Source organism: Panthera tigris, chromosome A1 (genome assembly GCF_018350195.1).
Source record: "Panthera tigris isolate Pti1 chromosome A1, P.tigris_Pti1_mat1.1, whole genome shotgun sequence".
NCBI lineage: Eukaryota > Metazoa > Chordata > Mammalia > Carnivora > Felidae > Panthera > Panthera tigris.
The window spans coordinates 164,490,651-164,562,739 of NC_056660.1; the positions used below are offsets into that span (position 1 = coordinate 164,490,651).

Sequence of the window (72,089 nt, forward strand, 5' to 3'; positions counted from 1 at the left end):
ATTGATGTTATTGAAATAAAACTTAAATGACTCATTTTGGAAAAATATTTTAAAATCCAATCTCCCAATCCTTAATCTCACTGATTAATGCATATTCCATTTTTGGGGGCTTAGATTAGTCTCATCTTTGCCATGAATTTTATAATCTAAAGGAAGCACGTGATGAACTAACTTTTTATCAGTAATTAATCTATAATGAGTCAAGTAGGTGCATCATTCATAGATAAATTTTTAATTAATTAATTAATTAATGTTTTATAATCTGAGTATGATTGATATACAATGTTACATTAGTTTCAGGTGTACAATATAGTGATTCAACAAATTCATATTTTATGCTATGCTCCCTGTAAGTGCAGCTACCATGTGTACTGGTACAATATCATTTACTATATTCCTTATGCTGTGCCTTTTATTCCTGTGACTTATTCATTCCATAACCAGAAGCCTGCAGATAGATGAGATTTTAATTCCTGAAATGTGTATCCTCTACTGAGTATACAGTATAGACCCATAGTTTATATGGGGGTATATTATTTATGACTTGCTGTTGATCATGTGAGAGTGAAAATAAATCAATTAAAAATATAGAACTTACTTTCTACTCATCAGAGGAGAGTTTTGAGTCTTTGCTCCATATATCAAAGTCAATACACACCTATTTTGAGTAGTTCTGTAACCTGCTTTACAGTGTTATTGACAGTTAATTTTCTTATAAAACAGAATTTTTATCTAAACTAATGCTGCACATTTATGTAACCTAATAATTGTAAGTCATGTGCTTCTTATTTTCATGGTTTTCCATATTTCTATGAAGTACAAAGACAGCTAAGAATAGTAATAGAAATGCTTTATTGATTTCTTACTGTACACCAAGCTTTATTTACATGACATATACAGAAATATACTAAGCCTCAAGTTCGTGAAATAATAATTGAAAGGAATAGCAATGAAGTTTCTAAATGATTGTGAATATATCCTAGGAAATATATGCTATTTAGCCAACATAGCATTTGATAAAACAGTAATTATATATATTTAAAAATCAGGATACTATTAGTTTGTAATATTTTGAACACTAATTGTTCGATCTGCCTGGATTGATATCCATACTTGCAAAAGATTACATGGTCTCTACCTATTTAAAATGTACCCAATATGTTTCCATCACTTGTGCCACCTTCCTGCTCCTCACAGACATTTGTCACTGTTAAACCCGTAAAAGCATCCAGATTTTTGAACACCATATAACCACTCTAGCCATGCTGCCATCATGTTGCCTCATGTGATGTGGCCCAGACAAACTCTTTGGTAAGATATAGAAAGCTCACAAGAAGGAGAATGCTCAGTTTCCTCAGGAGGTCATGTCACTGCTTTGCTATTAGAAGTATTCCTTTTATCCTTCCATTTCATCATACATTTTTCCCCTTTTTTTTATACCCTAAGAAGGTATTTAATTTGTACTTTAAAAAATATTACATTTTTTATTGTTATTTATTTTTGAGAGAGACAGAGAGAGAGAGAGAGAGAGAGGGAGTGGGAGAGGGGCAGAGAGACAGGGAGACACAGAATCTGCAGCGGGCTCCAGGCTCTGAGCTGTCAGCACAGAGGCTGATGCAGTGTTTGAACTCAGGAATCATGAGATCAAGACCTTAGCCAAAGTCAGAGGCTTAACCAGACTGAGCCACCCAGGTGCCCCTAATTTATACTATTTAACTTCAGCATATAAAAAATATTTTTGTTAGTTTTTAGTGAAAGGGATTGAACATGGTGAATTACTGGTTATCCAGGTTAGGTAAGGACTTGAGAAGACTCTGGTCTCTGCCTCCTAGAAAAAGCACAACCAGAACTTGCTCCTGAGGGAGCTGCACTATGGTTAGAAACCTAAAGAACCAGGAACTTGCTGCTGTAACTGCTAGCTTGTGAACCACATGGCCCTGGTTGTTACCTGAGGACCAGAAAGCTACTTCCAAAACTATTACATCCAGGCCCACACTACTTTAGCCATAATCTTTATCAGCAAAAAGAATATCTCATGCCATGGTAGACCTTCCCAACACGAGGATCAGCTGAAGAATAGGAACATTCTCCACCCCATAAATTTCCTCTAAATCTCCTGCTGTATGTCTGCTTAGTAGGAACGGAGCCACAATCCAAATCCAAGCTAAAGAAAGCTGAGGAGTGTATTCTTTGGATTTCCAACTTCTAGCATGCAGTGACTTTTTATTTCTTCAAGTTCCTTCCACTACAGTGGTCTCTAATCATCTGGGAACTAATTGGAAATGCAGAGTCTCAAGTCTTATCTCAAACCTATTGACTCACCATCTGCATTTTAACAAGATTCCCATTAGAATTTGTAAACAGATTGAGATTGAGAAAGTGACTCATCTGCAAATGGGTTGGAAAGGATAGAGTGAGTCAGTCAGCCATATGTATCATGCCTTAAGACCACAGATTCACATATCTGAAGAGTTTGCTGATTTTTTTTATTAATACATTAAGATTATTTTATCTCTCTAATTATGAGTGTAATTATGTGGGTCAGGACTCTGTAAATCTTACATTACAGAAACCCAGTAGAAACTGGCTCCGGCAAAAAGATACTAAGTCAAAATCATCAGAAATCCATTCCTTTTTTACCTTAGTTGCACTTCCCTGTGTTTGTTTTTATTCTCAGGTAGTTTTCTCGAAATTGATAGTCAAATAGTTGCCAGAGCTCCAGCTTGATGATCCCAGTGCAAAAGGAGATTTTTTTCATTCTGAAATTTATAGTAAAATGTATAGAGCCAATTGCTCTTTTCATTTGGTAAACTGAATTTAAGTAATCTGCCCATCCCCGAGGCAGTCTTTATGGCCAGGGTGATATGATACTCATGCCCACTCATAGAAGGACAAGTTAGGGTCAACCTCACATACAGAGAATTACTGATCGAGAAGAAGGGGTGGTTCTATAACCGGAAATCTGGATGCTAGTGTGGAAGATAATAATTAGCTGAGCAGTAGAAAACAATAGATACCCACTGTATTATTTCACAGTAATTAGTTATAGGACTATTTAATAATTATGTTTTCTATTCCTTAGATAAACAAATTCATAGATTTAGGTTATATTTTGTATAGTTATCAGTCAATAGAATTTTGCATGGATATAGATTCATGCTACAATATGGGATTTTTTAAAGTTCATTTTATATTTCTTTACAATTTGCAAGTTCCTTGGATTCCGTAAAAATGACACATGCATGACCAATTTCAGGCAGTCAGATGTCAGTTGAAAGTGGTAAGATAAATCTTTTCAGTGTAGCATTTCTTCTAGTATGTAGGACAAGAATGTTGATAATATGTCTTTGTTTATAATAAAATAACTCAAGACATTTTTGTACTCCTTGAGCTTACATAGTAAATATATTATACTAGTTTTCACTTTAACAAGCAGTTAATTTAAGATGAAAAGTTGTTTTCCCCTCTGTCTCGAATGCTGGTCAGTTTCTTATTCATAAAAAACTATGAAAAACATAAAGGCTTGTAAAACTTTACACTAGGTCTGTAAAAACATCCAACACTACAGAAATTTTTTTGTCCCTTTAAAACATATTCTCTATTGCATCTTCAGTGGATAGCCCTTCTAAAGAACTATTAGACTCTTCTTCAATGGATTCAAGCTCCTTAATGACAGATAGTGAAGAAGATTTCCCTGGAATGTAGCCTAAAATTATTTCTATCATCTACTATATTCTGAGTAAATAATATTTAGGTACCCTTAAGGCATTTTTAGGGCTTATTTTTAAACATATTGCAATACTAGTGTGTAAAGAAATTTAAATCTGAAGTTTCAGTAGACTTGGTATTGGAAAACTCATAGATCTGCCTACAATTTGCCAGTATGATGAAACAAATAAGACTAGTCAAAGAAATCTTCAAAAAGAATTGATATGAACAATCCTTTGTGTTGAGGACTTATTTCAAGAAACAATTTTAACTAAAGATATCTCCCAACTTGAATTGGGGAAACCACCACACCACACGATGACTTTAAGCCTTGACACTTTGGCAGCTGTATTTTTGTGAAGGAAATTTTGTGGTACACAATAGGTTGCCTTAGCCATAAAGAGATAGGTTTTAAGAGTTTGTAAGTTAAATTAAATATATCCACAGGTTCGTGTTTATGGACAACATTTTTCTCTCTTAGGAGATCAAGCAAATACTGGTTTTTGAGATTCATGGTAATTATGTTCCGTCACTAATATTTTAGATTTCTAAATCCAAACTGTGACATATTTTGATGGCTGCTAATAATTGCAGCTGCCTTAAGATGGGGTTGCCCTAGAAATACTTTCTGTATCTGGAGAGCCATTTATTACTTGTTTGAATTGAGATGGCAGGGAAGTAGAACTAGTGCTGTTGAGATGGCAGCAAGGCTACAGTTAGTGACCAGGGGCTCCCTACGGAAAGACAACTTGAAAGTCGTGTTGCTCTGGTTTCAGGTGCCTACCAACCTGTCCATACATGACGTTGGCAGAAGTGTTAGATATTTTTCTCTGGCACTCTTTCCCACAGAATTGTCCTTTGCTTTCATTTGCAAGCTAATGGGATGTGTTTTCTGACATTGAGGCATCACTCACCACCCAGAGTCTCTGCTATCTTTTGAAATCCTTTCCCTAAAAGTTCAGGGAAACTCACTTGTCTTGAATTACATCTTCCCAGAGCTATTATTAATGATCGAAGGTCGTATGTTCCAAGATTTAGAACATAAAACTTCTAAACTACAAACTACCTTAATGCTAAACTTGCTATCATACGCAAAATCTGTAATTTGCCATAACTCCATTTGGCAAGTATCCGCTGAATCATGAACAGCCAAAGATAGAACTTTCTGTTTGCTATAAATGTCAAGTACAGAATCTCTTCCACAAAGTCATGGTTAGAATTAAATAAGAAATTTATAGAATATTTCCATAACTTTATTGCATAACTCAAGAAAATGTCTGTAAGAAGGGAAATTGAGGCATGGCTAAAAAGATCCAAGACATGTAGGGCTACTTGAGATTATATTAAATGAGTGAATGAGTTGATACAATGTAAAAATATGATTCAAACTGTGCCTTGAACATAGAAATTTCCCTGTGAATGATAATTTTCATTGCTGTTATTATTTATTCTCATCATTAAATTGCCATAGCCTAAAATGCCCCCAAACAATTGTTGGACCTGTGTTTTGTCTGCATTTTAATTCCCAAGTAAAAATTAGCCAATTATGAAGTTATTCACTTAACTTTCAGTAGGCTTGAACATTTTAGTCCAATCACAAGTAGAAAAAATAAGATAAAAAGTTTGTTTGCAAAATTAAGCAGATGACACTTTGATTGGAATAATTTTGAAACACCTGAAAAACACTGATTGATTCTCAATGTAAATCATCTGCTGTAATCACCTAAGTAAGCAAACAGTTTGGGTCCCTAACCCTTCATTATATTATTAAATGTCCACAGCTCCACATAATTTTGTTCCATTATTTAATTACTTTTTGAGTATACAAGTCCTTAATTACGTGAAACAAAAATACTTCTGGAAATGTTACTACTGTTTTCTTGCTAAGCTATCTGTGACATTCAGTAGCACAATCAAAATGATGTAGATTGAAGAAAATCACTGCCACCTATTCCATTTGATAAACCTCGTTTCCTTTGACTTAGATTCCAAGAACTCTTTCCCCTCACTTTGTTGGCAAGTGACTTTAAAAAGTTTGCTAATTCCCTTCGCCCTTCCTGTATAACCTCTGTCTACATCAATAGTGGTGATGCAGGGACTGGTATTGAGAGAGTTCTGTAGGATTCCAGAGATTTTCAGGCACTGGTTGCCCACCTTGCATTCTGATAGTCAAACTTGAATCTTCAATTAGCAATGTATGCCAAAATGCAGTTTCAGCTTTAGTGTGGCCAGAGCAATACCAGAATCATATGAATAATTTCAAGATGTTATAAGATGTCCTATTGTCATTTTATTCACGATAATTTGGACAATTATGACAAAATAGAAACAGAAGAGAAAAACATAGATACAATTCCCTCTGCTTCATTACAAAATCAAATCAAAGCACACTCTTAAAAAACTAGGCAGAAAGAACAACAAAGTACATTATTGTTCAGTATTAAATGCCTATGTTTTGCTAGACATGGCAAAACATCACTGCTATTTGGCAATATTTATAAGAGTCAATGACCTGTGAAAAAAAATCATGTCCTTTTGAATTTTTTAAATAAAGGATTTTTGTCAGAACTCAACTTTCCATAATCAGGCAAGGAGGAATTTCTAGAAAATAGGAGACTTTGATTCACATTTAGAACTAGTAAGTTAATTTGATGGAAATTTAATGTGTGGTTGAAGTTTAAAGTAGGTATACTATTCTAGCCTCCTTTTCCTCACTATTACTTGGAGGAATTTAGATGTTGGGCCTATATTTGATTATTTAAGAATGTAAAATCAAAATGAAGGGGAACCATTTAGATTCAAATGCTATTATACTGAAGTCTTTAAACCAATAAATTTGGATAACTCCTTTCTTAGGAAGACAGAAATTTAGAGGAGCCCATAGCAATATAGTATTTTTTTTTATTCCAAGGGCTCCTAGGCTAGAGTCAGCAAAATGCTCTATGAATCTGTTAGGGTAGCCTCAGTTTTTTCTAAGGAACAAGTGTAATAGTTGTTATCTGAAATAATATTTACCTTCTTAATTGTTTCTTCATCTGTGTATGAGAGGATATTGCAAGATAATCTAATTTGGACATCTTCCTAATTGTGAAAAAATTAGAAATAAATAATAGAAATAGCATGAGTACTTGAGAGTAATGATAAGACTGCCAGGAATTTGCATTTAGGATCTTTATTTGGATATTAATGATAACCTACTGATACACTTGCTAATTCACTGAAGGATGATAGATGTTGTCATGTTCAAAGACAAATTCAAAGTGCTCTGAAAGGGAAAGAACGATATCGAAAACGGTCCTGGACAATAAGGTGTGTGATGAGCACCTAGTGCCTTATCCAAGGTTGACAAAAATGTAATTAAATTTTAGGAAATTTGACTATTTCCTTCAGGTCTTTTATCATTCACCTTGTATCCTAGGGAGATGATTTGAACAGAGTGCAGGCTGAGTTAAAGAAAAACAATTTTCAGTTATGCCAGAAGGCAATTATTTAGTTTATGTACCATTATCCAGATCCTTTGATTATCCCCCTTCTTCTTCTGGCTTTCTTCACATGTTTGTTTTAGTTTTAATGAGTATCTCTACAAAATAGAAATAGGAAATACATAATGGAAGGAAAAATATACCAGGTTATTTCTCTCTGATGGTAGATTTGGAAGTAACAGTTCGTAAAAGGATTCATCAAAAGACCTATTCATTCCTTCCAGGGTTTCCTTAGAAAGTATATGTCAGATTTTTTTTTTTCTCTTTTTCAACACAACACACACACACACACACACACACACACACACAGAGAGAGAGACAGAGACAGAGACAGAGACAGAGACAGAGACAGAAAGTGGAAAGAGAAATTTGTTTATTCTTTCTGTTGTCCCTCTGCAGGCTTTTACTCTCTAAAACATGGACTTGTGCTGCCATTCCTGATTCTATTCCATCCTGCATATCCTGCCTTAACCAAGCTTCCTTAAGCATTGCACTTTAACTCTAGTCTTAGAGTGACTTGCAAACATCTACTCAATAAAATCCAAATCCTTTACATGACGTTTAATATCTTTCACATTCTACCAACACCTATCTTCTCCCTTCTCATTTTAAGTAATTCCCTGAAAATCTCTCAGATCGTCAGACCAGGGGCTCTTCACCATCTTAGGATCATAGTGAGTCATTTGCACTTTTCACCACAGTTTGTGTGTTCCATACCACACCAGGCTATGATGCTTTCCCTTCATCTCTCTAATTAGCCAAATGCTTCCTGTCACTCAAGGACAAATGAAGGTCTCTCTCTCTCTTTGTGTTACTGGAAACCCAATTCCGAGATGAAGATCTGTGTGCAAAAGTTTCTTGAGGCTTGCTCTGAAGAAACCCACAATGACGATGATATAAGGGAAGCAGTACTGCACAAATTAAGGAGGTAATAACAATGGTTTTATCTGATCCCATGGGGAGCGTTGAAAAGAGTGGCCTTTTAGACATGTGTGGAATTGAGGCAAGGGTGCAACCTTTGTACTGACATAAATCACCAGATGCAGAATGAAGTGAAGGCAAGCAAGTTTTCAAGGCAGTAGCAGTAGGTGAGGTGTAGTTCCAGGAGAGGAACTCAGCTCTGGGCTGTCAGTGGCAAACATTCTTGGTTGCTGGGATAATGAGCGCCCTATTTCTGAAGGTAGACCTGAGCAGGGTTAACACTTTCCACTCTGGTTTTCCTGAATTTTTTTCTACCTTGACAGCTCTAGAAAATTACAATGAACTTAAACTTATTTTTGTATTTATTTCATATTTGTTAGACTAGTCTCATCCACAGAACCTCAGACTGCTGAGAAAACATCTTTCCTAGCCTCTAGTGCCATCCTGAACTTAGGCACTCTTAATACTAGTATAGATGTTTTATATTTTCCACTCAAACTTCTAGCCTTGATATGTATTAATTTAACGGAATAGAATTATCAAAAGGGAATGTATTTATCAAGATATATAATGTTTCAGACTCATCTATACACTGTATTCTATCTGTATGAAATGTACTTTGTACTGAACAGAAATCTTGAATACAGGTCTTTAGTGGGGCTGGGATATATATAAAAATTTCAATGTAATACATGAAAATAAAGATGTTTGCCTCTGGCATAAAAATTTCCTACATTTTATTTGAAAGGTAAAAAAAAAAAAGTTAAAATTTTAATTTAAAAGAAAGGCAGAATGTGGGAAAATGGTTCCACTTACATAAATGGATTAGAAAAAAGCTTAGGGCGGAAAGCCGCCACCAGGAAGCAAAGCGCCTGAGGTTAGCTAGCCAGATATTTTAATGGGATCACGAGTAACTGGTTATATCACCTACAGGAAATTACTTTCCATCTGGTGCCAACATACCTTGATCACAAACACCACATGCCCCTCAGACCATTTGCTTCCTACACACACAAGTTAATGATTACAGTCTGATTGTTTTCTCCATGTTCATCTGTGTAAGATCTTATTTTCTTCACATTCATCATGTGGGTAATATCTTGTGAGCTCAATAAATACAGAGAAGAAACCCCTGTTCGGAGCTCTTGTCTCCACCTGGACATAGCCTCTCTTGTATTCAATTTTGTGTCTGGTCTCTTGCTGGACAAAAGAGAAGTCCAGACTTCTAGTCTGTGACAGCAGAAAAGTGATGATGTTAAGTGGGAATAATGGCAATGTCTCTGCTATGAATTTCATCTATCATTTTTTCGTAGTAGTGAGTCTTCAAAGAGTACCATTTTGAAAATTGTAATGTTTCTACATTTAGTATTTAGATGGCTGGATTTAAATGACAACAAGATTACTGTTATATAAACATGGGGGCTTTAAAGGGCTTCAGTTAGAAAAAGGGCAGAAAACTTTCAGGGGTGCCTGGGTGGCTCAGTCAAGTTAAGCATCTGACTTCAGCTCAGGTCATAATCTCACGGTTTGGTTCATGGCTAGGAGCTCCATATCGAACTCTGCGCTGACAGCTCAGAGCCTGGAGCCTGCTTCTGATTCTGTGTCTCCCTCTCTCTCTCTCTGCCCCTCCTCCACTTGCACTCTGTCTCTGTCTCAAAATAAATAAATAAATTAATTAATTAATTAATTAAAATTTAAAAAAAAGAAAAAGGGCAGAACAATTTTAAAATTGAAGTAATGTTTGAAAAATATAAAGAAAAAATGCTTTAACTCAAAAAATTGGGCATTTCATTATATTTTTCATGCAAACTAGTCAGATTCGTTGAGGTATTTTGGTTTTTATCTTACTTTACATGAAATAACAAGCAACTAAACTTTACCTTTGCTAGGTATTATTAAAATAAAAGTATTTGATACTCATTCAGAAAAAGGTTGAATCAATATTTTCACCTGTGCATCACTTTTATATATATAATCCACTGACAACTCATAAGTTTGACAGAGGGGAAAAAAACTATCAAAGATACTTTTAATGGTTTAAATCAACAAGGATAATTGAAAAAGAAAATAACTGTGTGTTTATATTATTTCTTTCTTATTAGCACAAGATAAGATACATTTTGTTTTGCATTTGAAAAGGCTATGAATCATCTTAAGGGATTTATATTGTTTAAAAAACATGCTTTATTTCAACCTTTCTAAAGCTGTTCTTTTAAGAATATTTATTTTTAAGTCTTGTTTTTTTTATGTGAAAAACTGATTCACTTTCAAACACCCTCTAAGATTTTGTTAGTCGTTAAAAATATTCAGCTACGAGATAGCCATTCAAGGCAATGTCACAAATGTCTGAGTTATTTTCAATGAAGTCTCAATTATATGTCTTCATTTTTCTTTCCCTTTGATATGAGCAACCAGCAAAGAAGAAAATCATTTCTATGATGGACAAAAGACATTTCATATTGACTTCTGGGTTTCCCAGAGAATGAAGAGCATAATGAAAAATAAAAAGGAGTGAATAAAGAATGTAATGCTTTGTAATCTTGAAATCTATTCTTGAAGAATCTGTAACTGAAATCCACTTCTAAATGACACCATACAACATCATATCTAATTCTTCACCAGAAAGACAGCTTTTCTTTTCACAAAAGTTTTATCAATTATATATTTCAAAACTGCCTGGCAGATGAGAGCTTAGTTGATCTAAACCATCTTAAGTCCTTGCAGGTCAATGGGGCCATTGATTCAGTTCTTTGTACATATCGTGAATGTGTTATGAATTGCTGGGTTTCTGTCACATGAGGAGAAAAGGTCTCAGACAAGACATTTTTGAAGGAGTAACTAGTTTGGTGGATTTATTTTATTTTATTTTTTGTTTTGTTTTGTTTTGTTTTTGTGCATCTAAGAAAGATAGAAAGGTCTGCTTAGTTTAATCCTACTCTCATTTCTTTTTAGTAACAGTCTTAACTTCTTTTAAGTCATATCTTTAATTCAATAATTTAGGTAAACAATAAGTTCAAGAAAAAAAAATTGATCCCTCAAAGTAGGCCTTCATCTGCAGGGACTAAATGACAATTTACAGCATATTTCAATAGTGCATGATTTTTTCACAAATTTCATTAGCACACCATTGATTGCTCATTTTTCAGCTCTCAAAACAATTTAACATAGTCTCTTTCATGCAGAGGATAACATATTCATATTATTTGATTTTTGATGAAACCAAATGACCCTTTAAATTTGCAATAGAGTTCTTTAATTTTGTATGAGTTTCTTTACTGCTGTTCATTTAATTTTCTGTTTCCATTAACCACCTGCAAGCATTTGACTCTATGACAATTATTCAGCTGTGCTACATCATGACTGACATATTTTATAAGTGAAAAAATAAAGAAGAAAAGAAAATGGAGGAGGGTTAGAGATCACAAGAGAAAGGAGGAGAAAGCCATCGAACACAAATGTCATGGTTTGGAATCATGTATTTTCCATTCAGCTGAAACATCTGAGTGGTAATTATTGGTCCAACTGTAAATCTAGCCTAATTGCATTTTGTCTTCATTTCTGATAAGCACTTCACGATGATGATGATTACTCCTGCTAAATGCATTCGTTCCATGAATGTTTTCCCACACTGATGGCCAGGGGGCCTTGCAGATAAAAAGACTGCAGACAAAATAGCTCAATTCTGCTACAACTAAATCAGTATTGATTTCTTTTTCCAAGTGACAGAGGGACCCACTATGTATGTCTTTCATTTCTCTGTCTACCCACCACATACAGGGGTTTGGTCAGTACATATGAGAATGTACTTTAATTAACTGACATAACTGAGAGGCCAATCCTGGGCAATTAGCACTGATTAACTGTGTCACTTGTCTGACAAATAAAGAACATTACATCTTGCCCGTTTCCTTAAAGGCCTCAATTGAAAAGAACCCCACTGTTTGATTTAATTTTTCTTTGTACCATGGAAACCTTTTGCCATGTTGATTTAAATGTAATTTTTGCCTCTTTATACTTATGCTTTTTTTCTTTCCTATTATTGAATACCCAGTGAGCCTTTTCAATGATGGCACAGGGACAGGCTGTTAGCATCTTTTCATAAATCTCTGTATTTCATAGTAGGGCAATTAAGCTAAACATTTGGATTTCTGCTACACATTTAAATGTGCAAGTGGGAGCAAATGGCTATGGAATTGAAGTCCATTATATGGCTTCATCATTGCAGTGCAGCTTTTCAAACTCAACAAGGGTTCTGACAAAGAAATTCTAGAAAAATTGTAGTTCTGGAGTCTTTCTGAGAAAATTTCAATAACTTAGCATCAAGTAAAAGCTACAGACTGAAAATCACACTTGGCTATTCATTTGGCTGATTTAGACATTTCATCTTCTTCTTAAACATTTTGAGCAGCACTTGAACCCATCTTTGACAATGGGACAAGAGAGAAAGACTGTCATCAAGCTTCTGGAACACAGGCTCTGAACGATTCTTATTTTAACTCAGGGCTGAACACCTGCAGATGGGGATAAAAGTCAGAGATGTAAAAAGCTAATGTATAAAAGTATGAAGACTGCAGTTTGTGGAAAAAAAGGCTTAAATTAAATGGATCTGGTTCTTAAAATCTGGTACAATGCTTGGAATATTCAGAAATAAATAAATCCTCCTGGAATAGAACTTTTACAAAGAATATTCTCAGTAGATGGTTACTTGCTTGCCCAATATCCACTCTTTCTTCTTGTGACAGCCCTGGCTCTTATTTGCAGTTCTATCCTTCCCCTAATCCCAGTCTATGTGGCCTGAAACAGGCTTCACTCTAGCAATAAGTAAGGGGCCTATGAACCAAGCCTACACCCATCCTTGGGTAACAATTCCTGGCCACATAATTCAATTAGGGTGAGCACATAATCCAAGCTACTCTGATCAGAGTGACTCTCCAGGCTTTTCAGATCACTTCAGAAAAGATCTCCTTTCCACTGGACTTTAACAAGGAGCTGTCTATTGTATCCACATATCTTGCCAATATGCACGGCCACAGAATGAAGTTAACCCATTGAAGAATGTAGAAAGATAGCACAAGCCAGTGCCATCATTGGGGTTTGTGCTTATGAGTCAGTATATTCCATTGTTGTAAGCCAGTTTGCATTGATTTTTCTGTCACAAAAATAGTTAATTATAAAAGCTAAATCTATTTGAATGAGAGCAGTATTAAAGCAAATAGGGGTAAGAAAATGCTCCAACTTTAGCTGGGAGCAAGCACAACTTATCTTCCACTCCCCCCTTAAATTTTATTCATTCAGTGTAAATTTCCCTGACCCAGATGAAAATTCTAGCAGGATGGTGATTTTACTGCATATTATATCAACCGTCCAAAAATCCCCTTTAATTTCAGTGATTCAGAAATAAGATTGTTTAGTCCCATAGACGAATACAAACTCTAAGTTGCCTCTGTGTTCAGTCATTTTACCAGCCTCAGAATGGAAGCCTATAAAAGGAAGAACAAGATCCTTTTTAATATTCTCCATCTTGTTTTTTCTCCTTGTTTACTGTGGCTTCAGAATTGGGTGATTCAGAGCAATGAAGCTTAGGATGCTCTTTGAGGAAGTCAAGGAGGGGAAACCAATTTATTTGGTGGCTAGTGATAGGATAGATATAGACAAGATGGAGAGTCATTTGAATTGGGAAAGAAAAGTGGCTCCGGAATGAGATAGATGGTTAGCATCTCTGCTTGGCTTCCATTGGCTGTGACCTCAGAGTAAGTTGCTAAGCTTTAGCCTTTGCATTTAAGGTTAAAATCTTTTAGGTGTTCTATAAGAAATGCAAGATACTGCACAGCAGGCTTACCCATTGCAATCATTTAATAAGTTGTTAAAGTTATTTGGGAAGATTTATTAGCAGGGGGTCGGGAATAGTCCATCATACCCTTTTCTAGTCATACAGAGTGACAGCATATGAAGAATGGTTACTTTGCTTGAAGTGTTATGATTTCCCACAATGTAAAAACAGATAAAAATCCATGTTATAGAATTATTCTAATTATCTATCCTTACTGATAAACATTTTGAATCAGGAGTTAACTATTTCTGAGAAGGGAAAACATTAGCATCAACTAAGAGTCTTGAGTCTAAGTTCTCTGTGAGCAGATAGCAATCTAGGCATCCCTGGGAGCACATTGGAGAATGCTTTGTGAATAGTTGGTACATTCATGACTGTTGGCCAAATAACCTTTACAAGCAAATGTGATGAATATTAAAGATAACAATATATTTTGCTTTTTACTAAAAATACTACTTATTTTGTGTGTCATTACAAAACACAGCAAACTAAAACTTACCTCAGCAATTAATTTCTTCCTCAAATAGCTATACTTGTACATGATTACATATTTCTGCAACTCTATGTATTGGATCAATATGCTCTATAAGTTTTGCAGCCACATGCATCATAAGGCATTTATGGTTTCAATTCTGAGTGTTAATTTAAGGTTCCACAATTAAACATACTTTAATCAGTGAAATATGAATAGTTTGGGCCTGCTTGAGAGTAAAAACTAGAACTTAATTCTTTCAAATTATACCTATGTCTAAATGAAGAAAATATAGTCCCTGAGGAATATATGGGGTATTTGTGTGTGAAATATATTCTTGACAAAAAATATATAATTTTTTTTTGGAAAAATGTGATTTGACTTGAATTAAGCAATATGTGATTATAATAAAAATAGATAAAGCTTATGTTGGTTCTCTTGGTAGGAACTAGAGTTTACTCTGAGGTTAAGAGTCACTTTCTATGACTATGTAACAAGTTACCAAAAACTAAACCATGTAAAACAACATACATGTATGGTCTCACAGTTTCCATGTGTCAGGGATCTGGGCATGTCTTCATTGGATTCTCCTCTCAGGGTCTCTCACAAGGAAGAAATCAAAATGGTTTCCATGTTGTGTTCCTTTCTGCTGCTTGAGGCCCTCTTCCAAAGCCTATGGTTTTTAGTAGAGTTCAGTTCCTTGCAGCCATATGATTAAGGTCCCATTTTCCTTCTTTTTTTTTCTTTTTTAATGTTTATTTATTTTTGAGAGAAAGAAAGACAGAGTGCCAGCAGGAGAGGGGCAGAGAGAGATGGAGACACAGAATCCGAAACAGGCTCCAGGCTCTGAGATGTAAGTACAGAGGGAACTTGAACTCACAAGCTGTGAGATGAAGACCTGAACCAAAGTCAGACGCTCAACTGACTGAGCCACCCAAGTCCCCCTTAGGTCCCCTTTTCTTGCTAGCTGTTGGAGACTAACAGTAGGTTCAGTTCTTTGCCCTTTGCTCTGCCTTGACACTTTGACTTTTTGGTTCATGTTTTCAAAGCAGCCAGCAGAACATATCTGACCTCCATGAAGGCTCTAGTCTTTCTTTTACCTGATTAGATCAAGTCCTCTTATGGTAACCTCCCCTTTAATTAAGTCAAACACAACTGATTAAGGGATTTAATTACATCTGAAAATATTTTGTCATGTAAAATACCTAGCTTTATATCACATCATATTCAGGAGTTCTTCCAATAGTCAGAGGGAGAGTTTGTAGAGACATGTATACTTGTGCATTTGAACCTTCAGGGTCATCTAGCATTCTCCTTACCACAGAATCTAATTGAGGAATATATCTTTAAGTGAGACTAACTTTTTCTTTCCAAATATAATCTCCTAGGTAATGATTAAAAAGAATTCTTTGAATCCAACTATCTAAATACATTCATGGACAATCATGGTTCTTTTTGTCTCCCTTTAATATATTCTATACTCTATAATGGGAAATTATACATATATATGTGCATTTTGCTTCAGGACTATCATTACTAAGATTTAGTCATTGTTTATTAATTTGCCTAAAGAACAATCTTTATGCAGGCTTAGTCAATTGTTTTTGGGATTGGCTTTGATTCCATCTAAAATGCTTAGAAAAACATTGGCTGTGACTCTGTGAAGCTATAGTTTTCTTTCCTTTAACTGTAATTATTGTTTTGCTTTAATCAGTGCCATCCATGTATTCTATTTATGAAAATTGAGGTTTGATGTCTTCTGATAGAATAAGCTTATTTTATCCTGACATCTGTGACTGTGATGTGATGTCTGCTTAACATCATTACACCTCCAGTGACATTAGTAGCTTACTTATCCCCAATATCATACAAAGTTAACTGTATAGGATCAAAAACTCAGGAATGAAGCTGAAAGCTCACATTTAAAATGTTCAATTTTCCTGATTTTGAGAGTTTGCAATCACTCCACTTCAAAGTGATAGGACCTGAGGTTACAGATAACCCTTCATCTTTCACCTCTGGGATGTTAGAAAGCATTAAAGGTGGGGGAAAACAAGAAGGTACAACATTGACTTAAAGCCGGAGGGTTTGGGGATGAAACATTTATTTTCCTTGTCTGCTGTCAAAATCCACAAAAGTGTACTATGTAGAAAATTATTTGTTTTCAGTGTTAGTTCGGGTACTGCTTCAAGTGTAGCAGTCTAGGGGTGTGTGTGTGTGTGTGTGTGTGTGTGTGTTGAATGACTTTGCAAAGAACTGGAATTTATACAGTTTTAAGTACTTTTGCTCAATACACATATTTGGGACTACTTGAGTAAGTTGTATTTAACATCTTTCTCTTTGTCAATTTATTGACTGCCAAATAGGAAGTCAATACACATGAAATAATGCTTAAAAGTGTACTGCCCATTCTGGGAAATATTATTTCAGAATATAGGTGTTTATTTTACTCAAATAATTATTTTTTTTTATTTTTGAAATACAGTATATACACTTTTTTAATAGTTGCAAATCATGCATATGGACCAAGTGGTCATCAACTCAGACATCTAGGATGCTGTAGGCTCAGCACAGCCTCCAAGCCACTTGCTCAGATTCCATCAGGGTGATTACATAGCCCTCCATGTGGGACCTTTTATGTTGCAGTTGATGCAGCAGCTGATATGTCCATGAACCCTATGCACACCTGCATGCATGATCCCTGTGTGCCTGCCCAACCTAGCACCTGGTGACTCTTACCAGCCTGATGGGCTGCAGAGACCACTGTCCATGAGAGTGGCTTGGTAGCTGTCAGAATGCTACTCAACTAATTCTTAAGCAAAGTTTTGAAAGCTGATGCAGAGTTGCTTTTCAGAATTGATTTTCAAAATATAAAATATATTCTCCTTTTTATTCTTCATTTGATCTTTAGAATTAAAATTGGTTGTGAAATCAGCTACAGGTAAAAGGATAAACAGGATTTGAGGTTATATATGAAAACTGTTAAAAGTACAACTTGTTTTATCCTTCCTTGTGGAAAAAGCTTGATCATTTCATTCTCTATTGGTAAACATCCTTTATCTATGATAAATCTCAGTTGTGTGTTCCGGGATCCACAGTTCAAAGTCAACTGAGCAAAGCTGCAGGTGCTACACATGAGGCTGAGCCTGACGGTGTGCTATTCAAGTAATCAAAATTGAGGACTGAAAAAACTACTATGTGCTAACTACTAGTTTTAAAAATAAGAATTGTTATGTTGTATTAGAGAGTCTTTCAATATTTTTATTTTTTTTATTTTCTGGTTTTTTTTTTTTAATGTTTATTTATTTTGAGAGAGTGTGAGTAGGGAGGGGCAGAGAGAGGAGAGAGAAAATCCCAAGCAGGCTCCCTCCTCAGTGCAGAGCCTGATGTGGGGCTGGATCTCACAACCATGAGATCATAACCTGAGCTGAAATCAAGAGTTAGACACTTAACCCACTGGACCACCCATGTGCCCCTTAATCTTTTTAGAATGTAATCTCTGTGAGTGGCTTAAAGGGGTGGTAAAAATAGGGTAGTAACTGATGTCCTCCACAGGCTCAGCAAAATCTATAAAGATACTAATAGATCTTAGTAAATATATTATGGTTGAGGTATTTGTAAATTTTCCTTGGCCTTCTAAAGATAAATGGTATGTTGTTTATATCTGGAACAACAGATTACTTTTTGTCCAACTATTAGCTAAAGTATTATTTTTTTCAATTGCAAGCTAAAGGATTTTTTCCTTACACTTATGGTAATTTTATCTTTTTTAGATGTCAAAAATTTCACATTGGTACAATTATTTTGGGTAACATATTTTGTTTACTCTCCCCTTACCCACAAAGATTTTAATTTAATTTTTTTATTTAAAAAAAATTTACATCCAAATTAGTTAGCATATAGTGAAACAATGATTTCAGGAGTAGATTCCTTAATGCCCCTTACCCATTTAGCCCATCCCCCTCCCACAACCCCTCCAGTAACCCTCAGTTTGTTCTCCATATATATGAGTCTTTTCTGTTTTGTCCCCCTCCCTGTTTTTATATTATTTTTGTTTCCCTTCCCTTATATTCATCTGTTTTGTCTCTTAAAGTCCTCATATGAGTGAAGTCATATGATTTTTGTCTTTCTCTGACTGACTAATTTCACTTAGCATAATACCCTCCAGTTCCATCCATGTAGTTGCAAATGGTAAGATTTCATTCTTTTTGACTGCTGATTAATACTCCATTGTATATATATATATATATATATATATATATATATATATATATATACCACATCTTCTTTATCCATTCATCCATCGGTGGACATTTGGGGTATTCCCATACTTTGGCTATTGTTGGTAGTGCTGCTATAAACATGGGGGTGCATGTGTCCCTTCGAAAGAGCACACCTGTATCCCATGGATAAATGCCTAGTAGTGCAATTGCTGGGTCATAGGGTAGTTCTATTTTTAGTTTTTTGAGGAACCTCCATACTGTTTTCCAGAGTGGCTGCACCAGCTTTCATTGTAAAAGAAAATGTAATTACATACAAATTCAGGATAATGTAATGGGGATTAAGTACACATCCTATAGAGGAGTTTTGAGTTTGAATATTGCTCTTGCTCCTTACTTGGTATAATTTTGAACAACTACCCAGATGAATCTATTAACTATAATGAGATTGCACATAAAGCATTTATTATAATGCCTGCTTCAGGGTTAAGTGTCAGTAAATATTAGCTATTTATATCATTTTATTATCATGATGAGCATCTTATAAAGTCAAAATGATAGTGTTTCTGAGAAGAAAGATACACAATCGCTTGGCTTTATATGACTGCTGTATTAAATTTTGTTCGTAAAATTTATAAGGATATTTAGGACCTGAAAAAACTTGTCAAAGTGCTAAATATATAATAAAAGTCAGGTTGTGAAGTTTCATCAGCAATATTGAACACATAGTTTTGAGATTTTGTATTCATTGAAGTCATTTTAACTTCAGATTTCCTAATGAATTTATTTTTTTCCAGATGTGAAACCATTGCTATCCTTTTAAAAATCAAAACCTGTATTACAAACATATTTAAAAAATAAAGATGAAGGGTTCTGAGATTTTAAAACTAGTCTGCATTTGTGTGTTTGTATGTATACATGTTTATGTGTGTGCATATATATGTGAGTGTATGCACATACATATTCCCAATATATGCATATATAAGCTTAACATGTTTACTACCAGTCTTTAATGATTTGCTTTAAAAATTTAATTTTTAATCTGATTCTTTTCTTTTTGATATATTTTATTCTTAATAGAAGGAGTTATGTAATATTTTTACCATTTAAAGTGTTAATTTGAAGAATCATTTTCACTAGAATCTTGTTTTTAGTGTTTTCTAGTAATGTTGATATCATATACCCTAGATATGGATGTGTGAAAATGCCCTCCTCTGTGTTCTTCCCCCAAAAAGCCCATAACCACAACCTTATCAAAAGAAGAATATTAGATAAATTCCAATTAAGGGCTGTTCTATAAATTCTCTGACTAGTATTGAGGGTTGCTAGAGGGGTGTTATATATGGGCCTGGGCTAAATGGGTAATGGGTACTAAGGGGGGCACTTGTTGCGATGAGCACTGGTGTTATAGGTAAGTGATGATCACTAAATTCCATCCCTGAAATTATTATTGTACTATATGTTAACTAACTTGGATTTAAATAAAATTTAAAAATTAAAAAAGGTTTGATACCATATTTCTATTTTCTCAGAGGGTTTCTAGTTCTCTGTTCCTATTTTAATATATTTTCTTTCATGGAATAAATATCTATTCTTACCTCTCTGAAAAAATTTTCAAGATTATTGAAAACAAAGGAGGTCTAATAAACTTTTACAGAAGGAGGAACCTAATGAAGATTACATGAAGATTAATGTAATGTTCCCTGGGTGGGATTCTGGGACAGAAAAAAGAACATTAGGTATAAAGTAAGGAAATCTGGAAATATTATGAACTTTTGTTGATAATGTTTCAACATTTATTAATTGTGACAAACATATCGTAGTAATGTAAGATGTTAATAATAGGAAAATCTGGGCTTGATGGATATGGCACTTGTGGGTACATGTGGGGAATGCTACTATTTTAACTTTTCTGTAAATCTAAAACTATTCTGGAATAAAGCTTTTATTAAAAATAACAATAAGTCTTGTCACCACAGAATCCAGAGCTTAAAAGTACAAGATGCTAGAAACAGAAAGAGATAGTTATAAAGGTAAAGACTTATATTTCACTTCAATAGGAGGGGGGCATATACAGAAATGATACAAGTGTTTTGGACAAAATTAAAGACAGCCTGATACACAGGCACTCTTACAGCTTTAAGGAAATAAGTTGTAACTCTCATCTGCAGAATTGACCTAAAAGGACAGAGAATAGACCACATGTGATAATTTCAGCATTATAAAATAGATTGCTGCCTGATTGACTCATAATTTGCTGCAGATTCATGGTGGGTTATATTATCTAAGTGGTAAACATGCTGAATTATGATTACTCATGAGTTGTAATCAATCACGAAAAAGTTTGCTAAAAAGTAGTTTTAACTTTAGAAGACTAGTTACCCAGTAATCCTGGTGATAACTGTATATGTGAGCAGGGCATCTGAAAACTTTTTGTAGACGTTTTCCAGATTGATAGGCTTAAATATGGGGCTTGTATAAGAAGGCAAATAACTTTGTAAATTAAATAAAAGGCAGCAAGTGAGATGTAAATCCTAAGGTTAGTTGAAAACAGGGTCAGACTTTCTTACACCATACACAAAAATAAACTCAAAAAGGATGAAAGACCTAAACATAAGACAGGAAGCCATCAAAATCCTAGAGGAGAAAACAGGCAACAACCTCTTTGACCTCAGCCACAGCAACTTCTTATTTGATATGTCTCTGGAGACAAGGGAAACAAAAGCAAAAAATGAACTATTCAGACCTCATCAAGATAAACAGCTTCTGCACAGTGAAGGAAACAATCAGCAAAACTAAGAGGCATCCAACAGAATGGAGAAGATATTTGTAAATGACTTATCGGATAAAAGGTTAGTATCAAAAAGCTATAACGAATTTATCAAACTCAACAACCAAAACACAAATAACCCAGTAAAGAAATGGGCAAAAGACATGAATAACCACTTTTCCAAAGAAGACATCCAGATGCCTAGCAGACACATGAAAAAATGCTTAACATCACTCATCATCAGGGAAATCCATACCAAAACCACAATGAGATACCACCTCACATCTGTCAGAATTGCTAAAACTACAACTCAGGAAACAACAGATTTTGGGAAAGATGTGGAGAAAGAGGAACCCTTTTATACCGTCGATGGGAATGCAAAGTGGTACAGCAACTCTGGAAAACAGTATGGAGATTCCTCAGAAAATTAAAAATAGAACTTCCCTACAACCCAGCAATTGCACTAGTAGGTATTTATCTAAAGAATACAGGAGTGCTGATTCAAAGGGGCACATGCACCCCAATGTTTATAGCAGCACTATTGAAAATAGCCAAAGTATGGAAAGAGCCCAAATGTCCATAGACAGATGAATTTATAAAAAAGATGTACACACACACACACACACACACACACACACTGGAATATTACTTGGTGATCAAACAGAATGAAATCTTGCCATTTGCAACAATGTGCATGGAACTAGAGTGTATTATGCTAAGCGAAATAAATCAGAGAAAGACAAATGTCATATGATTTCACTCATAATGGGGAATTTAAGAAACAGAACAGATGAAGGGAAGGGAAGGGAAGGAAAAATAAGATAAAAAACAGAGAGGGAGACAAACCATTAAAGACTCTTAAATATATAGAACAAACTGAGGGTTGCTGGCAGGGTGTTGAGTTGGGGGATGGGCTAAATGGGCGAGGGGCATTGAAGAGGACTCTTGTTGGGATGAGCACTGGGTGTTAAATGTAAGTGATGAATCATTAAATTCTATCCCTGAAGTCATTATTACAGTGTTTGTTAACTAACTTGGATTTAAATTTAAAAATATTTTTAAAAAACGGGAAAAAATTGGGTCATTTTCTTTAGATGTGTTGCTCTTTACCCCCATTCCTCCTGCCATTAAACCCGAAATTAGGAATAAGAACTATCATAACAGCAGAATGATTCTAAGCTTATCACCATAAAGTAAACATTAGTAGGTGTAAAACGTGACTTGATAATCTCCCACCAAATGTAAATATAAGATTTGATATTCATCATGAATTATGAGCAAGAAAACCCTGAACCAAAGAAAGAAAAATCTGAATAATCATACTTTCTGCAAATATTTTAAATCAGACACTTACTTAAAACTTATTTAACCCCAAACAAGGAAAGACATCCAAGTATTGAAATCGAAGTATATTAGTGCATCTATTTGAGTTTCTTATTATGCCTAGGTGATATAAGGATATCACAAAATCAAATTTTGTAATTTGAACATGTTTCAGGCATTTTGATTGAAATGTCAATTTTAAATCACTTTAAATGCATGTCTTTATTCAGATTGAGGCTAGGCCTGAAAATATACATATATGCAAATGAATATGGAAAGATATGGAATGATAAAGACTAAGAGCTCGTTTTTTTCTTGCCATAACAATGGTCACTACAAATCTGCACACTAGAAAAGTATACCAGGTAGTTAATGAATATCATGATCAGCCATGTTTGTATAGGAACTATTGACAGTTAACTATACATTTAGAGTACTGGGGTACTCATTTTTCATTGATTATGTTCAAAATCTAAAATACTGTGGACCACACTGTATGTCACTATAATCAGTAATTCATTTATCTACTTATCTCCTGTTGATATGCACAGCATAATTCAGTTCATCATGAAATACTTCTGGATTTTCCTCATGATGGCTATTATCACTAGAACAACAACATACTATTATCCTTTTTTTGTTGCAAAAATGTACTCATTCAATGTTGAAGGAACCCAGCCTTCTTTCAATTCACATGGATATTTCCTGTCTCTAAATTGCACTTTTCTCCTTTTAATTTTGGTAACTTTCTAAATTGCTTTTTGTTTTTCTCACATAAATGAGATGACAGTGGCATTTGAAGGGAAGTGAAAAAATACAGAAATGATTACCATTGATTATCTTTCTTCTCTTTACCTGCTTGCACTCTTTGACTGAGTGTGCCTGGATGAGCTGAACAGTTTGTTAGCACATGCTGGGCAATTACTGTGCTACAAATTTGCAGCTACAGTGATCCTGCAAAACACCACTTTCTTGATCTCTCTGTCTGCAATTAAGAAATGACATGACTAACAAAAGGTATTCTTATTTTTAGTATGAGAAAGACTGAATTGTGCTTTCAATTTACAAAAAAAGAAAGTGAAAATAAGGATAAATATGAGTGAATTTAATTTAGGGTGATTTGTAACATAGTATGCTGCCACGTTTTTGTCACTGTAAGATTGCATGGGTAGCAATGTTTTTGTTTTTGTTTTCTTTCTTTTTTATCCAATGGGAACTAGATAACGCATGTACCTTACTTAGATGATAGGTTTATGCATTATTTTTTTTAGAAAAAATGCAGTAGACTGAAAAAATTCAACTCAGCCCAAGTAATTCTGCTGACAGACAATAGGATGTAAGAGACAGTCCTCAATAATCACAGTTCTTATTCAGATGAAGTATTTTGAATATAAAGTGACAGTAGAAAATGGCATAGATTTCAATAACTTTAAGAACCAATCTTCCATTGTCTGAGTAAACTCTATGGTTGGTAGTTATTGAATGAGCATGTTTACCGTGATTTTACACAGGAAAGAGTATCATTTCTTAGCAAGCTAAGGATCCATGAATTATAAAAGGAATTATTAATGTTCAAATAGTACATCCTAGGAATAGATCAAACTGGAAGGTTATTTTCTGCATTTGCAATTGAATAACATATTTGATTTTATTACAAATAGCAAAAACTGAGTCATTTTTAGGATAATGTCAAAAAAGAAAGGAAGAAAGAAAAGTGTCACTCAAGAACCTTAGTGTAATCTTAACATATTCAAATAAACATTCATAATAACTGAGTTGCTTTTCTGAAAGGAACATAAAAGTAGTCAAGCTCTACTGTGAGTTGCCATCCAAATTTGCTATTTTCATGCCTATTTCTGACATGAACAGGCTGTCATAAAGTGAAAAGAATTATTATGAAATGAGATTAGTAAGCAGCTTGCTGATGGATCAGAACACATTATCCAGGATTCTTAGCCCAGGATAGATGTGATCTGGAGGCAGGTAGGCATCCCAGCTAGTAAAGAGGAGCCATAAGTTGCACTGATACACATCCACGCAGAGAAAGTTTGTATCAGAAAGGTTGATGGCATCAGACATGGGACTTAGTCAAAAAACTGCCTAGACTGGATAGGAAGCAAATTAGAAATGTGCTTTAGGGCAGTGTAGTACAACTTTGCCTATTGCTGAGAGTCAAAAGAGACATTAGTGAAAAACAGATTTCTAGACTACACCAATACCTACTCAATCAGTAGTTATAAGTGGGGGAGACTCTGCAAGTCTTTATTGTTTAACAAATATCATAGATGATTCTAAAAAGTGGTTAATAAAGGAAATGATCCTAAAAGTACTGAAAAGCCAATTATTCATTGATTATTTAATAAATATTTCTTGAGAAAGTAATATGTATTCTCAAAGTTCTATGGTATACTTGTGGTGATCTTTGTAAACCAAAAAAACCACCTCATTTGGAGCAATTTGATTTTTTAAATTGCTAATTTAATTTGTTGACTTAATATATGGAAAAAAAAACAGATTGAGCATATATGATATCTCATAAACTAGTACAATTTAATTATCACTATTGAAAAGACTTATAATTTTGTCACTTAACATGTTTAAATGATACCGGCATTTATAATTTTAATAATTCATGTTCTTTTTAAGTCCTTAAATTGTCTGAATAACCAAATGAACTCTCTCAAGCACTTAGGTAATTCCTAGAGTCTAATGAGTCAAGTTTAAATGTAGTGAACCATAATTGTTTTTGTGAATTTAAAGTCAAATTATCAGGGCGCCTGGGTGGCTCAGTCCATCAGGCATCCAACTTCAGCTCAGGTCATTTATTATCTTGTGGTTCATGATTTCAAGCCCCCGAGTCAGGCTCTGGGCTGACAGTTCAAATTAGATGCTTTTGATATTCTTCCACTCAGTATCTTCCTCACTCCAATTCTCTGTTTAATGAAGACTTCTCAGATTGGTTTTTTGTTTTTTGTTTTTTTGCCACCTATCCACAATACCCCTCCTTCCCATCAGTCTTTACTTCTTACTTTTAATTTTGACTTTTAAGCAAAAGCTTAACTTTACCTCACATAATTTGTTACTGTATCATATAATAGTATCCGTTTACCTGTTTGTATATTCATTTATTTATTATGTGTCTTCTTCAGGAAAGTATCAGTTTCCATTGGAAGGACTTAACAACTCTCTCACTATTATATCTCTATAATAATAATGCTCTTCAATTCATAACACTAAATAATTATTTGAGAAATTAATACATTTAAAAATCACTAGTGCTTGTATTAAGGTTTGTCATACAGTCATATATCTAATATTCCTTACACTGACCTTGACTAGTGACATGACTGGTCCTAGTATTTCACAAAAGGCTATTCACAAAAGATGAGTATAGTTGATAGGATCAAGAATCAGAAGGAAATTACACAGATGACTTAAAAAAATTGGATTATAAAATTTTATTACCCATATCATAAGCAACACATATTCTATGATTTTAAAACTTCTCATTCTAAAAAGTTAAAATGATATTAACAGTTACAGATACATCTCTTCAGTACCTACTGCTAATTATTTTGTTAGTGTTCTTTCCTTCACCCACCTAAACCTCTAAGATAAGTTTATTGAGAACGGCTAGCTCTTATTAACTCGTGAATTCATGAAATCTAACACAATGTCTGGTACATTTAATTGTTAAATAAATATTATAAGTGAAAAGCGAAGCCCAAAGTACAAACAATTAACCTTATATCTTTTTGACGGATTCAAAATGTGATTTCCATTTATGTACCTTCGAAGGAAGGTAATGTAATGTCTTCATTGCATTAATGACAATCTCAAAAGAAGACTAAGGTTAATAATTCTATTTCTTGGTAAACTAAACCACTGTGAATTTCTTTTTCTTCTTCAAACAAATGAAAAATCTTATTTTTAGCTTAAGAATGCTTTCATTGCTTTCTCCTTCTTATGAAATGTTATCTTTGGAATTTAAATTTTATTTAACAGAGGGCTCCGTCTGCTCTTTTTATAGCTGAGCCTGCATTAATTTGCTTTAGACCATTCCCATACTATTGGTACATAAGCTCCTTCTGCTGGTGAAAGTAACTTGTAGCTAATATTCCTTGTATTTTGTTTTTGGGTTTTTTTTTTTTTTTTACTATTGGTTTCTCAGGGTATTTTGGGCTTAAGAGTACACAAGGCATTGTTTTTACAAATCAGCTTTTAATTGGAAGTCAGCTTCTAAAAAATGCAGATGAACTATCTCATGTTCTGACTGGGGATTAGCACAGGGGCACTGATAATCCACCTGACTTGATGGCTGTTCTTCAAATGTGCTACTGAGATAGATCCTTTCTGGCAAGCTCCACTTGAGGGGGTCTCTTCAAACTAATCCTTTTCCCAATTAATTGGATTTGCCTACTCCAGGGTCACTGTCAAACTATGCAATTGGCTTTCTTTTGGGTTCAGATTTTGTTATATGCATGAGTCCAGTTCCAGACATTTTTCTTTCACTTTAAACTTCTGACCTGCAGTGGTCGAGACTGTTCACATTCTTAGTTGAGGGATAAGCTACCTCTTTGGAATGCATACCTCAGAAATACAAAGACCAGGTTCCGACTTCTGCTCAGCCTTTCCAGTTAGCTTCTAATTCCATCACTCACTCATTTTCTTTTTTTTTTTTTTTTTAATTTTTTTTTTTTCAACGTTGTTTTTTTGTTTTTTTTGGGGGGACAGAGAGAGACAGAGCATGAACGGGGGAGGGGCAGAGAGAGAGGGAGACACAGAATCGGAAACAGGCTCCAGGCTCCGAGCCATCAGCCCAGAGCCTGACGCGGGGCTCGAACTCACGGACCGCGAGATCGTGACCTGGCTGAAGTCGGACGCTTAACCGACTGCGCCACCCAGGCGCCCCTCACTCATTTTCTTAAAGAGAGGGGTGGAGGTACCTTTCAAATCCTCAAATTAAGTCATTATGTCACTTTATAAAGGAAGCATAAAAAAGGGGGGGATACGTTTTCTGTACATTCCATGTAACTCATAAAAGCCACATACAGATTTGTGTTTTTCTGGTGAGGTTAAAAACATGCATTTATCCCAAAAGTAAGTTGTATTATATAACCCATCTTGTTAGGTAACGGAGAAATTTACATTCTCCAAAGATATTATGAAATATTTGGGGGCGCCTGGGTGGCTCAGTCGGTTAAGCCGCTGACTTCGGCTCAGGTCATGATCTCGCGGTCCGTGAGTTCGAGCCCCGCGTCGGGCTCTGTGCTGACAGCTCAGAGCCTGGAGCCTGTTTCAGATTCTGTATCTCCCTCTCTCTGACCCTCCCCCCTTCATGCTTTGTCTCTCTCTGTCTCAAAAAAATAAATAAATGTTAAAAAAAATTTTTTTTAAAAGAAATATTTGGACTTTTATAATCTTTAATATACATATATACTGTTAATAACCCAAATTATTAACACAACAATGAAATGAACCAAGTCATATTTATAACTCATTTTAAATCTATATTTGAACTCTTCATAGCTAAACACAACATTAAGATGTTGTACCAAAGCAACCACTCATAGATTTGTATAGTTGAGGTGTTTTGAGAGGTATAAAGCTTGTAAGAAACAAGAGAATTCAAATGTTTGTAGAGTAGAAATGCACTCTTAATGAAGCAATATTTGGTTACACCAAAGCATTATCCATTGCAATATAACTAGTAATAACTAACAGAATATACCGAGGTTTATTTCCTGATTTCTAGGTAATATTTTATTTTCTTTTTTTATAGTCAGTTTATACTTTATTTACTTGTTTTTATTTTATTATTTTTTTCCTACATGATAATGGTACTCTTTAGTCCCCATCACCTATTTAACTCACCTTCTGACCCACCCCCTCTTCTGGTAACCATCAGTTTGTTCTAGAGCTAATCGTCTGTTTTTTGGGTTTCTCTCTCTCTTTCTCTCTCTCTCTGTCTCTCTTTGCTTGTTTGTTTTGTTTCTAAAATTCTACATATGAATGAGATCATATGGTATTTGTTTTTCTCTAGTTGACTTATTTTGCTTAGCATTATACTCTCTAGCTCCATCCATGTTGTTGCAAATGACAAGAAATCATTTTTTATGGCTGAATAATACCCCATTATGTGTGTGTGTGTGTGTGTGTGCGCGTGTGTGTGTGTCTTCTTTATTCATTTGTCAGTAGACACTTGGGCTGCTTCCATATCTTGGCTATTGTAAATAATGCTGCTATAAACATAGGGGTGTGTGTATCCCTTTGAATTTTGTATTTTTTGGGTAAATATCTAGTAGTGCAATTGTTGGATCATAAGGTGGTTCTGTTTTTAACTATTTGAAGAATGTTTTTCATACTGTTTTCCACAGTGGCTGCACCAGTTTGCATTTCCACCAACAATGCAAGAGAGAGGTTTCTTTTTTACTGTATCTTCACTAAGATGTCTAATGTCTTGTGTTGTGGATTTTAGCCATACTGACAGGTGCAAGGTGCTCTATCATTGTAGTTTTTATTTGTTGAGCATCTTTTCATGTGTCTTTTGGATATCTGTAAGTCTTCTTTGGAGAAATGTCTGTTCATGTCTTCTGCCCATTTTTAAATTGGTTTAGTTTTTTGGGTGTTAGGTTGTATTTGTTCTTTGAAGTATTTATATGAATATTTCTATATGCATTCAGTTTTCTTGACTAAATAGTTCATGGTAGGTGTACAGTTCATTTTTTTAAGGCAGTTGACATTTTTTCTAAGTGGTCTACCACTGTGAATTCCTTCCAGAAATGTAAAAGACTTGCTTCATATCTTTTCCAGCACTTGATATGGTTTAAATGTATCCATTCTAATAGATATATAGTATTCTCTCATTGTTTTAATTTGTACTTCCCAAATGACTGAGGATCTGTAGCATCTTTTCACATGCTTATTTCCTATCTATATATGTTATTTGATAAAATGTTAAAGTATTTTTCCAATTTTAATTTTTTGTTGTTGTTTTCTTATTAAGTTTTGAGTAGACTTGAGATATTTTGGATATACACAATTTACAAATATTTTCTCCCAATCCCTGTTTTGTCTTTCCATTCCCTTGGTGGTTTTGTTGTTGTTGTTGTTGTTTTGTTTTGTTTTGTTTTTGAACAACATACATTTTAATTTTGATGAAAACAAATTTGTCAACTTCTTTTTTTATGGACTGTGCTTTTGGTGTTGCAGAAATTGATGTCAGTTAATAGATTACAAAGGTCTTCTCCTATGTTTTCTTCTAGAAATTTTACAAAACATTTTGTAAAATGTTTGGAATTACAAAACATTTTGAGTTTATTTTTGTATATGCTGTGAAGTGTATATAAAACACTTTTTTTTGTATATAGATATTCAATGATCCCCAAATCATTCATGGAACAAAACAATCCTTCTTCTAATGATTCATCTTGCAAAATGTACACACATGCCTATATATACAACACACACATATATTATGTATTATATGCATTACATGTATATACATATACAAAACACACTGATAAATCATACATATAAATTGTATATTATTTATAGATTGTCCTTTATGGTTACATATAGTTTCATTTAAGAATCAATAAACTTAGAATGTCCAGTTATATAGATCTCTGCCCCATTACATGAAAAGCGAGGCAGAAAATATTTGTGTATATATGCCATATTCATTTAGCACCACTATAAGCAAAGGAGTATTTTTACATAATTATCTTAATAAACGCTGACAGAATTTATGGGAAGTAGACATTCTTATAGATGTTTTAAAGAAAAATACTTGCTAATCAGAGATTACAAAGCAGTTATTTAAAGTCACAGATATTTTAAGTGGTGGAGGCAGAAAGCAAACCCAGATGACTGATACTCTTTCTAACACTGCCTATCCTAAGGGGTTAAATCATAGCATCAGTTGGGGCACCTAGGTGGCCCAGTCAGTTGAGCATCTGACTTTGGCTCAGGTCATAATCACATGGCTAGTGAGTTCATGGTTCAAGAGTTTCACATTTCGTGAGCTTAAGCCCCACATCAGCCTGGAGTCTGTTTTGGATCCTCATCCGTCCTGCTCCCTGCCCCTCCCCCGCTCAAGCTCACACTTGCAAAAATAAACAAACATTTTTAAAAAATCATAGTATTATTTAAAATTGACAACCACAATACTTTGGCCTATAGCAGTTATAAGGTTACCCAGGTGAACCAATATTTCCAATTTTATTACTTTTATTCCTCAAAATAAAATCCATTGTTTAAGCTGTAGCTACATAAGGAAAGTGAAGAAGTGAGAGGAAATATACTGCAAATTATGATAAGATAGTCTGCAATTCTAAATTGTAAAAAGCTAAACAAAATCCACTTTCTCCTCACGATGTAATTTTCTCTTAATGTAGGTTATAAAGTCATTTTTCTTAAATTTTAAGTACATGAGGCCTGATATAATAGAACTAATTTAAGTGAACTTACAAGTTTGAATTTCTCCACAATATGAATGCCTTCCTGAATGATCCCATAGAAGCAACATGACTAACATTATGTATCCTGGAGAGAGCAGCCATTCATTGACCAATGGCAGTGATTTTGGCATACAGTCTCAGTGAGCACTTTGCGTCATTTCCAAAGTAGAGGTCATCTGGCAAAGTTCAGAGTCAAGAGAGGTGATTGGCTCTGGGGAGCATAACTGCTCCATGCCCTGTACTCCATTCAAATCCCAGGTCATTTAGTGTACTCGTGCATGTGAGTACTCCTGCATGTGTCACACAGAGTTTTAACAGTCAAAACAAATGTCTCTCAATATGTATCACTCTAGAATTTCTACACAGAGCAGGGCTCTTACAAGGACATTGTAGTAATAATTTCAATAAACCCTATGAAGATTAACTTTCAGCATCTTGAGTGGAAGACTATTTTAAAACACAGAATCAATAAAATCTAAATTGATCACTAATCTCTATTTTATAATTATGGTAGTGTGATTCCAGGTATGACATCGACGTGCATTTGATCTAATTTTTCTACAATACACTTTAAGAATATTAGATTCAGCTCCATGGGCTTAAAGGTTCTATAATTCCAGATACATTTTTTTTATTCATCCATTTTTTCTGTGTTCAATACTATAGGCCAGAAAATTGTACCAAATGTCAGTGCAGAATTCTTCTTATCCCAGATCTCAGGGTCCTACTCCAACCATATCTGTGTTCTTACTTTAATCTCAGATATTTGCCAGTGCCCTATATGCTTAACCAACTGAGCCACACAGGCACCCCTATAATGTTATTTTTAACTAGTGGAGTATAAATTCTCCACTTCATTCCATCTTCTAAACTCTCTCTCAAAGGGGATTACCAACTCATGAAGTTTTCAAACTCTGGTCATGATCTTTTTGTTTGTTTTCCTTTAGCTAAACAAAATACCTTCATAGGTAGTGTGAGTACCTTATACCAAGCAAATAATCCTGATTTAACCTTCCCACTTGCTCAGTTATCTCACTTACAAGTAACCATACATAAGCATATATATATATATATATATATATATATATATACACACATAAGATATATACAAAAGATTACATAATTGAATACATTGTTGCTATTATTGTTTTGAACAAGCTTATCTGTTAGAGCAATTAAAAATTTAAAAAAAAGTTTTTATTTTACCTTCGGTATTCTTTCTTCAGTAGTCTTCCTCTTAATCTGAGTTTCTGACCTATATTATTTATCTTCTCTATAAAAAATTTCTAACATGTCTCCCAACACTATCTACTGGCAGGAGATTCCCTCAGTTTTTGTTTGAAAAAGTCTATTTCTCCTTCATTTTTGAAGGATAATTATTCAGGGTACAGAATTCCAGCTTGTTGGTTTTTTTATGTCTACTCTTTAAATATTTTCACCCCATTCTCTTCTGGCCTGTACAGGGTTTAAGAAGTCATATGCAGTTCTTGCTTTTCCAGTCGGGGGGTCCATACAGTTGTTTTGCATTTTCATCATAACTTAAAGGGAAATTTTCACAGTGTCTGAAGCCCTTGATGTCCAGCAAATGAAGGAGGAGGATGTCCTCAAATTTCTTGTAGCAGGAACCCACTTGACCTCTAAATAAAACAGTACATCTACAGAAGGAAAAGTGATGGTATCTCTATCAGAAATCTGAAGAGAAGCTGGGAGAAGCTTCAGTTGGTAGCTCGTGCCATTGTTGCCATTGAAAACTCAGCTGACAGAGAAAGACAGATACCATATGGTTTCACTCTTATGTGGATCCTGAGAAACTTAACAGAAACCCATGGGGGAGGGGAAGAAAAAAAAAAAAAAGAGGTTAGAGTGGGAGAGAGCCAAAGCATAAGAGACTGTTAAAAACTGAGAACAAACTGAGGGTTGATGGGGGGTGGGAGGGAGGGGAGGGTGGGTGATGGGTATTGAGGAGGGCACCTTTTGGGATGAGCACTGGGTGTTGTATGGAAACCAATTTGACAATAAATTTCATATATTAAAAAAAAAAGAAAATACTGTTTCAGGATGATCTTGAACAAGAAGGAACAAAATGGTTGTAAATAAAATCCTTATAAGAAAAAAAAAAAAAAAGAAAACTCAGCTGATGTCAATGTCTTATCATCCAGGAATACTGGCCAGCGAGCCGTGCCCAAGTTTGCTCCTGCTACTGGAACCACCACTATTGCTGACCACTTCACTCCTGGCATCTTCACTAACCAGATCCAGGTATCCTTTTGGGAGCCAAGGCTTCTGGTGGTTACTGATCTCAGGGCTGACCACCAGCCTGATGTCTTATATAAACCTGCCTACCATTGCTCTGTGTAATACAGACTCTCCTCTGCACTGTGTGGACATTGCCATCCTTTCAACAACACAGTTGCTCACGCAGTGGGTCTAATGTGGTGGATGCTGGCCTGGGAAGTTCTGCGCATATGTGGCACCATTTCCTGTGAACACCCAGGGGAAGTCATGCCTAATCTCTCTACAGAGATCCTGAAGGGATTGAAAAGGAAGAGCAGACTGCTGCTGAAAAGGCCGTGACCAAGGAGGAATTTCAGGGTGAATGGACTGCTCCAGCTCCTGAGCTAATCGCTACTCAACCTGAAGTCGCAGACTGGTCTGAAGGTGTGCAGGTGCCCTCTGTGCCTTTCAGCAGTTCCCTACTGAATATTGGAGCACTCAGCCTGCCATTGAAGACTCGTCTGCAGCTCGCTCTACTTAGGCCACTGATTGGGTAGGAACAACCACTAAGTGGTCTTAAGCTGCTCTTCTACAGAGGCAAACAGATGGAAAATAAACAGTTTCTGGAAAAAAAAAAAGGTCAGATGCAATTCTTATTTCTGCTTCTCTACAGGTAAGATGTTTTCTGCTCTCTGGCTTCCTCAGGAATTTTTGTTTATTTTTTTATTTCTGTATTTGATAATGATATGCCAACATAGTGGGGTTTTTGTTTTGTTTTGTTTTGTTTGCATATATTCCATTTGGTATTCTCTGAGCTTCTTGGATCTATGATTTGGTCTCTGACATTAATTTGGATAAATTCTCAGTCAATATTTTTTAAAATATTTCTTCTGTTCCCTTCTCTTTTCCTTTTAGTTTTCTTATTATGTGTATGTTACAGCTTTTGTAGTTGTCCCACAGTCCTTGGATATTCTGTTCTGTTCTGCCTTTTTTTTTTTTTCTTTCAGTCTTGTTCTTTTTGCTTTTCCATAGTGGAGGTTTCTATTGATTGACATGTCCCCTAGCTCAGAGATTACTTCCCCAGCCAAATCTAGTCAACTAATAACTTTGTCATAGGCATTCTTCATTTCTGTTACAGTTTTTGATCTCTGGCATTTCTTTTTGGTTATTTCAAAAGATTTCCTTATTTCTGCTTACATTGGCCAACTTTTTTTTTTTTACTTTATCTAATTTACTGCAATTTAGTTAACATACGGTGTAGTATTGGTTTCTGGAGTAGAGCCCAGTGATTCATCACTTACATATAACACTGAGTGCTCCTCCCATCAAGTGCCCTCCTTAATGCCAACACCCATTTAACCTATCTCCCCACCTAAATCCCCTCCAGCAACACTCAATTTGTTCTCTGTATTTAAGAGTCTCTTATAGTTTGCCTCCCTCTCTGTTTTTATATTATTTTTCCTTCCCTTCCCCTATGTTCATCTGTTGTGTTTCTTAAATTCCACATATGAATGAAATCATATACTTATCTTTCTCTGACTTATTTTGCTTAGCATAATACATTCTAGTTCCATCCACATTGTTGCAATATATGTAGTATTATATATGTTATATATATAATATAATATATATACACCACATCTTCTTTATCTATTCATCAGTAGAGGAATTTGGCCTCTTTCCATATTTTGGCTATTGTTGATAGCACTGCTGTAAACAATGGGGGACATGTGCCCCTTTGAATTAGCATTTTTGTATCCTTTGGATAAATACCAAGTAGTGTAATTGCTGGATCATAGGATAATTTTATTTTTAATTTTTTTGAATAACCTCCATACTGTTTTCCAGAGTGGCTCAACCAGTTTGCATTACCACCAGCTGTGAAAAGTGTTCCCCTTTCTCCACATCCTTGCCAACATCTGTTGTTTCCTGAATTCTTAATTTTACCATTTTGACAAGTGTGAGGTGATATCTCATTGTGACTTTAATTTGTATTTCCCTATAATGAGTGATGAGTCATGTGCCCGTTATGCATGTGGATGTCTTCTTTGGTAAAGTGTCTATTCATGTCTTTTGCCTATTTCTTCACTGGATTTTTTATTTTTTGAGTGTTGAGTTTGATAAGTTCTTTATACATTTTGGAGTCTAACACTTTATCCGATATATAATTTGCAAATAACTTTTCCCATTCTTTTAGTTTTGTTGTTTTACTCTTTGCATGATATAATACTCTATGTGGAAAATCTGAAAGATTCCAACAAAAAAATTTCTAGACCTGATACATTAATTCATCAAAGTCACAGGATATAAAATCAACATACAGAAATTGGTTGCATTTCTATAGACCGTTAATGAAGCAGCAGAGATACAAAGGAATCAATCCCATCCAAAATTGCATCAAACACCATACGATGTGTGGGGATAGACTTAACCAAAGAGGTAAGAGATCTAAGCTTATGAAAGAAATTGAAGAAGACAGAAAGAACTGGAAAAACATTCTATGATCATGTATTGGAAGAACAAATGTTAAAATGTCTATACTACCCAAAGCAATCTACACATTCAATGCAATCCCTATAAAAATAACACCAGCATTCTTCACAGAGCTAGAACAAACAATCCTAAAATTGTATGGAACCAGAAAAGACCCCAAATAGCCAAAGTAACACTGAAAAAGAGAACCAGTGCTGGAGGCATCACAATTCTGGACGTCAAGCTGTATTACAAAGCTGTAATCATCAAGACAGTATGGTACTGGGACAAAAACAGACACCTGGATCATGGTAACAGAATAGAGAACCGAGAAATGGACCCACAAATATGTGGCCAACTAATCTTTGACTAAGTAGGAAAGAGTATCCAATGGAGAAGAGAGAGTCTCTTCAGCAAGTGGTGCTGGGAGAACTGGACAGCGACATGCACAAGAATGAACCTGGACCACTTTCTTGAACCATATACCAAAATAAATTCAAAATGGGTGAAATGTGAGACAGGAAACCATCAAAACCCTACAGGAGAAAACAGGCAGCAACCTCTTTGACCTCAGCCACAGCAACTTCTTACTTAGCATGTCTCCAGAGGCAAGGAAAACAAAAGCAAAAATGAACTTTTGGGACCTCATCAAGATAAAAAGCTTCTGCACAGCAAAGGAAATATGGCCCATCTTTTCTTAAATGCCATCTACTTTATCCGTTGGAGCCCTTAGCATGTTCATCAGATTGTTTTCAACTGCCAGTCAGGTAATTCCAACATCCTTATCATGTCTGCTTCTTATGCTTGCCCCGTCTCCTCTAATTGTGTTTGCTGCCTTTCGGTATTTCTTGTAAGTTTTCCTGGATATCCAGATAAGATGTCCTACGTAAAAACATGTGTTGTAAATAGGCCTTTAGTGATCTGGGGTAAATTGGTTGGGGGAATGGGAAGAATTCCATAGGCCTATAGTTAGGACTCAGTGTTTTAGTGAGCCTGTACCTTTGGACTGTGAACTTCACACATGCCTCCCAGTTCTCTCATCTCCCCCTTTGAATTGGAGGAATTTAACAGAATGGTTAAAGTGAGCTGCAGTTGTGGGCATTTCCCTTTTCCCAAGTGAAAGGCTAAGTGTGGCTGGAGTTGGATATTTTGTTTCCCAAAGGCCAATATGGGTTTGATTAAACCACAACAGTTTAGGCTCTAGTTAAATAGTTTCTCCTGAGGGCAGGCCTTGTTAAGAAGAACCAGGTGCTCTGGAGTATTTAAAATGGTTCCTCTTCTTCTACCCCTGTCAGAGCATAAAGAGGTTTTTTCTCTGGTGTTTACTCTGAAAACCTAGTCCACCTCCTGGAGGTAAAACTCAAAGAAGTGTGAATAGTGTGGTGGCCCCTCTCTACCTGGATCCCTGTGGAGTTTTTAACTCCCAGATATGTCCACAGTGAGCCTCCAGTAAATCATCAACTACAGTTCAAGTTTTGCTACCCTGGCACTAATTTCTGCAAAGGAATGTTCATTCTGGTAAGTGGTGACTCCCTCTATTCACCTGACTATCCAAATTTGGAGACAGCGGTTTGTCCTGTGTATTCCCTCCTCTTATGGATCCAAGAAGAGCTGTTGGTTTTTTGTTTTTTTGTTTTGTTTTGTTTTGTTTTCCTTGTTGTAGAGATTGAGTGGTGGCTTCCAAACCCCTGTTTCTAACCCTGAAACAAGGCCCAGCTTATTTATTTAAAGTGTTGTTTACTATGGCATGCCTGTGTGTTTTGGGCTTTAAAGCATACTCATGTGGTGATTTGGGTAGTTTCATGTTTGTACTGCCCACTTCTCTGGATATCAACCATTTCAGTTACATTAGTTTCTTACTTTTCAGGTTTTCATGCTCCTTTAATAAGATAAGTGGTTATTGCATGCAGATGTTGTGTGCAGCCTCAGGTTGAGATTGCATTTGGATGATTGTTTAATCATAGCTTTACCTGAGCAGGGAGGAAACTCTTGTTTTTAAGCAATGGGAAGATAGTTTCTAGCCCGAAGTCTGATAGAGAGGAGAGATTCTTGTGTTTTTAAGTTGGTCAAGCCAGGCAATGAATCTCTAGCTCTCACCCACGTGTAGAGAGAAACTATTGAAGATTTCAAGAAACAGATCCAAAAGTTAACACATTTTCTCTCCTCTATAAAAGAGACACATTTTATATGCAAATAACCACATACCTAAGGTTGGCAGTTAGTGTTATAAATAAAATATAAAAAACCATACAAAGGTGGAAGTAGGGATACATGAAAAGAAAAACACTGTGCGAGCATGGACCAAAAGGAGATGTGGATCACTGTCAGGTGTCCTCTCCATTATTCCTAGTATTCACCTCCCCTCCAAAACCCACTCCCTTCTAGTGAGAAGTAATTATTAATTTTCTTCAAAATGCAGGTTGAAAAAGAAAAAAAAAACCTGCTTTACCAAGCTGAACAATTTATCATTTATCAGATGTGAACATTTCCTATTTAAATATGCTGCTAGAGAACACAGCAGGAGCAAAAGAGAGATGGGGCATGCTTTTGGAAATTGAAGTTGAGACCAGATTATAAGGGGATCTGATCCTCAGGTGTAAGGGTTTAATTCTGTAGGCAATGGGGCATTATTGATTGTGTTCTGAGCTAGGGATTAATGTGATCTAATTGTACTTCTGGAAGAAGGCTTACGAAAAACTGTAGAATTGATTAGAGAAAAATGACTGAAAGCCAAAAAGCCTGTTAGAGGTGTTTGGTATATTCTTAAGTATAAAGTACACAGCTGTAATGATAAGCTGTTAAATATGAAACTAAAGGCCAGTTAAGTTTATATCAAAAAAATACTTGAACTGGATGATATAAGACATGTGATATATCCAACAACACATGAGCATTTGTTTTAATCCAGCTGTCTATAGTTAATACTATGCTCCTTAAGACCTCCATCCATGGGCCTAATTATTGCGTCTGTGAAAGATCTTGCAGTAATAAGTCATTCAAACATTTTAAACTTGAGGTATGTATGATAATCTGTTATGATAATTATAGTGTCCTTAAAGCATTTCTTTTAAAAGTAGGATCCTATTTCCTTTAACTTATCAGACTGTTACAGTGTTGATAGAAAAATGTTTCCTCTTTTCATCTGAAATTCTCCACAATCATCTCTGAAAACAACCATATAATGGAAAGGTTGCTAACTGGAATGAGTTTAGGGACAACTTTTGACTCAGTAAACAAAAAATTTAAGTGATCAAAGTATTCACACATATGAAAAATCTTTTTTCCATTGTAAGATTTTTATAGTTAGGCATCTCTACATGAAGAGAAAAAAATAATTACAACTTCATTTGATAAAAATTCCGTTACCAAATAGTTAAATACAGTGCTACAAATTACTTGTATGTAGAACTTTTAGCCTAAATCAACCAATTCATATTTTAATCAGAAATCTTTCCATAAAAGTGATTTTTACCTTCTCAGAAAATGTCTGCAGCCTTTCATGACATGGCATTTCTTTTATTTATCTTTTCTCTTTGCTTTCTGCACAACATTCATGTTACCCTCCTTGGTCAGTTATGTTCTTACTGAATGTAAGAACAGCCTCCATTTCCTATTTCTACCAATTCTTTTGCTTAATTTTGCACTGATTGTAGTTACTTTGAGGTTACTTCATTTAGAATAGAAGGAGCCATTTGAATTTTCCAAGTAAATGACAACAATCATATGTAATTTGTTTTCTGTCAACATACCTTGCTATTAGAACTGTGAATATTTTAGTACTATCTTCTATGTGTTAAACAGTGTGGTCTTTTATCATGGAATCTTTGTCTTCAAAGATACAAACATTTGGTATTAGCATAATTTGAGGAAAGACTAATTTGATACACATATTACCAAAAAATCCTGGAGCAGAAAATTTATTCAGTAAACATGTCAGTGTTCATGATGGACAGAAGAGGCCTGAAGAGGAACATAATGTGATTTCTGAAAAAAAAAATATGAACTGGGGATACCGTCATTCTTTCCTACAATACATTAGAACTATCAGAGAAGGTAAATTACAAGGAAAAACTAAGTTTAGATAATGGTTTTCTATTTCCGATTCTTTGGCCTAGTTAAGAACAATACACATGTTTCTGTTGGTGAGTGGAATGGGTAATTTAAACATCCAGTACCTGGAGTATATTCTAATGATGGAATACTATGTTGAAACATTAAACATAGGGAGGAAGTAGAAAGTGGGGGCCGAATTCTTGAAAGCAAGGAAATAGAAAGTGGGGACAGAAAAGTTTATGTGGAAAATATGTGTTTACATTTTTCTTGTGTGTATTTTAAACGCTTTGTCTAGGTCCTGACATACCATAAGTGCTTACTAATTTGTTAATTGATGGATGAGGTTCTAAGACCTAAATGTTCTCTTGAACTCCTAGTGATAATGGCTCAAAAGCTGTAGTCAGACTACATATAGTAGAACCATGGCAGTTGAAAATATTTTGAGAATTTAGGTTTGTTCACTGTTATAATATTGTACACCTGGATCATTTTCTTAACAGTGATTGTAGCTCAAGCTTTAAATGTTTGTAACACCTATCAGTAGCAATATTTCTTCTTTAATGTTATATTTCCCATCTATAATGCTTATTATATTCATTCAACGTATCTTTCTTTTTTAAATATATAGTGCTCTCATGTATCCCATGTTAGTTTTTTGATAAACATAAAATTAGAAATGTAATATATATGAATTATGCCAAAATTAATACTGGTATTTTTCTATACAATTGATGGGTAAGTTATTGAGATAAATATTATAGTACCTTACCCTTTTTGTTAGTAAAAATGGGTTATTTTCCAGAAATTTTTGATGAAAAATTTTTCTGTCAGCATAGTTTATTAATACATAGTAAAATACCATTAGTTAATACAGACTTTAATGTATAGGCATTATATCTTATTTCTTAAATGTGATGCCAGAGATTACCCATTTTTATTTCAAATGCTTTTTTTTTGTCACAGAAACACCATTCACTAGTATTACACTTCCTAAACATCACAACTTGTGAGAGCCCCACACAAACAGCATATATGTATATATTTTTGCTTACTTAATGCCTTCACAAAGCTTTGTAGCAGGTGAATAATTACTTGTATAAACTGACCTTAGTGACTACCATAAAACATTCTAATTATTGCATTATTAAAGTGACTGTAATTAATGTAATCTCCAAAGCCGTAAAATACCAATATTTCAGGTAGCAGATTATCTGTAACATTTGTTGCACAAGATGGTAGTTTAATGTTCAATCGGTACTATAATTCACTGTTAATCTTTCAATACAGAACCTTAAAAGTGCCAGTTCTTAATAAATTGCTGCTGTAGTATCATAGGCTTGAACGCAACTCCCAATGAAAATGAGCAATTAAATGTGCAGCAAAACTGAAACATGAGAAAAAAATGCTACTATTAAAAATGTATGTTACTATCAGAGCGCCTGGGTGGCTTAGTTGGTTAAGCATCCAGCTCTTGATTTAGGCTCAGGTCATGATCTCATAGTGAGTTCAAGCTCCACATCGGGCTCTGTGCTGACCGCATGGAGCCTGCTTGGATTCTCTCTCCCTTTCTTTGCCCCTTCCCTACTCATACTCTCTTCTCTCTCCCTCTCTCTCAAAATAAATAAATAAACTTTAAAAAATTAATGTTACTATCTATAATATTTCATAAGCAAGATACTTGAGTACAGGATAAGTATCAAGCAAAATTTGAGAGCTTGAATTTTCACTGCAAAAGCTTTGCCAGTATGATATTAACAAAAATTATGTATGAATTTGGGCACAGTTAAGGAAAATACAATCTATGAAATTTGTTTAAGAATAGTATTTCCAAAATAAATAATTTTTCAGCAGGTACAAAAATTGCCAATTTCAATTGTTGTATATATTGAATAGCTTGGGCTTTTAACCTTGTGGCAACAAAAAAATGTGCAGGTGTGGAGTGGGTCAATAACTAAATAAAAAGATCTATGAAGTGTTATTTTTGTATCAAAAGTTATCTTAGCCACCAGTGCACCTTGTTCTTGAGACACCGTTAAGCATGCTTAAAGGATTTGAAACTCCAAAAACTTTTATTAAACTGTAGACTACAGTAAATATGTTATTAAAAAGTTAAGAACAGGCTTCTTTCAATAAAACTGTCCTTGGCATTGGGAGACCCTTTAGGAACAAACTACAGTTGATCCTCTGAGACTATTTTTTCTTACTATACTGAGTTTTTGCTTTATTACACTTCAAAAAAAATAGTTTTATGCTATTTAATTATGAGCACTAAACTTGATTGTCTCTCAAATTTGGGCCCTCTTCAATCAAATAGGCACAATGATCATTCTTTTACTGATTTCTATTAAAAATCTGTAAGCAAATTTGAATGTTTATCAATTAAATCTGCTTATAATGTGTGTAAATCTCCACTGAAGCATATAGGTAAAAAGTTCTTGTAAAGGAAAATGAAGGAGTGAAATAGAAATGATAGTATGTGCTTCTTCCCAAGCCCCACTCACCCCCCACCCCCAGATTCTCTATATTTATAAATCAGGAATATTTATACCTATATCTGACAGAAGTGAAAAAAGAACACTACATTATATTCAGAGGACAGGCTATAGAACAGAAATGTAATGACTTCTAATTAGAAAATTGAAATACTGTTTATAGCCAAAGAAACGCTGATTTTTCCAAACTATTTTTTTGTCAGACTTTGTAAATGGGTATAGACATAATATGAGCTGAAATTGAAGAGTGGTTGGTAAATCTTAGACTTTGAGAGGAAGAAGAAAGAGGACTTGAAATGAAGAAAATATTTTCTTTACACAGTTTTGCTGTGAATATGGTTTGACAACATGAATCAAAATATATTTCAATTATGTTTAACTCATTTAATGAGCGATGGCTTGAAATTTTCTAAATACAACATACATTTCTCTTTAAAATCATTCTTAGGCATTAAATCAGTCATTATAACCTATATAATAACTGTATATAACTACTTTATATAAGAAATAGAAATATTTAATTAACTTTACTGTAGATTTAGATGCATTTATGTCTTACATATGAAGGCATGAATCAATTTATTTTGTAATCCAATTTAAACATTCTCCTTCCAGAGTTTGTTTTTTAAGGATCATTTCATACAGAAACATGTTTGTGCCTTAAAATGCCTTTCTATGTTGATTCGTTTTTTATAGTTTTCAATAAAAAGGATGCCTATTAGTACAAACTTCCATAATAACACTGATAAACCATGAACTATGAATAACTGTGAATATAAAAAGGGTGCATTTAATCTCAGATTTTAGAATGAGTTTCCTTGTAAAATTTTCATGAAGTCATGTAGCATTAAGTGTAATATTTAAAAGCTTTGAGAAGGTAAGCCTGATGCTCTCTATATTCACAAGCCTAAGTCTTCTTTTTTATGAATTAGTTCTTTTAAACTCCAGCATCTTTAATTTTCATAATTCTTTACCTCTAAAAGATCTTAAAATATTGTATTGAGTTTTACTGGATCTCTAGATATATGTAAATCAATTCAAGAGAACATGTTTAATAGTAAAATAAAAGCTTTATCTCTTTATTTCAAAATGAAATTCATATATATTTCCAGGATAGCATCACAGGTGTTGCTCAGGGATTCTAAAGAGGCATTTGGGGGGAAAATATGAAAGCATTTAATTCAAATCTATTTAATTCATTGTTCATTTCCTTGACATCCTACTAGTCATACCAATTGCTATTATAAGGAGATGACAATACACATCGTGATGAGCTGACATAAAGAATATAAGCAGATCCTAAATCTTGGTCATTCTTCCACTGTTATCTGTGAGGTCTTCGATATGTCCAATAAGCTCCCTTGGATGCAATTTCTTCCAATTTCTTCATGGTTAAATGAAAGTGTTGGACTAGTTGAATACTGTATTTCACATATATTCAGCAGTAGGGATGAATAAAATTTGAAGACTCTGAAGGTCCAGTATGTTTCTCTAAATAGAAGACTATTGCATTTTTAAATTTTAAATAATTATCATGTGTCTAAATGTGTCATCAAACCAAATACTAATTTTCAGTATTATACATTACTTAATGTATTTTTACTTCATGTATGATGTTAATATATAAAGTGTTTTGTATAAAAATAAGAATATGTTATAAAATAACATGTAGGTTTATGGGAGCCTGGGTGGCTCAGTCGGCTGAATGTCCAACTTCAGCTCAGGTCATGATCTTGTGTCCGTGGGTTCAAGCCCCGTGTCTGGCTCAATGCTGACAGCTCAGAGCCTGGAGCCTGCTTCAGATTCTGTGTCTCTCTGCCCCTCTCCCGCTCACGTTAGCGCGCTCTCTCTCTCTCTCTCTTTCTTTCTCTCTCTCTGTCTCAAAATATAAACATTAAAAAAAGTTAAGAAACACTTCTATGTAGATGGTATTTTGTTTCATAGTGAAGGATGAATAATACTTGAAAACTTTATGTTTAATTGAAGTATAATTCACTTACAATATTTTATTAGTTTCAGGTATACAACAGAATAATTTGGCAATGATACATATTGTGAAATGTTCACCATGATACGCGTAGTTATTATCTGTAAACATACAAAGTTACTACAGTATTTTTGGCTGTACACTTAACGCTTGAACAACACGGAGGTTAGGAACACCAACTTCTCATGCAGTAGAAAATCCACATAGAAATTTGACTCATCCACAACTTAACTACTGATAGCCTACTAGTGGTCAGAGCATTACTGATAACAAAACCAGTTGATTAAAATATATTTTGTATGTTATATATACTATATAGTATATTTTTACAGTAAAGCTAGACAAAGAAAATATTAATAAAATTATAAAGAAAGCACATTTACAGTACTATATTCATAATGTAAGTATCTATCCTCTCTTGATATGATGAATTATCTGTCACTAAGTCAATATGTCTCACAGGATAAAAACGCTAAAGAACTTATCAAGATTATTAACACTATATATAAAAAAATGAAAGGTAATATGAAAAAGAAATGTGTAGGTATAATGAGTCATGCACTGATAATGAAGAAATTCCACTATGATTATTCTATGGTAGCCTAAGGCAATCAATTAGATTATTTGACAGTAGCCTTGCCTATACACTAAAGAATAAATATAAATTATAAATATACACTAATGAATAAATATAAAATTATAAAATTTTTATGACAGAGTGTTATTGTCATACTCACAATACAGTGTTGGAAACATTGTTAATTAAAAACACCATTGACATATGAAAGACTGGTATGTAGTTTCTTTAGAGAGGTGTACTATACGGTAATGTCATTCTTCTCAAAGCAAAGTTAAAAACAGTAAGAAAACTAACATTAATTGTATATTAACTATCTCACTTAATGCCTAAGATAGGCTACCCACTTCCATACAAGTCTTGCACATGATGTCATACACAATGGAAACTGAAGTGGTGATGACCCAAAAAAGTCTCTTCCAGTTCTTGTACAGTAACTAGATTTGACATGAAGACAATCACACAAGTTTATTAACTGTAAAGCATAATTATTAAGTGGAAGGGGATCATCCTAAAGGTCTTCAACCACGTTGTCACCTTGAGTAGCTGAGGAGGATGAGGGATGGTTGGCCTATCAAAGTGATGGTGGAGGCAGTGGAAAGGGGAGGCAGAGCAGCAGGCACACTAGATAACTTGACAGAAATACATTGTAATTTCTGTCTGTTTCATTTTTTATTTCTCTAAAAAGGTTTCTACATTATACTCATCATTCCACCTCTTGCTTTGTTCTCAGTGTGTTTCCATGTCATCAAAGAAGTCAAAAGCTTGTGAATAATCGCAGCCATTTGGCTACATCGTCTAGTATCTATTTTGTCATGGCCAAGCCTCTTTACAAAATTATCAAACCATCCTTTGCTGGCATTAAGTTCTGCATCTTTAGATGCTTCACCTTCCTTTTGCTTTACGTTGTCATGTAATGACTTGGCTTTTTCTCCAAAACCAGTTAGAGTCTGTATATACCTTTCTTATAGCAATCCTGTACCCACATAAAAGCTACATTTTTAACAGGAGATAAAAAGTATTTTTGCAAATTTTGCAAAAAGAGCAACGTTTTTATGCCTGCTAGGGTAGCTGTAGGGAGAGCCTAACAAATTTCCTTTTTTTTTTTTTTTTTTTTTTTTTTTTTTCACAATGGTCCCTATGCTGGATTCGTTTATCCTGAAATGGTGGGCAACCACAGCTGCAGACCTCAATATATCGTTCACATCCAGCATTTCAACCTTTTGTTGTAATGTCATGACCTCTTTCTGCTTTGGGGAGCATTTCCAACATCACTAGTTACATTTCATGTGGGTCCCATGGTGTTAGTAAACTTTTATGCATTGTACTAAACTCAGTGAAAAATATATAAGAACTGTGAGATGTCTCTTTTTACTGTGATACACAGTTATTGGAGAGACAAATTGTACTGTGGAGATGATTAGCATCACCTGGTGTTTTAAATGGATACTAGCAACACATGAGCTCATCACAATAACAACAGGCAGTGGCTACAAAACTATTACAGTGGTACAGTTTATATTACAGTTAGTTAATGGGTTTATGATTTAATGCTGCATCTTGACATTCATGAGCCTTTAAGAGAAGGGTTTCAGTTTCCTGTAGCCCTGTGTCTCCCCTGGAGTTAAGCTCTGCAGATTTTTAAAGCCAGATGTTATGGGGGGTGTCTTCCTGGGCAGATTCTTAGGGCTAAGTTGCCCACTTCAAGACCTGATCTCGTTGCTCCTCAAAGAATATCTCTATGCCTGTGATGTCACTCGCTTCTGTGGGTCATTCCATCAGGGGTTTGGTTACTAACTGCATGCCTGCCCCTCCTGTCCTGTATGGCTTTTTGTTTATTTCCATAGCAGTGTGAAAGGTGTTCTGCTAGTCTTGAGATCATTTTTGAATGTACTTTGGGCATTGTACATATAATGTATAACATATTTATGCATATATATATATATATACATAATATGATAGTATATATTGCAAATAAATGCATTTGCAGCCTTGGTGTGTTTATGAGAGGAAGTGAGAGCTCAGAATCCTCCTGCTTTACATCTTTCTCTGCAATTTGGATTTAATGGTTTATATTAATATAAATATAAACTTAAAGGATAAATTTGGATTTTGCCTTTTATGCTTAATATATGGATATTTGTGCAAGAGAAAACATTTTTTAGGAAATACAACTTAAGCAATTCCATAAAAGCAAAGATTGTAAATTATGTTATTTAAAGTATCTGTTCGGCATATTTCCACCAAAAATTTGAAAAACCTATAAATCTGAAAAAAACATTTCAGTACACAAAAACAGTAAGTATGGTTTAATGCTATTACCATATTAGTGCATTGTGCTACTTAATGCAAATAAGGTTTTAAAACTCAATAGGAAATTTAGAAAAGCATAGAAAATTGGCAAAAGATAAGAAACATAAGCAATAAACATGTAGGCATGTGCTCATTCCTTTAGCATAAAAAATCTTAAAATTAGGGGTGCATTCCCATCTTTCAAGTTGATAAATATTGGTGACAAATGGTATTGGAGATGTAAGGAAAAAAAGCACTGGAGGGAGATTCGTCATTTTCTGTCAAAATTAAAAATTGGATATCTTCGCATTTAGGAAGTCCACTTGGAGATATTTGTCTTAAAGAAACAACCATGTACGTGTCCAATGATGGATCCAAAGCCTTCACAGCATCAGTGCTGCTTTTTTTATTCCTGAGCTATCCCAACATCTTGACCACACCTACCTGCCTACCACTGTGGTTTCTGCCAAAGTTTGACAAAGGTGGGGCATATCTAAATAGAGTTTAAGGTCTTAATTAAATGTAATTACAAAGTTAATCTAAGATTTAATGATACGCATTGTTATTATGATGCCGTGTAAGTAAAATTGGTCAAGTATTCATTTAAATAACTAGAATTAGTATTATGCTTAGAGACAAAATCAAATCCCAGATGAACCCAATAATTATTACTGATTCATGCTATTTGCAAATAACTGTGCTAGAGGTATTATATTTTGGGAAAACACTTGAATCAGTTTTATGGATTTCTGTTGTCCTTTACTGCACACATTTGTATGTTTATCTCAACCATTTCAAGAAAAGTAAAATTTACTTACTGCTACAATTGTTTATACATGGGCTGGAATGAAATTCTTACGTAGGATTTAAGAATATATAATTAGAAAAATGAATATTTTTATCCTAATCAAATTAATTTTTTGTGACCCCACTATGTCTCTTTTTCCCTCTATTCACCAAATTTGGTACTGCTTTCTAAGACAAATGTTTTTTTTTTTTCTTTCCTGTAACTGTCATTTTCAAAAGTAAGCATTCTGAAAAGACTTCAATATAGATAAACTATTCATATTGTTATAAGTGAAAACATCTTGCCAAATTTCCTTTAATAAAATAAATACTAATTAGTAAAAATATAAATTGAAAATGGACAGATTAAAAAAAAATTAATGTTTATTATTTCTGAGAGAGAGAGAGAGAGAGAGAGAGAGAGAGAGAGAGAGAGAGAGATAGCATGAGTGGGGAAGAGACAGAGAAAGACAGACACACAGAATCCCAAGCAGGCTCCAGGCTCTGAGCTGTCAGCACAGAGTCCGAGATGGGGCTTCAGCTCACTAGCTGAGTGGTGAGATCACGACCTGAGCCAAGGTAAGAAGCTTAACTGACTTAGCCAACAGGGGCCCCTGGATAGTTAGGTATCTCAAGGTTTTTAATGTAAATGTTTAAATAATGTTTCTTCTTTTTCCAAAGGTGCTTGCTAAAGATTGATAGAGAAAGAACTCATTAATATAAACATTGTCTATAAAGTACATAATTATTTGGTGGTTATATTAGAAGAAAATACTCTTCTCTGATAGAAGAGTAAGGACTATAGTTTGGATTTACAACCTGGAAAACATGAGAGATACAGGATAAAATGATTTTCACATGATGAATCAATGACAATGTTAAAATAGTATAATTTCAATAAATGAAACTAAAACTCATCAGTATAAAATAACATATCACATGCACTTATTGCCTATATTAAGGATTCTTAAAGCAGGCAGTTACAATACAGTGGAAATTTGTGATTGGAGTTAATAAATGTACAATAATTAAATCCTTTGGGATGTGTGAATGATCCAAGGAAAATTCCCTTTAGAAGATTTTCATTGAATGAGGATTGTTTTTGTTACATTGTACATTACCATCAGTAGAATGTTTCCAAGATTTTCTTTATTTTTTTAAGACTATTTATTTATTTTGAGAAAGAGAGAGCATGGGTGGGGAAGGGCCAAGAGAGGGAGAGACAGAACCCAAGCAGGTTCTCGAGTAGGGCCTAGAACCCACAAACTGCGAGACCATGACCTGAGTCACGATCAAGAGTCAGAAGCTTACCCGACTAGGCCACCCAGGTGCCCCTCCAAGGCCTTCTTAACATCTTGATAAATCTCTGTATGATATATTTGTAGTAAGTAATTACATTTGTATTGATACAGAATCTGTAAATTGGGAGCAAAATATTTGGTAGAATGGTACAAAAATTCTTCACACACACAAGCATACTATGCCTCTCCTCCTAGGAGCAATTGTCCTGCTAGTTCCAGGAGCTGCCACTCATTTTAGAATCACCAACAATGCTTAGCCCTTTACGCAATTTTGCTCAAAAGGAACATAGTTTGCCCTTAATTCCAGTAAAATGTAATTATGGTTATAATTATTAATATTGGTCCATGGTTTGAAGCATTATAGATTACATTATTGAATCTTTCTTTCTTTCTTTCTTTCTTTCTTTCTTTCTTTCTTTCTTTCTTTCTTTCTATTTTTTTTTTTTTTTCTTAGAGTTCTGCCATTTCCATCCACTCTTGCCATGGTATGGTCTCCAAACTTGACCTTAGTGATAAATCTGATTTTTCACTGGTTGGTGGGCCCTAATCTGTTACCATGATGATAAAATTTTTCAAGGAAATAAAATTACAGCTTTAAACTCTAATAGTTAAAATCTGATCCTAATTAGGTCTTAGGAATAATTTATTAAGTGCTATCATAACAATAAAACTTACAGTAAGTCAAAACTTAGTTCCATCATAGCTTAACAACAGAAAATGTAAAAATAACTTGTCATGAACATTTAGATATTTTCTGTAAAAAAAGATTTGATTACAGCTGCACACCTTGTTTACCCCTGCATTTGGAGAAGTGGATGCAATATTGCTTCTGTTACCATTTTGACCAGTGCTATTAATTGTTACAAAAGGAAAATATAAAAGTTATTCTAAGTTGCTAATGATATTATTGGAGGTAAATGGTTTCTTTAAAACACATTTTCCAAAAACAAATAAATGTCAAATGATACACTGCTTGATCAAGTAATTTAATTCTAAGAAAGAATAATGAAAAGTTAACTAAGATATTGTTCTTGAATTGTTATAATATTTCCTTTAAATGTTTTGTAGAATTCACCATGAAACCATCTGGGTTTGCTGTTTACTGTTGGAGAAGATAATTAATTATTGATTCAATTGATTCAGGTTAATAGACATAGGTCCATTCAAATTATCCTTTTATCATTGTGTGCATTTTGGTGTTTTTCATCTTCAAGAAATTGGTCCATTTCATCTAAGTTATCAAATTTTGGAGCATAGACTTGTTCATAGTTTTTCTTTATTTCTCTAACATCCATGACATCAGTAGTGAGGTTTCATTTCATGATTTAGTAATTTGTGTCCTCTCTCTTTTCTTAGCATGGCAAGAAATTATTAATCTCATTGGTCTTTTCTTTCTAAGAAGATTTTTTAAGTGTTTATTTATTTTAGAAAAAGAAAGCAGGGGAGGGGCAGAGAGAGGAAGCAGACAGAGGATCTGAGGTGGGCTCTGTGCTGACAACAGAGAGGCTGATGCAGGCTCATGACCTAAGATCATGACCTGAGCTGAAGTCAGATGCTTAACAATTCAGCAATCCGACTCCTCATTGTTTTTTTTTTTTTTTTTTTTTTTTCAAATGACCTAGCTTTTGGGTTTGTTGATTTTCTGTTATTTTCCTTTTTTTCAATTTTACTGACTTCTCTAATTTTTAATTTGTTTTCTTCTGCTTGTTTTAGGTTTATATTGCTCTTCTTTCTGTACTTTCCTGTGGCAGAAATTTAAGTTATTGATGTCAGATATACATTCTTTCTAAAATATATATGTTGAATCCTGTAATTTTTCCTCAACACTCTATTTGTTGCATCCTATAAATTTAGGTAAATTGTATTTTCATGTTCATTTTGTTCATTTATTTTCAGATACTTGCAGTTTATCTCAGATTTTACCTATGTGTTGTCTAGAAGTATGTTGCTGAATATTCACATATTTGAGATTTTCTAGCTATCTTTCTGTTAGTGATTTCTAGTTGTCTTTTTCCATTTGGGCTGCTATAGCAAAATAAAAGAGGCTTAGTGATTTATAAACACCAAATTAACTTCTCACAATTCTGGAGCTTGGGAAGTCCAAGATGATGGTGCCAGCTGTTGTGATATGGTGGCTGGGGAGCACCCACTTCCTGATTCATAGACAGTAACTTCTTGTGTCTTCACATGGTGAGAAGTACTAAGAGTTGGTCACCTTTAGTCTCTTGTGTAAGAGCACTAATCTCATTCATGAGCGCTCCATCCTCATGACCTAAGCAACTCCCAAAGGCCCACTTCCCATTACTATTACACCAAGGATTAAAATTTCAACCTATATATTATGGAGGGAAACAAACATTTTGACCATAGTACTAGTTTAATTATCATGTTTAAGAACATTTTTTATTTGATTTTTATGCTTTTCTAAAAACATGTTTCATGGCCAAGAGTGGTGTCCATGTTGGAGAGTATTCCATGAGAGCTTGTGAGGAGTGTTCAGATGTTCTGGTAGTACTATGTGAATGTCATTTATATAAAGCTTATTGATGATGCCATTTGTATCAAAAGTATCCTTCCAGATTTTCTGCCTGCTTTATTTATAACGGAAAGAGGGCTGTGGCATCTCCCACAACAATTAGTGGATCCCTCTAGTTCTCCTTTTAATTCTATCATTGTTTTTGACTCTCAAGATTGTTTTTGATTCTCATCATTTAATGACACTCTTTATTCCTAATAATTTTCCTTGTTTTGATGTTTTCTTTGTGTAAAATTAATATGGCTATACCAGCTTGCTTTTGATTAGTGTTAGCATGTTACATATTTCCCCCTTATTTCCTTTTACCTAATTTTTTTTAAGTGTTTATTTATTTTGAGATAGAGAACAAGTGGGAGAGGGGCAGAGAGAAAGGGAGGGAGAGAATCCTAAGCAGGTTCCCAGCTGTCATCATGGAGCCTGACGCGGGGCTCAATCTCATGAACCATGAGATCATGATGTGAGCTGAAATCAAGAGTCGGACACTTAACCAACTGAGAGACCCAGGCGCCCCTCCTTTTACCTAATCCTTTATGTTTAAAGGAGGTTCCCTGTAGACAGCATGTAGTTGTGCCCTATTTGCAGTACTTCAAAAGAAAGTCTTCAGAACAAGGACACTTCACAGGAATAAACAGGAACAGTGCATGATGAAGTTAAAAACTGAACAGAAATAGAAGGAGAAATAGAGGAATCTATTATTGGAGCTGTCTCTAACCTCTAACCTCTAATCTAATTTGAAGATTCCTTGTTTATAGCTCTTTGCTTGATAGACGTCTTCTTCCTCAAAGAGAGCAATTTATTGCTCATTCAGCTATAATTCACTGTTAAACTGAAGTCCCTTTGGTGTGTTTTTCAGTTGTTAGGTAGAGGAAGCATTCTATAATCTTATCTTTAAATCTTAAGTCTTGTAGTGGGGACCTCATCAGGGCTGAGTCCATCAGAAGTGCTATTGCAACAGCAGAGCTTTTTTTTTGTCTCCTTTAGATGAGGTAGGAAGACAAAGCATGCTGGTGTAGAAAGAATGCCCTTCTCCATTTGGGGTAAGGTTCTAGAAAATTCTCCCTTGGAGAGTGGGACTTTGTTATGAAGAATACCCTAGGAATTGTTCACAAGGATTATGTTTCTTTCCCCTCTGCTAGACTCATGAGAGGATCTTTCTTGGCACTTCACCTTGAGAATCTGGTTGATTTTTAGAGTTAAAACCATTGAAAATGTGGTCCTCTCTCCCTAGACTTTGGCTCCTAGAGATTTTTACTCTTAGTCTCATCCACACTCAGCCCCCAGCAATTTATAAAAGTTGCTATTTAAGTGTTACTTCTAGTTCATGTCTTCTGTACCTTCTCAGATCCATAAGCTGATGTAAGTTTTGATTCTCGGTATTAAGAGTCTTGGTATTTGATTCTTGGTATTAAGCTGTCTCTCCATATTTGGGGATGACTATCCTATGGTCTCAGTTCTCTGATAGTTTCAGGAAAAATAATACATGGGTAGAGTGTTCAGCTTTTTCTCCTTGTAAGAACAAGAATGAAAACTTCTAAGCTCTTTAAATGTTGGGGCCCAAACCAACAATCAACATTATTCATTTTGTTGCTTAAATTGTTCTAATTTTGTACATTGGGAAAATATTTCATGTTGACTTCCATTTATTTGAACATGACAACATCAACATCATCGTTACTATCATCATCATCATCATCATCATCATCATCTAGCATTTTCTTGTTTTCTGGTGGTACAAGATGCTCTAGTCTCATCTTCTGTTTTCACTGTCCTTGCATAGAAATGGGCTTTTTTCCAAGGAGCTCAATTTCCTTTTATTGGATAATGGATATAGAAACCAAAACATGGTCACTGGGTGTGCTTGTTGCCACTATAGTTCTAGAACTTTTCAACTTTGTCTCTGTGCAATTTTTACCATACCCTCTCTATTTTTCCAGCAATTAATGCTTTGAGTATAAGAAAAATAAACACACAAAGAATAAAAATGTTACTTAAAATTCTGTATTACCTTACTACCTGTAAAAATCTAACTCAGAATATCTGGTGGTATGAAAGGAATTTTTACTTATCAAATACTCTGTAAGTTGTTCCTGTATCCTCTAAAGTCAAAAAACTATTGTTTGAAAATACTCAATGATCTCAACACTAATAGAGAGGATAACATTATATGTTTGTAATTTTTCTTTATTACAGGAGTGATTTCTGTAAAGTAGGAATATAACCTTAGAGAACTGAGGAAACAGTCACTATATTTAGTATAGCAGTTTTAGGAGACTAGTAAAATTAGTAAACTTGAATTCATGCTGTACTGCATTCCTATTTATTACCCGTTACCACCTTGTTGAAGATAGAAGCACTTTTTTTTTTTTTTTTCCTACTTCTTCGGAGTGTTGTGGCTATTATCTTGTACCTTTCTAGTAATTACCCTGGTTGAAAAGAGCTACTTATACCAAGGTTATACCCCCCTTTTTAGAAGTAGCCCACAGCCAGTGACTGGTCAGTATAGGGCTATGAAGAGTTAGTGCCCTTCCCACAGCTGGGGATGACTCTGAAGAGCCATGCCAGCTCCATAACCACTTTTAAGGTAGCCCAGGAAGCTGGTGCAAATATTCTGTAATGCAAAGTATTCCTCTGCCCAGTCAAGCTTTTTTCACACCTGACTGGTAGTATTTTTGAGAAAACTGCACTCTATATCTGTCCCCCAAATTTAGAACATCACATTCTGTTTCTAAAGAACCCAACCATGACCATGTTATTTCCTCATAACGTGTTACATGATGAAACAAAGGAAGGATAACAAAATTGTTAATTTAATTGTGCATTTAGGATTTGGCTGCTATATTATACTTACTGTTTGCATTTAATACTTCTAGTAACACCTTGAAGTTAGTTTCTGTAATAGCCAGCCATTCTAATTATGCCATCATTCGAATAGCATCTATTTTGAACTTTCATTCTAGTCGGGGTGTTGATTAAAGTACTTCCAAATAAATAAATAAAAGATACTTTCAATATTTAAAAGGCACTTTGAAATAAATAAATAATGCATCTAAGATTAATTTTCTTGACTAGGAAAAAATTAATAACCTGAGTTTTACAAAAAGAATACAAAAAGGTTAATGACCTAGAGATTTCCATAGCTCCTTTTATTCCATTTGTCATAGGGTAGAGAAAAAAGGAAAATAATAATTCTTTTGTTAACTGGCTTTTCCTTTTTATATTCTCACAATGGTAAATGCAGATAATAAGAAAAGAGGAGGTAAGCTAAAATGGTTAAATCACTGAACTGTTACCTCTATTAATGCTTTTGTGTATTTTTCTTTGTTTTAGTTTTTTTTTAATATGAGCTTTATTGTCAAATTTGTTTCCATACAACACCCAGTGCTCATCCCAACAGGTGCCTTCCTCAATACCCATCACCCATCTTCCCCTCCCTCCCACTTGCCATCAAACCTGAGATTGTTCTCAGTTTTTAGGAGTCTTTTATGGTTTGGCTCCCTCTCTGTCTAATTTTTTTTTCTTCCCCTCCCCCATGGGTTTCTGTTAAGTTTCTCAGGATCCACATAAGAGTGAAAACATATGGTATCTGTCTTTCTCTGTATGACTTATTTCACTTAGCATAATACTCTCAGGTTCCATCCATGTTGCTACAAAAGGCTATATTTAATTCTTTCTCATTGCCACGTAGTATTCCATTGTATATAAACCACAATTTCTTTATCCATTCATCAGTTGATGGACATTTAGGCTCTTTCCATAATTTGGCTATTGTTGAAAGTGCTATTATAAATATTGGGGTAAAAGTGTCCCTATGCATCAGCACTCCTGTATCCCTTGGGCAAATTCCTAGCAGTGCTATTGCTGGGTCATAGGGTAGGTCTATTTTTAATTTTTTGAGGAACCTCCACACTGTTTTCCAGAGCGGCAGCACCAGTTTGCATTCTCACCAACAGTGCAAGAGGGTTCCCATTTCTCCACATCCTTGCCAGCATCTATAGTCTCCTGATTTGTTCATTTTAGCCACTCTGACTGGCATGAGGTGGTATCTGAGTGTGGTTTTGATTTGTATTTCCCTGATGAGGAGTGACGTTGGGCATCTTTTCATGTGCCTGTTGGACACCTGGATGTCTACTTTAGAGAAGTGTCTATTCATGTTTTCTGCCCGTTTCTTCACTGGATTATTTGTTTCTCGGGTGTGGAGTTTGGTGAACTCTTTATAGATTTTGGATACTAGCTCTTTTTCCGATATGTCATTTGCAAACATCTTTTCCCATTCCGTTGGTTGCCTTTTAGTTTTGTTGATTGTTTCCTTTGCAGTGCAGAAGCTTTTTATCTTGTCCCAATATTTCATTTTTGCTTTTCATTCCCTTGCCTTTGGAGATGTGTCAACTACGAAATTGCTACAGCTGAGGTCAGAGAGGTTTTTCTCTGCTTTCTCTTCTAGGGTTTTGATGGTTTCCTGTCTCACATTCAGGTCCTTTATCCATTTTGTGTTTATTTTTGTGAATGGTGTAAGAAAGTGGTCTAGTTTCATCCTTCTGCATGTTGCTGTCCAGTTCTCCCAGCACCATTTGTTAAAGAGACTGTCTTTTTTCCATTGGATATTCTTTCCTGCTTTGTCAAAGATTAGTTGGCCATACTTTTGTGGGTCCAATTCTGGAGTCTATTCTATTCCATTGGTCTATGTGTCTGTTTTTGTGCAAATACCATTCTGTCTTGATGATTACAGCTTTGTAGTAGAGGCTAAAGTCTGGGATTGTGATGCCTCCTGCTTGGTCTTCTTCTTCTATATTACTTTGGCTATTTGGGGTCTTTTGTGGTTCCATACAAATTTTAGGATTGCTTGTTCTAGCTTCGAGAAGAATGCTTGTGCACTTTTTATTGGGATTGCATTGAATGTGTAGATTGCTATGGGTAGTATTTTCATTTTAACAATGTTTATTCTTCCAATCCATGAGCATGGAATGTTTTTTCATTTCTTTATATCTTCTTCAATTTCCTTCATAAGCTTTCTATAGTTTTCAGCATATAGATCTTTTACATCTTTGGTTAGGTTTATTCCCAGGTACTTATGATTCTTGGTGCAATTGTGAATGGATCAGTTTCTTTATTTGTCTTTCTGTTGCTTCATTATTAGTGTAAGCATCCTTTCTTAATAAAATCCCTCAAGAAAGTCAGCATAGAAGGAACATACTTAAATATCATAAAGGCCATTTATGAAAAGCCCACAGCTAATATCATCCTCAATGGGAAAAAACTGAAGCTTTTTCCCTGAGATCAGGAACACGACAGGGATGTCCACTCTCACCTCTGTTGTTTAACATAGTGTTGGAAGTTGTAGCATCAGCAATCAGACAACAAAAGGAAATCAAAGGCATCAAAATTGGCAAAGATGAAGTGAAGCTTTCACTTCTTGCAGATGACATGATACTGTACATGGAAAACCTGATAGACTCCAACCAAAGTCTACTAGAACTGATAGATGAATTCAGCAAAATTGCAGTATACGAAATCAATGTACAGAAATCAGTTGCATTCTTTATTTTAGTTTTAATTGAGCTATGATTATATTGTAGGTACAAGTTTAAACCCATTTTATACCTTTTATAGTTAAACATTTTCAATCTCCTAGGAACACTGATTATATAAATAAAAACTATTCTAGAGGTGCCTGAGTGGCTCAGTCGGTTGAGTGTTCAACTTTGGATTGGGTCATGATCTCACGAGTTTGTAAAATTGAGGCTTCCATCTGGCTCACTGCTGTCAGCACAGAGCCCACTCCAGATCCTCTGTCCTGCCCTCTCTCTCTGCCCCTTTCCCACTCCTGCTCTCTCTCAAATAAATAAAACATTAAAAAACTATTCAAAAATACCTTGAGTATATAATACTCTGTTGAATAGATACTTCATCCTTTATTTCCCTATTGCTATTTTTTTTAGTGTTATTTTTATGTTGTTTTGAATAGCCCTATTATAGTAATACCACAGTATGTATTTTTGTCCATGGTTTCTTAGTGTTTGATAAAATTTTGTTATAGTGTCTCTGAAATATGTGAAATGGTATATTGCTATTTTTTTACCTTGAAATACATTACATGAGTTTTATCATATCTATTTTAAACCATTTAAAATGTTACCTAATAGATGATATTTATTTTATCATTTTGTTTCTAGTATTACATATTCAATATAGGCCAATTTTAATAATGAAAATAGAATTTTATAGACAGTCATTGAATGAATTTAAATGTTACAGTTGTTAATCTGAATTGTGTTCTGAAATAGTAACACAGTTCAAATCATATAGGATAGACAGGGCAAAATAGGCAACTTGAAAAATGTCAGGAGGTAGATAAACAATGATGGTATATCTAGCTGGGTGGCAAACAAAATGGAAATATATAGGCAAATTCTAGGTACACTTTTTAGAGGAATGGAGAGTTTTAGGTGATGAAATGAGGATGCAATTGTGAGAAAAGAGTAGACTTACTTTAGATTCTGACTCATTTTCTGAAAGTTGTAAGTTTTGAGTCTGTGTCCTCACAGTTCATTTTTTTGAGTATACACACTCCAAGTCTGAAAGAAGTGTGTATGGTGTGCATGCTTGAGAGTACATGAGTGTCTGAATGTGAAATTTGCATGTGTGTGTATGTTTGTATGGAGGATATGTGCATTTGTGTATGTAAGTGTGCAAGTGTGGTGGATGTATACATGTATGTGAATGTGTGTGGCGAGATGCATGTGTGTCTGTTTAGGTGAGGGGGTGCCAGTGTACAAGTGACGGTGTAGGGGGTTACACATAATTCATAGGATTATCTTTCGGTAGTGTCTGTGTATGTATATGGATGTGCAGGGGTATGCATGAAATGTGTGTATGGGAATGTGTATGTGAGATATGCATATCTGTGTGAGGTTACATATCTGAGCGTGTACTTGCGCATGTGTTTTCTGAGGGCATACATACTTCCATTTGGTCATGTAAAGTATGAGAAGGCATTACAGATTGAGATGAGGTTATCATATATCAGAGGGAAATTTAAGATTTGATTCTATCACGGATGGAAAAGGAGGAAAATACTTAGTGAACTAAAGTAATCAAAATCAACCAATAGAATGAGTTGAGGTTAAAAATTATTGGATTGTACAATATGAAATCGTGGGTCACCTTGGCTGGATCAATTTGAATCAAGGTATAGCCTAGATTGGAGGATGTCTAAGAATACTGAGGGAATAAAGAAGTGGAGAAAGTATATATAGACTATTCTTTGAAGAAGTATGGTTGTGTAGAGTAGAGATACGAATTTGATGATGTGACAGGCAAGTAGGAGTATTTTGAGATTTTTGTTTTGATTTTGGGACATGAATAGTACAATGTGTTCTTAGATCTATAGAAATGAAATGATATATTAGAAATGGAGAAAGAAAGGACATCTAAAGCTTAAGGTAAGGAGGATAGGATTCAGTGGACAATTAGAGATTTTGGCTTTGAGAGTTCTAGGGACATTTCTTCTTTTGAAATAGTACTGATAAAACAAAATGTATTTATTGAATAGATAGACCTTAATAAAGAGTGAAAGGAGGGTAAGAGTTCTCCAGTCTGATGGCTTCTATTCTGTCAGGAAATACAATAGCTATTGCTAAAGAAAAAAAAAATAAAAATAAAAGTCAAATATGATAGGAGCTCCTGGGTAGCTCAGTCGGTTGAGCAACTGACTTTAACTCAGGTCATGATCTCATGGTTCCTGAGTTCGAGTCCTAAGTAGGGCTCTGTCCTGACAGCTTAGAGCCTGGAGCCTGCTGCAAATTCTGTGTCTCCCTCTCTCTCTGCCCCTCCTCCACTCATTCTCTGCCTCTCTCTCAAAAATAAATAAACATTAAAAAAAAGACAAATATGATAGATTTGCAGAGAAGTTTTGAGTGTCAGTTTAACCCTAATGGTCTTGAATGTTTTGGACCCTAATCTGAATGCATGATTTTCAGAAGGAATGCTCACCCAAACAGAGGTGACTATGGAAAATGCAGTATATTGAGTTCATTATGATTATGGGTTATCAGGTAATTTCATCTGAAGGAAACAAAAAACTAAGGATTTGATTCAGTTGCAAAGCTGTATTTATAATTGTTAATCATTTAATATAAGCAGGAAAATGAGAACAGACTGCAGAAAATGATAGAAAAATACTTTGAGGTCACTAGATTAGGTTGTTTAACTACATGTCATACATTGTACCTTTCTTATCCCCTTCAGTGAAGTCTGATACAAAAGCAAGTGGGCCAAAATGTAGGATGTTTCATTTGTTGTTTGGAACCACAACAAATGTCTTAATTCCTGCTATTTGTCAAGTGCTATTCTAGGTACTAGAGAAACTGTACAAAAAGAGTAAAGAAAAAATCCCTCGCCCTCTGGAACTTTTATTCTATTGCCACTGGCAGGTGATAAATGTATGGTTTTATGCTTTTATATGTGTTAAAAAGCAATAAATGCTATAAATAAAACAAATTAAACCTAGCTAATTACTGAAATGTATATTCTTAAAATTGGCTTGTTTGGACCAAACTAAAAAGTGACCTTTATTTTATTTTAAATTTTTTTAACGTTTACTTATTTTTGAGACAGAGAGGGACAGAGCATGAATGGGGGAGGGTCAGAGAGAGAGGGAGACACAGAATCTGAAACAGGCTCCAGGCTCTGAGCGGTCAGCACAGAGCCCGTTGCAGGGCTCAAACTCATGGACCGCGAGATCATGACCTGAGCTGAAGTCGGATGCTTAACCGACTGAGCCACCCAGGCGCCCCAAAAGTGACCTTTAAAAAGGAATTTGATGAAGTGAAAAAATAAGCTATAGTACTATTTGAGAAATTACATTCAGGAAGAGGGAATATCAAGTTAAAAGTCCTTAATTCATGGGACACTGATGGGTTTTGAAGAAAACCAAGCAGTTAATGTGGCTGTAGAACATTGCATGTAAATTTTGAGAGATAAATGAGGAGCTATGATAGAAAGGTTAGGTTTTATTACAAGGGTGGTGGGAACTTCTTGAAATACTCTAAATAGACCAATGCTGTAATATGATTCACATATTGAAATCACTGCTGTGGTTTTAGTGACCAATAAGAGAACAAGGATAGAAACAGAGCCTTTGGGAGGCTATAGAAACATTGCAGTTGAGCCATGTATGGAATAATGGTAGTGCTGGTAGAAAGTGCTTGTATTCAGTTAGCATTCTTAAGAATTTAACTTTTACTCACCTTGTGCCCCAGCCATTGCACTTCTAGGTATTTATTCAAGAAGTGAAAATATGCATTATTCTGGAAATGAAGTCTAAATTTATTGTTTGCTTAGACAAGTAAGACCCATAGCTGAGTGGTACATTTTTACTGAGCCAAGCATAGATATAAAAACAGGAGGTTGTAGGGTCTTTGAATTTACCAACTGATATACTTATAATATGGATGTTGCCAAAGGGATTAGTTGAATCTTAAATATAGAAGGAAGCATGTTGATTATTGCAAAACTGACAATGGGTATTTTTCTAGAGTGGGTACTTTTAATTCTCACTTAGGATTTTGTCATAAGCCATCACCTCTGCATTAAAATGTTTAAGTCCTGTGATAGCTAAGATGTAATTACATGAGGCATTGGGAAATATGGAATATACTTATGAGTGAATGATGAGAAAAAAACACAAATTTAAAATAAATGTGAAAGGGGGAGTTAATGGAAAAGGATATTCTTCTAAGGTAACAATCCACATAAAGAAGTGTAACTCATGGGGCCTTGCTGGCTCAGTCAGTAGAACATAGAACTCTTGATCTCAGGTTCATGAGTTTAAGCCCCATATAGAACTTACTTAAAAAAGAAATATAACTCAGTAGAAAGTATATACCTTTTCCCTTTGGAAAAAAATAATAAATATGTAAAAACAATAACTATTATTAAGAAGAAAGGAATGTAGTACATTACCCATTTTCCCCAGGAAGGTAAATTTCTGAGACTGAAGAGTGTTGGAATTTGTGTTGGATTTTAATAGAGACATGTGAGAAAATTAAAGATGGTAAACCCAGTTTAGAAGCTTGAGGATTTGGAGGGCATCATTTTGTAGATGAGATGATTTTTATAAAATATCATTTTTTAAATAGAATATATTTCACTTTCTTATAAATTATTATTTTATAGCCATCTAGGGTATTTAACCTTGTAAATCTCATTCATTTTCAAATTTTCCATTGACCTACTTCTCCTAAAGGCTCTATTTTAATGTATTTATGATCATATTTATATTTTATATGGTGCTAATTGGTCTTGTAGTACCTTGAGCAGGAACCTCATTTGTCTTTGTCCCAGGACTTTAATGCAATTTTAGGTAGCCTGTAAGGACCCTGTGAAGACAAATCAGGGACAAGAAAAGTTTTTTAGAGTAGGCAGGAACACATTGAACCTTTGTATCTCATTTCCTTTTTTTAAAAAAATGTAAAAAATGATAGCAGTCCTATGTCCTATATTTTTTGATGGACTACAATGTTCTACATCCAGACAAATAAACCGAACATGAGCTCACAGCCCCCACCACACATACATGTGCACGCTTGCACACACACTCACACACAAATAAGCAGAACAGTATTGGCATTGAGTCTTCATTCACTGAATATATATTTATTGCACACTCAGTATATGCCAAACACTGGACCATATGCATATTTATATTACATGCTATGGTATTTTGAATGAGAACAATTTTTTAGTTGTTTAATGAATCAATTACTTTGTGTTAAATTTTACAGTTTAATACAGAATTGAAACACAAAATTTTATAATAGAATATTAGTTTATGAAATCTTTTCCAAAACATTATGTGATAATGACTTTAAAAAGAAGAAAGGAGATGAATAAAGATTTGTGGTGTGTGTGTGCGTGTGTTAAATGGAATGTGACTCAGCCATAAAAAAGAATGGCATCTTGCCATTTGCAATGACATGGTCGGAGGTAGAGAATATTATGCTAGGTGAAATAAGAGAAAGACAAATACTATATGATTTCACTCTCATGTGGAGTTTAAGAAACAACAAATGGGTGAGGGGCAAAAGAGAGAGAGGCAAACCAAGAAACAGACACTGAACTGCAGAGAACACAGTAATGGTTACCAGAAAGGAAGTCATTGGGGGGATGGGTTAAATAGAGATGGGAATTAAGGAGAGCACTTGCTGTGATGAACACAGGGTGGTATATGGAAGTGTTGAATCACTATATTGTGCACCTGAAACTAATATTACACTGTATGTTAATCAACTAGAATTTAAATAAGAACTCAAAAAAATTTTAAAAAAAGGAGAAAGGAAAGGCCTAGCAATTAGAGTATTGCAAAAGGACCCTATAGGAAAATGTTGAACATAAAGCTTGTCTTTTCACAATGTCTTCACCATTGAGTTTTGATTGAATAACTTGATAAATATTCTGTTTTCGTAAATAATAAAGGGTGTGGGGAAAAATATCCAGCTTTGCTTTTTTTGGACAGATGGATATTTCAAACATGGTTGTTTCCAATACATAGTATATTTGGGGAGTGGCAAGATGAGGAAGTTGTTTTTTTTTTCTTTACACTGTATTATTTGAGTTTGAATAATAAATATGTGAATTTTCTAATAAAGACATTACTTTAAAAAGCATGAACCATTCAGGATGTATGTACAGGTATTTAATGACAAATTATAGGGTAATTTAAACATTTTGAAAATACTTATTTTGAAAGAGATAAGTAATTTAAGGTCTGAAAGGTAAAACTAGCATATATAAACTAACTAACTTTGATAAAACCTAACAACAAGAGTGTTTAATGCTTTGTATTGTGTTAACTTGTATTAGATTTCTCTAGTATCCGGAAGTGAATTTTTTGCCTAACCCTGACAGTGTTCTTGGTGATCCTGACATCAATCTCAAGGATCACAGATGCTCCAGATCTTACCATTCTTTGAGATCACAGAGGGGTTTGCATTATTTGTAAATGGACTGTATATATAATCTTTGCCTACTTTGCTTTTTTATGTAACTCCTTGGCTACCAAAAAAAAAATTTCTTATTTGATAAGTACTGTATCTAGTTGTTAAAGAATTTAGTACCCAGGTCTATATTGTTCTATATGTGAAAGCTAAAAGATGTTAAAAAAAAAAAAACAAAACAGTTTTTGTCAGAAGTCTGTATTTTCTTTATACATCAAGTATAACCATATTACATCTTTATTATTTTAGAATTCATATTATAAATTCTTGATATATTCATGTTCTATACAGAGATCATTCTTCTCTTGATTTCCCATTGTAGAATGGGACATCGTAGAATCTGAACTAAAATTTGGCAGTTTATCTAGCTTCACCTCATTTTGAATCTAAAATTGAAATTGAACTTAAAATTTTTAGAATTGTCTGCATGTCGGAAACAGCTAAAACGTTTTGAGAGAGTAGACATGGAGAGAGTAATTAATATATTTACCAATTAAATTATTTGCTTCAAATTTTATTCCACAGAAAAACAATCCTTCACACTCAGATATAACTTATATTTTAGTTTAAAGAAATCTGGATTTGAATCCTAGATCTCCTAAAACAGTTATACCTCAACAAGGTCATTTAATTAGTAGATAAATGATAGGCTTCTAAGAAAAAAACAATAACATACCCTTTAATTTCAACAAGATTTTCCGATGATGGTTTAGAATATAAATTCTGTTAAGGGATTTGAACAAGATATTTGAGTGCCAGATGCAGTTACCCTTTAAATATTTTATATTAGCATATAAGCTATTAGAATTATTTGATTTGCAGCGCCTGGGTGGCTTAGTCGGTTGGGCGGCCTACTTCGGCTCAGGTCATGATCTCGCGGTCCGTGAGTTCGAGCCCCGCGTCGGGCTCTGTGCTGACAGCTCAGAGCCTGGAGTCTGTTTCAGATTCTGTGTCTCCCTCTCTCTGACCCTCCCCCGTTCATGCTCTGTCTCTCTCTGTCTCAAAAATAAATAAACATTAAAAATTTTTTTTTTAAAATAAAAAAAGAATTATTTGATTTGGTTAAACACTAAAAACTTCTGTCCCCAATTGCCTGGTTATTAACAGTGCATGATTACTGTATAGAAAGGTAATATTATAATACAGCCTGTGACATTGTTTTTAATGGCTTAAAACATTTTCTTCTCTGATTTTCCTATCAAATTTAGAAGAATATATGTTCAAAGAAAGATAATCTAACCCCAAATTTCTGAGACAGTATTTTGGGTCTGAGAGTATTATTTAGAAATCAGCTAAAATTGAATCTGTTCTTGACTGTTTCCATTAGGAATTTAAGACTGAAATGACAGCTGATATTTAGTTGGTGTAGACTAGCTCTCTTTGCACTGATGAGAGATTTGATTCGTTTCAAAGTGGAGGATTTTTTTTTTTTCCGTAAAATGCAGCAGAATCTTCCTTTATATTTTATAAGAGACAGATTTTTGTTTTAGGAAGCATATCATGGTATCTAGTTCTTGATAATGCATTTTCATTGTGTTATTTACTAACCTATGTAATCATCTGTTTGAATGAATCGTGGTATTTTTTTTTCAATTACAGCGATTAAATTTTGAATAAAATTTAAAATGTGAGAATTGAAAAAAATTGTTTCAGTAGAATACTGTTTAAAAAGATTTTAAAGGTTTCCATATCTTCTAAAACAATTTTATTTTAAGAAATATTTTCCTTTTGAAGTCATAATCTCTGTAAATATGTTTAACCTGTACAACATTAACCATTTCTTGAAATCTCCTATGGACATTCTATCATTTTTTTTAAATGCTGGACTTGTGATTTGTTGAGAGTTAAATGATTTTCATTTACTTGTGAAATCCTTTTTTGATGGGGGTGAGAGTGTAGGCTGGCAAGACATTAGATTGTTTCCACACCTTGACTATTGTGAACAAAACTGCAATGAACAGGGGAAAACAGATACTGAAGGTGCACAGTTTACGAAAACCAGAGGGTTAATGGCACAGAAGCACATGTGCAGAGCAAAGTTTACTTTCTCATTTTCACTCTATTCTTTTGTGATTTAGAAAAAAGTGCTTGAGTTTCACAGGAGAAAAAGAGGCAGTTAATGAAGAAGGACAGAGGCCTCATTCTGTGAAATGAATCAGGTTTGGTACTCCTTCTTCTTATTTCAGTTCCTAACAAGTCACAAGGTGCCTACTCTGATTCCTTGATGAGGAACTGCAGCTTCCCATAGTGACCTAAGGTTGAAAAATTCTTGTTTATATTATCTCTTTTAAAAATTCTTTTTACCTTTCTTTATGATGAGAATATTTAAGTTCTACTCCCTTAACAAGTTTCATTCACAGAATACAGTATTAACAACTATAGTCCTCATAATATGCATTAGATCCTCAGGACGTATTCATCTTATAACTGAAATTTTGTATCATTTTACTAGATTCTATTTCCACCACCAAGGAGCTCCTGGCAACAATCATTCTACACTGTTTGTAACATTAGAATTTTAGTTTCTATGTACAGTTGACCCTTGAACTATTCAGGTGTTAGGGGTACCAAGCCCCTGCACAGTAAAAAATTCATGTATAACTTTTGCCCCAAAACTTAATTACTATTAGCCTAGTGTTGACCAGAAGCCTTACCAATAAAATTAGAAGTTGATTAACATATTTTGTGTGTTATATAAAAATACTGTATTCTTAGAATAAGCTGGAGAAAATCAAATTAAGAAAATTATAAGGAAGAGATAATACATTTATAGTATTTATAAAAAATCTGCATGTGAGTGAATCTGCGCAATTAAAACCCATGTTATTCAAAGGCAGTTGTGTAAGTGATTGCATTTGTCACTGTTTGTTACTTTTCTGTCAGGTATTATGCTAAGTGAAATAAGCCAATCAGTTTGCCATGTTGTTGCAAATGACAGTTTTTCCTTCTTTGATAAGGATAATAATATTCCACTCTATATATGTATACATGTAGCTGCGTGTGTGTGTGTGTGTGTGTGTGTGTATCACATTTTCACCATCCATTGATCTGTTGGCAGACATTAGATTGTTTCCACACCTTGACTATTGTGAACATAGCTGCAGTGAGCATGGGAAAACAGACATTTCTTAGAAATACTGAGTTGTTTCCTTTGAATAGATACCCAGGGTGAACTTGATGGATCATATGGTATTAATTTCTTTAGGAAACTCCAGTTTTCCATAGTGGCTGTATGAGTTCACATTCCCCCCAATAGTGTACAAGGGTTCCCTTTACTTGACATACTTGCCAGCATTTATTATCCCTTCTCTGTTTGATAACAGAGATCCTAACAGGTTTGAAGTGATATCTCCTTGTGGTTTTGAATTACATTTCTCTGATGATTAATCATGTTAAGTGCTTTTACAGGTACTTGTTGGCCATTTGTAGGTCTTCTTTGGAAATGTCTATTTAGGTTATTTGCCCGTTTTTTTTTAATTTGGGTTATTTGTGGGGTTTTTTTTCCTCCTTTTTTTAGATTAAAAGAGTTTATTGTATATTTTGGATATTAATCCCTTACTGGTTTGCAAATATGTTCTCCTATTCCATAGGTTGTGTAAATTTTTTGATGATTTCCTTTCCTGTGCAGAAGCATTTGAGGTTGATGTAGTTTCACCTGTTTACTTTTGTTTTTGTTGACTTTGCTTTGATGTCACCTCCAAAAAAATCATTGCCAAGACCATTGCTACAGAGCTTACCCTTTATGTTTTCTTGGAGGAGTTTTACAGTTTGAAGCCTTACATGCAAGCCTTATTTAATCTATATTGAATTGGTTTTAATGTTCAGTGTAAGACCAAACTCTAGTTTCATTTTTTGCCTGTGGATATTCAATTTTCCCAGCACCATTGCTGGAAGATACTGTCCTTTCCTCACGGTATATTCTTGACTCCTTTGTCAAAAAATAATTGACCATATATACATAGGCTTATTTGGGGGCCCTCTTTTCTGTCCCATTGATCTATTGTAACTGTGCACTGAAGAAAAAGTTCTCAGGCACTTAGACTGGGCTGACGTGCAGGGTTGCCTCTGCCAGTGAAACAGCAGCAGCAGCGAAGTGCACACAGTCTTTATTTCATGTTTGCCAAGTATAAACATCAAAGAATGTTAAAGCATGGGAGGAAAGCATAAAGAGCCTCCAGACATAGACCAAACAGACATGTGGTCTTTACGTGAAATTTGGCATGCGGGGAAGATGGGCACTTTTAAGGACTGCTAGGCAATTACAGTGGATCTGTTCCCTAACTGGCTCCTGGGAGATCATGGGGATCTGTTCTCATAATGCTAACAGCTTGAGACCAGAACATCGCTGACATTTCAGCAATTACCCCATTCACTTTCCCAGGGCTTACAATATACTCTCTAAAAATAACTCCACGATCTATATGTATTATTTTATATCAATACATAATGTTTTGGTTTCTATTGCTTTGTAAAATAGTTTGAAATCAGGAAGTGTGATGATGCCTCCAGCTGTGTCTTTCCCAAGATTTCTTTGGGTGTTGAGAGTCTTGTGGTGTTCCATATACATTTTCAGATGCTTTTGTCTATTTCTGTGAAAAATGACACTGGACTTAGAGATTGCATTGAATATGTAGATTGCTTTGGGTAACATGGACATTTTGATAATATCATTTAAACTGCAGAAAAGAGGTTATAATTCCATTTATATGTGTCATATGCAATTTCCTTCAATATTCTATAGTTTTCATTGTGCAGATCTTTCATTTTCTTGGTTAAACTTATTCCAAAGTTTTTTTTTTATTTCAAAGCCATTATAAATCGAATTGTTTACATGATTTTTTTTGATTGTTCATTATTAGTGTATAGAAATGCAACTAATTTTTGTAGGTTGATTTTTGTATCTTGCAACTTGACTGAATTTATTTATTCTAACTGGTTTTTAGTGAAATCTTTAGGATTCTGCATAAGAAATCCTGTCATCTTCAAACAGATAATTTTAATTCTTCCTCTCTGAATTAGTTGCCTTTTATTTCTGAAGTTCTTGCTTACTTGTTCTGGCTAGGACTTCTAGTACTATATTGGCTAAAAGTTGCAAGAGTGAGCTTCCTTGTCTTGTTACTGATCTTAGAAAAGCTTTCTTTTTTTTACTGTTGAGTATGATGGATTTGTCATATATGGCCTTTAATAAATTGATGTATGTTCCTTCTATAGTCACTACAAGAGTTGTTTTTTTCTGAATGGAAATAATGTTGTTTCGTCAAGTGTTTTTTCTGCATCTATATAGATGACTATATAATTATCACCCTCCATTTTCTAATGTGATGTGTCACATTATTGATTTGCAAATGTTGAACCAAACTTGCATCTCTAGAATAAATCCCACTTGATCATGGTATGCAGTCCTTTTGATGTACTGTTGAAATTGGATTGCTAGTATTTTATTGAGGATTTTTACATTGATGTCCAACTGGCATATTGGCCTTTGGCTTTCATTTCTTGTAGTATCCTTATCTGGCTTTGTTATCAGGATAATGCTGCCTCATAAAATGAGGTTGGAAGTTTCTTGTTCTTCTCTGTTTTTGAAAGGATTAGGATTAGTTCTTTGAATATTTGGTAGAATTCACTAATGAAGTCATCTAGTCATGGAATTGTCTTTGGTAGGAGGTTTTTATTTACTGATTTAGTATCTTCACTTGTTATTGGTCTGTTCAGATGTTGGTTTTGTTATCATTCAGTCTTGTTTGGTTGTACATTTCTAAGAATGTACCCAGTTCCCCTAAGTTACCAATTTTTTTTTTTAATGTTTACTTATTTCGGAGACAGACAGAGCATGAATGGGGGAGGGGTAGAGAGAGAGCGAGACACAGAATCAGAAGCAGGCTTCAGGCTCTGAGCTGTCAGCACAGAGCCCGATGCGGGGCTCGAACTCACAAACTATGAGATCATGACCTGAGCTGAGTCGGACGCTCAACCGACTGAGCCACCCAGGTGCCCCTAAGTTATCCAATTTTGAGACAAAAAGTTATTCATAGAAGTCTCTTAGAAACCTCTGTACTTCTGTGGTTGTAGTTGTAATGTCTCCTCTTTCATTTATAATTCTAGTCTTTTTTTCCTTGAAAAGTCTAGCTAAAGTTTATTTTAATTATCTTTAAAAAATTAACTCTTTGTTAATGTTTTCTATTGTTTTTCTTATCTCTATTTGGCATATTTGCAGTCTGATCTTCATTATTTTTTTTATTCCTTTATTATCTTGAGCTTAGATTGTTCTTTTTCTACCTCACTGAGATAAAGTTTGGATATTTGAGATCTTTTTTTCTTCCTCTTAAAACTACTTTTGCTGCATTGCATATGTTTTTGTATGTTTCCATTTTAATTTTCTCAAGATACTTGCTGAATTATTCCTATTTTTTTGACCCGTTAGTTATTGAAAAGCATGTTGTTTAATCTCTACATTTTATAAATTTATATTTTTCTTCTTGTATTGGACGTGTAGTTTTGTATCATTGTGGTTTGAAAAGAATGCTTGATAGGCTCTCAATGTTCTTAAATTGGTTAACACTTGTTTTGGGGTTTAACATAACATCCTGGAGAATGTACCATGTGTACTTCAGAAATTTTGTTTTCTTATGCTTTTGGCTAGGATGTTATGTGTATGTCTATTAGATCCATTTTCTCTAAAATGAAATTTAAGTACATTGTTTCTTTATTAATTTGCTAAGTGATCTATTGTTGAAAGTGATCTATCCAATATTAAAGCCCCCATTATTATTGCTATTTATGCTTTCCCTTCAAATCTGCTAATATTAGCTTTATATACTTAAGTGTTGGATGTTGGATGCCTAAATATTTACTATTATTATTTTTCTGGCTGCATTGACCCCTTTAGAATTATATAATGACCTTCTTTGCCTCTTGTTAGTTTTAACTTAAAACCTATTTTTTTCTGATATATCTACCCATGCTTTCCTTTGGGTTCCATTTGCATGGAATATGTTTTCTCATGCCTTCACTTGAAATTTGTGTGTATCCTGTAGGCTAAAGTGAGTCTCTTTTAGGTAGAATATAGTTGATTCCTGCTTTTTATCCATTTTGCTACTCTCTTTTATTGGATAATTTAGTTCTTTTAGAATTAAAATTATTGATAGGGATTTAATATTTCTGTTTATGATTTTATGGGTGTTTTGTACTTTCTTTCTCTTTTGTGCTATTCTTTTGTTATTTGATCATTTATTATATTGGTATGCTTTAATTCCTTTTGGATATCTAATCTTAAATGGACTTGGACTTAGGTAATTATTAGGAGCTATGTACATAAATTTATAATACACTGTTCTGCTGTAGCATTAATTATAGTGTCCTTTATGCACAAAGATGATGTTCTTGACTGTGATAGAATAAGGAGGAGCCATGGAAATCTTTATATAATAGGTCACTTTTGACCTAAAAAAAAAATTCGCTCTGTGAACTCTCACAGTTTGTAGACAGAATTATGAGTGCAAAACATGGAATTGGAAAAAGGATGGAACACATACAGAACAGAAATATGTCAAGAGTGGAACATTGCATGTGTATTGGAAAACAATGGGAAATGGACAGAAAAGATAGGCATGAGCCATATATATTGACTTGTGTGTCATAAGGAAGAGTTCCTATTTTATCACACAGGCAATGGGGAGTTATAAAACTATTTTAACATTATGGCAATGCCACCCTTTTCTAGCCCCTGTGGTAAAAGCAGTAGACTTTGCTGATTGCCAAATCAATTCTCAAGCACTGTCAATAGAGTAAATTCACCTTTTTCCCTGTTGTCTCTTCTCAGAATCTGCCCTTGTAGTCATAACAGTAAATACAGGAGGTAAATCCAGCTCAGTTTTTCTGAGTGAATAACACTTAGTGAGGACCGGGTGAGTGGCATAAACAAGCCTGTAGAACTGCAGATCTTCCAAAACATGCATGCTTTAATGTGCATTTCTATAGGAAAAGAAAAAAAAAAACTTTGTTAATTCTTGACTCCATCCGTGTTTCCTCATAATGTTTCTTAATCATAAAATAATCCTTAAAACAGATTTCAGGCATAGTAGAAGGTTAGTGAAAATAGTCATTTTGGGGAAGACAATGGTATCCGTATAGAATAATACTAGATGCTACTTATATAATGATTATTATTTATACAGAAAAGGGAAAGGATAAAGATAAGT

General features: G+C 34.5%; 1 pseudogene; it reads left to right on the plus strand.

Annotated features, from left to right (window-relative positions):
* Positions 1 to 8,023: 8,023 nt before the first annotated feature.
* On the plus strand, positions 8,024 to 33,982 carry LOC102955476 (annotated as a pseudogene).
* Positions 33,983 to 72,089: the final 38,107 nt, after the last annotated feature.